The 72,089-nt window shown below is 34.4% G+C and overlaps 3 protein-coding genes, 1 long non-coding RNA gene and 2 pseudogenes across 5 annotated transcripts in view; 3 read left to right on the forward strand and 3 right to left on the reverse strand.

Annotated features, from left to right (window-relative positions):
* The first annotated feature begins 13,341 nt into the window (after positions 1–13,341).
* Positions 13,342–16,406, forward strand: LOC132618888 (G-type lectin S-receptor-like serine/threonine-protein kinase LECRK3). Its single transcript, XM_060333885.1, has one exon. It carries the CDS (start codon positions 13,808–13,810, stop codon positions 15,254–15,256), a length of 1,449 nt encoding a protein of 482 aa, XP_060189868.1. The 5' UTR covers positions 13,342–13,807; the 3' UTR covers positions 15,257–16,406.
* On the forward strand, positions 15,407–16,174 carry LOC132619545 (G-type lectin S-receptor-like serine/threonine-protein kinase LECRK1). Its single transcript, XM_060334415.1, has one exon. The coding sequence runs from the start codon at positions 15,407–15,409 to the stop codon at positions 16,172–16,174; it is 768 nt and encodes a 255-aa protein (XP_060190398.1).
* Positions 16,407–18,395: 1,989 nt separating the features above from the next.
* Positions 18,396–25,895, reverse strand: LOC132616708 (uncharacterized). Of its 2 annotated transcripts, none has more exons than XM_060331299.1 (2): positions 25,524–25,895; positions 18,396–18,944 (listed from the first exon to the last, which is right to left on the reverse strand). In XM_060331299.1, the coding sequence occupies exon 2, from the start codon at positions 18,877–18,879 to the stop codon at positions 18,442–18,444; it is 438 nt and encodes a 145-aa protein (XP_060187282.1). In that variant the 5' UTR covers positions 18,880–18,944; positions 25,524–25,895; the 3' UTR covers positions 18,396–18,441. The 2 variants fall into 2 exon arrangements, with proteins under 2 accessions (XP_060187282.1, XP_060187281.1); XM_060331298.1 differs by lacking the exon at positions 25,524–25,895 and adding an exon at positions 24,909–25,517.
* On the forward strand, positions 19,586–21,866 carry LOC132616706 (coatomer subunit beta'-2-like; annotated as a pseudogene).
* An 8,158-nt stretch (positions 25,896–34,053) lies between the features above and the next one.
* On the reverse strand, positions 34,054–36,634 carry LOC132619547 (protein CANDIDATE G-PROTEIN COUPLED RECEPTOR 7-like; annotated as a pseudogene).
* Positions 36,635–70,418: 33,784 nt separating this feature from the next.
* Positions 70,419–72,089, reverse strand: part of LOC132617296 (uncharacterized) — a 2,381-nt gene continuing 710 nt past the window's right edge. The window contains exons 2-3 of the long non-coding RNA XR_009573706.1: positions 71,847–71,903; positions 70,419–70,888 (exon numbers count right to left, since the gene is read on the reverse strand). This is a non-coding gene — a long non-coding RNA (uncharacterized LOC132617296). The remainder of the gene's footprint in view (positions 70,889–71,846; positions 71,904–72,089) is intronic.

A 72,089-nucleotide genomic window follows, 5' to 3' on the forward strand; every position in this document is an offset into this window, starting at 1 on the left:
GAGTGTCGTAATTCCTCCAATACCTTAGTCAGTCCTTGTGCTCGTACTTAAGCTTACTTGTTTCCCCCTTAAAGGTTTTACCTTATAGTGTTGTATTTCATTGCCATTCTCGATCGAAATTTATGGAGATACTCGAAATAGTGATGTGCCCAACTATCTGTCCAGCCGGAATAGTACTTTTATTCCAATAACTGATGCCTGATGTCCACTTGTAGCGTGGTCTTTAATTTATTTTATCATCCCATATCAACGTGTCCTATACCTTTCCCTTTAATCAATCTGTAGCAATCATAGCCGTATAATCTTTGTTATCTCTTAAATCCTTGGTCCTCGTCCCTAAATTTTTAGGAAAATTTTGACAGAGTTTCCCTTATACTTCTTACTATCCAAAACCTGCACGCAGCCCAGAAAATACATGCAATGCCTCACAGGGCCAAATACATACATGCGTAACACACCTTAGCCTCACAGGGCTTTCAATATCGAACAGAAATGCAAAGATGACGAAACTTACCTCATGCGTCACAACTCGGAATATACTTGAACTTTTATCAATCGTCCTTATATATTTCCCTGGTCACTTTCTGTTCCATTCATTGGCTATACATTTCAATAATACTTGCAACATTCTTACCATATCTGACTTATAATCCTTTTTACCATTACTTACCTATGTACTGATTCCTTCAACTTCTGTCGTCTACAATCTTACAACTGAACTTATCATTAAATTATACATGTATCTAATTCCCCCTGCTTTACTATTCAATCAGCTTATCTTGATTGTGACCAATTTATTCTCATAGAAGATGCATATCTTGATGACGTAATTTCAACAAAGTGACTTACCTCTGTAAACCCAATATCACCATCCTCTTCCTTTGTCAACACCATTCTTCCGCTGAAATTAAGGGTTAGTACAACAAATTTCATTTCCTATGACTTAGCTCTCATCGCACAATCTAAGATAAAAAGAAAGGTTAATGATTCCTAAATGCCTTGCAGCCTCCTACTTATAAATGTGGTCGGCTTCACACCCATAAACAGGACTCTACCGGACACGGTCTGTAGACACTCTGAGGATGAACTGCTCTGATACCACTTCTGTCACGACCTAAACCGATGGGCCATGACTACTGCCCGATTTGGACACTCGTATACGAACCTGTCAGATATAGTCAGACTGATACTACGGATAATGTGGAAATCTATAAAAGCATGTTGTAGACTCATAATGTCATATATCATAATGAACCTGCCTCCTGAGGAGTCACAGTTAACCATACATAACAAAATATGCAAGTCAACAAGGTTGCCACTGTACGCGGGAATATCCAAAACGATCTACATTTGTATAGCTAACCAAACCATATACACAACCCACATATGTCTACAGATCTCTAAGAGTATAACAACGTCTATGTCAAAAGGATCTGTACCAAAATGACTCAAGCTCCGGAACAATGGAGCTCTCCGAGCAGCTGATTAGCAGTCCTAAGCTGGAGGATCACCAAACTAAGTATCTGTACCTGCGGGCATGAAACGCAGCCCTCGAAGAAAGGGGGTCAGTACGGAAAATGTACTGAGTATGTAAAACATGAAGTACAATAAAAAAGATCATGACTGAGTAAAAGATGACAGTAGACAAGTATGATAATCGAGAATACCAATGCATCTGTGCCTTATGAGATGAGAGTCATGCATATATATAATATACCGTACCCTGCCCATTATGGGACTCGGTGAATGAAGTCATATACATATATATTGTACCCGACCCATTATGGGACTCGGTGAAATATATAGCGTACCCGGCCCATTGTGGGGCTCGATAAAATATATAGCGTACTCGGCCCATTATGAGACTCGGTAAAATATATAGCGTACCCGACCCATTATGGGACTCGGTGAAATATATAATACACATACCCGACCCTCTAGTGAGGGACTCGGTGAACAATGCAATGAAACTGTGCACGAATACGTACTCGGCCCACTAGTGAGGGACTCGATGAAGTGATACATTAACAATATGCACGAATACGTACCCGACCCTCTAGTGAGGGACTCGGTGAAGTGATATCATAACATTATGCACGAATAGAATATTAAGAGCAATCATGTACAAACTGAATCACCATTTAGAACTCGAGAAAAATAAATAGAATGAACCAACACTTGAGAATCAAAGACAGTTGTCATGTCAAGCACTACTTGTTGACACCCAATTTTGTCCCGCCTCTCCTCCGAAATGCCTATTTACTCTTCTAATATTTTTGGCAAATTAAAAAATATATTTATATTTTACTATAATTATTAGCCTCTTATCAATACCGGCGGTTACTAGCTATTATTAGTATTAGTATTATTATTATTATCATTATTATTATTATTATTATTATTATTATTATTATTATTTTGTTATCATTAATATTACCAGCATTATCATAATTCGCATTATAATTATTTCAGCATTTTTACCATCTTATGCACACGCATCGCATTTTCGCATAATTAAATAATAATGTTTATTTACTGTGGACTTTCGAAATATTATTGCACGGCTATTACGACCTCATATAATATTAAAGTAGATCTTGTATTTAAATTTCATTAACCCAAATCCAAACCCAATCAACATAAACATTTTAATCAACCTAGTCCAAAAAAGGACCCGACCCGTTTTTTTAATTAAATGGAAACAGGTAGGGTTTCCTTACATATTTTTTTCCGCCGCACCCCCCCCCCCCCCCTTTTTCCTCTCCTTTCTCTTCTCTCCTTCATCATCTCATTCTCCCCACCATTACCGCCGCTCCCTCTCTCTACCCTACCTTATCCTTTTTTCATCCACCACCGCCGTTCGCCCCCCGCTCCTCTCCCGCTCCTCTCTCTCTTCTTCACAAATGAAACCCTAGCCCAAATCATAATCGATCGATATAAATAATCGATTTTCCATTCAAAAAAGGGGGAGTTTTAGGAAAGCCGAAAGAAAATTCCCTTGCAAAAAAGAGGATCATCAAAAGACACTGAAATCCGATCTAAGAAAAAAACACCCGTTTATTCTTTGAGAAAAAAAGTTCTTCAGTAGCAGAAATTCCCTCTTAGAAAATATCAGTCCTTGGCATCCGTTTGATTCGAGTGTAAACAAATTCGGGATTTTGTGTTATTTCGAGGTAGTTCGGAGACTCGAAGCCTCACTTCGCTGCACCCGAAGAAGGCCAGCAATTTCCCCTCTTCTTTGAAGTTCATTTTTACTTTCGATGCGATGTTTTGTATGAGTTAGTTTCCTATGTCGACATGTATTTGTTTCGGTTTCAGTATTAGTTAAGGAGTAAGCATCGTCAGGTGTTTGATTTGGGCATGTTGAAGTTTATTAGTATAATTATGTTGTTCGGTAGTTTAAACTAGGATTGCATATATGAAAGTTGGATGTGTTTAGTTGTGTTCTTCTTATTTGCTAAGTTTAATCATGCTTGAGAGCATTTAATTCCTGCTTATTTGGTAGCTTAGGTCTTGTTTAGTCGAGATTCAGTATGTTGAGTAATCAGTTTGATCGACGTTGTGCCTATTTCAGCCTCTGTTTTGTATTATCTGCTTTCATATGCTTTACATTTTCATTGGTTTAGGTAATGTGATGATACTGATAGATATTATTCCAGTTCTGCTTAGATTAGTTTGGTTTAGTTTTGCTTAGTTTGAGTTTAGTATGTTTCACTCTCTGGTGGGTAATTTGATCTTCAGTATATCGTTTGAACATTATTAGCAGTCTTAAGGCTGTGTGTGGCCATTACCTTCTGTGTTTCAAGCTGGTTTATATTCCTAATGTGTTTGTGGTTTATTCACATATGTGTAATGTACTCTATTAATTGTTGAAATCATGTTTTAGCAAGATCAAATATCAGTTTTAATTTGGACGAAGGCAGATGTTAATATGCATTTTGATTGAACATCTAATATTGGGATTAGACGAAGTATGTTTCTTTGTCTTGTATTTGCCTGTTGATAAAATAAATGAAGCTGCCCATGTGTGTGTTTGCCTAAGATAGCTGATAAGAAATGTGGCTGTGAGGTTAAATATTTATTTGGAAGATCCCAAGATAGCTTAGTGTGTTCGAAGTACGCTGCCTGAATTCGTATATTAGATTGAAAATGGGTAGTGATGAAAACAGGCCTTTTCGCCTTCTAAAACTGCTTTAGGAGTGCGACAACTACTCATTTGGTTTATTCTCTTTTGAGTATAGAATCGATTTTATATCTTTTGAATTAAGGACAGATTCTGTGTTTCTTTTTTTTCTCTCCTTCGAAACCAGTTGAATTTGCATCTCATGTCAATAGCCTGTTTTCTTTAAAAGAAAAGGGTAGTTTCCAGTTGTTAATTCCCTACTGTAGTTGTGGTTTCAGACCTTAATTCTTAATTTGTGGAGGCCTTTAATGATCTGTAGAATGGCAAAATGTGAAAGGGTATTTCGAGTCCAGTTTAGCTTCTGCTTGTTTGTCTGCAGCCTTCAACTCCTTTATCTGCAAAACAAAATGAGTGTTTAGGCACTTTTTCCTCGTCTCGTTATAGCAGTGAAGAATGTAACGAGTTGGTGGCTTGAGTTTTTTTTTTCTTTCACAATAAGAATGTCTACGAATCTTGCAAAAGATACAGGTTTCTAGTGTGGTTTAATGTGTGTTTGGGGGGCTGTTTTATAGGAAGTTAAGTTTGCTTCGTGTGTGATCATCGGATTAGATCAAAAAATGTTTTATGTTAAACCTATTTTTTTTAGTTGCAATTCTGTCCAGTTAATTCTGTGCGCCTACTCATGCCTAAATCTTTGAATGTTCAAGTCTGCAATAGCCCCTTCTTGAACTTAGTTGTCATTGTATGCATATTTGAAAAAATTGGTTCGAAACACTAATTGAAAATTGGTTTGAAATCTCACATGTATTCTTGATAAATGGTCACTCATTTAATCATCAGAACTTAATCCTTGATGCCCGCTGTCTGTTTGGTTACACTTATGCTCCAAATACTCATGTTGACTTATCTTCGTATACTCCCTATCTGCTTTTCTGTTTGTGGTATGATATACCTCGAAGTATACATAATATATGAATCTTATTATACACCAAATGTATACAAGGGTCGCATATCAGCGTATACCTTTCAGATATACCAAGTATACTCTGAATACTATACATATATCAGTTGTTGCACGTGTCTGAACTCTACATACGTGTGGTGTACAACAGATGTTATACGGTTTGATTCAGTTATGTTTGTTTGTTGCCCTGTTTATATGTAGTAAATGTGTGGTGGCTGAATTGTGTATACCTGAGGTATACTTCAAATATACATAATCTGCTGATTTGTTTTGAGCTTACATCTTACATGTTTAACGTTATTTATCGATCGTATACTAATTCTTTTCTTTTCATTTTTTTTTTTTTTGCATGACCATCGCATACGAGTCCGAGGGACTTGTTCTTCTCCTGCATTCGTTGTTGGGCTCTAAAAGCCCAACACAATCTTCTTGAGTCAGCCCCCATCAGTTCTGTCCGCAGCAAAGAAAAAATAGAAAACGAAGTTCTGGGCCAAAGCCCAATGAACGGGAACAGCCCATAGCAGCAACATATAAAATTTATTGGGCCAAAGCCCAACAGCATGAATAGTTCGCAGCAGTTCGGCCTGAAAATGGGCCAGATCCATTCAACTTTCTTTCCCTCTACTTTATTTTATTGTTGTATATTTTTATTTGCTTTGTATGACTAACCTTACCTTATTTTATTTTCTTAACCTAGACTAATCCTAATGAATTAGTAGGTTTAGTTTTAGTAGTGGGTAATTTAGTTTAAGGAAGACTAACAATTAATCCCATAAGTTATTCTCTTCTTTTCATGTTTTATTTTATTTGGAATAATTGATTTGCAAAATGGCATTGATTATATATTTTAAGTAAAGGGAATCATATTATATACACGTTTCAAAACGTCACTAATACTCAAATATAAATTCAAGTATATTTTATAAATGACTCTTCAAGTTTGAATCAATCACGTATAATTTTAGCTAAGTGTAATTAATAAGAAATAATGAAAAAGAAGAAAACTCATGCTCTTTTTCATCACATTTAAAGGAAATAAGTCTAGGCATTTCTATTTTTATCATATTGATACAATATAAATTTTATCTAAAAATTCACATTAGCTATTTTGTATTTTTCGTTTATATTCCTAAACCGCAAAAAGAATCAATTAATATATCACCATTCGAGTTGTTCAAATATTTACTAAAACACTGTAACAACCTGCACTTTCTCCTACTTATATGCAAATTATCATGTTTTTTGCAAAAAATCTCATTTTGAATGGCATTATTCTACTTCCATTTAAAGTATTAGCGACATTTATAAATCTTATTTTCAAATAGCATTTGAAGTTCTCTTTTATGCAAATCACTATACAAATCTTATTTTGAATAACATTTAAAATCTTCTTTTATGCAAATCATTATATTCTCCTAAATCTTATTTTATGCAACATTGTTATATTTTTCTTAAAACCTTTATAAGCCTTGTTTTAAAATAGCCTTTAACGTTCTTCTTTTATACAAATTATTATATTTTCTGTAAATCTTATTTTAACTGCATTACTTTCTTGTTTTTAACTTTAGCAATATTTTTAAGTCATTTTCTAAAATTTAAGCATTGTATTTAATCTAATTAATTAACCTAAGTTTGGCCGGATAACCGTAGTTAGCGGATTCTGAAGGATGCCTAACCCCTTCCCTTTAGGATAATATAGAGCTCTTACCTAGAATCACATTGGTTAAGCAGACTATTAACGGAGGTGTAGTTTTAACTTTACCTTAGTTAACATCTAGGTGTCCTAATTCACCGTTAAATTAATTAGGTGGCGACTCCTTAAATAAAACAAAATAAGAATCACCAATATGTTGTACCCTAATTATAACCCGGTTAAAATGGGGGTGTAACACTACTGAGAATTAAAGTTCATTGGAGTCATGTATGTTCGTCGTTCGCTCACTTTATGTAATTCATGCCAAAAAGAAGGAAGGGATAACTTTACATACTTTGGTGCCTTTAGAATTAAAGTCATCATCAACGAATAAAATTGAGAAAATCTAGAAATAGCTCCACATTCTCATATTCGCTTTGAAATCATAAACTTGAGTTCTTAAGACACAAAATCATCATTATCGTTGTCACCATCATAAAATCATTTTTATCCTCGACATCATGAGAAGCTTTAAGAACCATGGACTTTTAGCTTTTGAAAACAAGAAGGTTATCGAAACATTTATGAAATCATACCATGGGAATCATGCCTTTGAAAGAAAGGGACGAGCCTTAGCATACCTGTTCAGCCTCCAACTATCTACGCTTATCCGTCCGAGCCAGCAAGTCTACATATAAGGCCATTCATACTATGATTAGGCCCATTGTTATATACTTATCCTAAGCCTTCAAATAAATCTTTCTAGAATCTGCCGAAATTTCAGCAGCATCTCCTCTGTTTATATGCCTAGTCCAAAATTACAATTCAGCAACCAATTAACAACAACAACAATACCAACATCAACAACGCTATTATCCATACCAATATATTCCATAAACATCCCACACAATGTTTTTCAACATACAACAACAATATACACTTCCTTTCTTTCCAATCAAGGAGCATAATCTCATCAACATACCAACAACATTAGATACCATCTTTATACATGTAAATCAGCTCAGCCACACGGCCACAACATGCTCAAAACAGTCCATAAACACAGCAACTACAACACAACACTTTATGACCTTTCCTCCATAACTATTTTCACTTTTAAGACTTGCTAAACCTTCAAATCAACTCAACATAAGAGATAGGATGAGGAACATACCTTATACTTGAAGAAATTCAGCAACACCAACTTTCTTCAAGACCAAACTTACCACAACATCAAGTAGAAGCAAGAACAATCACCTTCCATGGACTAGTTTGGTGTAATCTTGTTAAATTCTTAATTTAATGGGATATAAATGTTTGGGGTTGTGTTGAGAAGTTTCTAGGACTATTGAGAATGTAAAATGCTGAAAAAATGGAGTTAATGGTGTATTTATACCCCTCATAAGTCGGTTCCACTAGCCTTCTTAAGTGGGGCCCGCGGAAGCCATTTGGCAGCTTGGAGTCTTTATCTTAAAATGACCATAACTCTTGACCCCGATACCGTATGAGGGCCACGACCTATGGTTGGAAATCTCTTTCAATTATATACAACTTTCATTTTTGGTGTGTTTCCAAATTCCAAACTTATAATAGCGTTTTGGCCCCTCCAAGTCAGATTATCCGAAAATGTATCCTTAAATCATCATTTTGGAGGGCTTATGCACATATTGGCTTAAGGGTCCTTCTTAAGGCTTGCTCAACTTCCCATGTACTACTCATCTCATATTTCATATCCTTTATAAAACCCCAACATGTGGCCCCCACCTTAACTAACGGTTACGCGAGCTAGTCATCACGTAACGTCTTAACTGATTTACTTATATATATATATATATATATATATATATATATATATATATATATATATATTCTTATACTTAGATAATATAATCTTCATCCCTAATCATTGTATAACTTTACTCTCCCTTGAGCTCATACTAAGACGCCTACAGTCTTAGTAATGCGAAATTTCCCGGGGTGTAACACTAAACGTCCTGCTCGTTATGGGCTTCATTGTATTTGTATATTCCTTACCTTAAAGTTAAAAAGTTGCTGCAATCATATGGTATATTTGCTATAAAATAAGTTGAAAATTGTTTTGTTCTTTCTAATGATTGCATTTTACTCACCCATTGATGAGACCCACATGTTTAATATGTAAATTCCAAAAGAACAAATACGCCTGCCACTAACCTCGTATAGTTGTGTTCAATAAAAAAATGATCTTGGCCAACTATCAATTGTTGTCTCGAGGTTGATTAGACCAACTATCAACCTTTTTCTTTCTGAACTATCACCACCTACTCAACTAGGTGCGTTTTAATACATAAATGGTGATAATACTCTAGAAAAAAGTGAAGTTCAGATGTGTTTTTGACCATTCTCTCTAGTATCATCTTTATTGTATCACCTAAGCTTTAACACCATCATCTGACTTAACAATGAACATCCCTTAAATTTACCAAGATTGACCAAAAAGGTCCCTCTGTTAGATTTTCTGTTACATACTACTGGTTTTTTAGATTTCTCACGTGACTTGGTTCCTCTTTGTCTTTCACCAAAGAACAGATCAGGAACCCAATGGCAACATAACGCTTCATCACCAAAGCTCACACCTTCTATAGCAAAAAGCAAAACATAGCTTCTCGATTCTTGTTCATTGCTGAAGTTGTTCTTTCGTCACAATTTGTTTGGAGTAAGACTTGATGGAAGATATTTGTTCACGCTCCGAAAGATATTTCTCGAATTATTCAATACATTTGCATGTTGTACGTGATCCTCATGTAAGCATTATGTTTCTGTATGCTTCGGCTGTGCATATTTTCCAACATCTATACCATCCTCTTAGCTACCGGGTTGATTTCTACGTCCCATCTTCTTCGCATTCTTAGTTTTCTCCATTGAAATCTTCCAATTGAACCTCACTATTATTCCTGATGACACCACGGGCCTCACAGTCGAGCTCAACTTAATACTCTCCTGTCTCTACCAAGGTTTTAGTAAGTTGTTTTACAACTATGACACAATTTTCTAGCCGGCACAGTCAAATTAGTTACGCAGTTCTCCCTAATGGGCCCTTCCTAGGATTCAACACGCCACTATCCACTCGACTTTTCAATGGCGTCTCAAGTCCATTGCAGTCTATATATGTGTTAAGCTTTCTACTTAAAACTGAATAGGCAGTCCTCCAACGTGAGTGGAGTGGAGATGAGGAAGAAAGGATTATCACTATTTTATAACTAAACAAATTCAATTAGACTCCTATCAATGAGATCCTTCAGATTATTGATTACTTCAACATATCATTTGATATTATTTACCTACTTCAATTATCATCCATACATGCCTTAAACGTGTAGTGGCTATACTTTTCTTGACTTAATAATTTGTCTGGTGCATAATGTAGACAAGATTGATTCGCTTAGCATATATATATACATGCAAAAGAGAAGACACAATTGTATATGATATAGCAAGCCCACTTACTAGTTATAAAAGGAAATGTCCAGCTGCCTGCCATGGTACAATTATATATTGGATTTGTAGCATCTCTGCCACAATGAACCACTCCACTACGCATGTGAGTGGGGACGCAGGGGCGGAGCTAGAGTGTCGGCTACGAGTTCGGCCGAACCTAGTAACTTTGGGTATAATTCTTGTTTTTCTGAACTGAAGCAACTTTCAACTCAAATATTTTCCCATCTAATTTTCTATGTCCCGAATCATGAACGTAGCATAGTTTAATGGTACGAGATGTTACACAACAGACTTGTTGTCTACCATTATGTAGTCCAGGAACTTGGTGGCTATAAACTTTTTCAATCTGGCATCCTCAGTTTTATATTTCTTTTCCAACGCATTCCATAGTTCTTTCGAAGTCCCACATTACTATAGACGTTGTAAAGATCATCCTTCAGTCCACTAAGTGTATAGTTCTTACACAAAAAAATCCAAGTGCTTCCAAGCCTCGATCACAATGAAACGTTCATTTTCAGGAGTTGGTTCCGGTAGAACCGAAAATTCCTCCTCAATATACTTTTGTAGACTTAAAGTCGTCAAGTAAAAGAACATCTTTTGTTGCCACCTTTTGAAATCAATCCCGATAAACTTTCCGGGCTTCTCTGCCGGGGCAGCACGACTGGAAGAAGCAGCATTGCTTGTAAAGCCAACCGAGGGGGTTAGTGTGGCAATAGCAGTAGCATTCAGATTTGGAGTTTGGTCTCCCATTTCTGTTGACAAACACAAATAGAATTAACAAAATCGGTGAAGTTTTTATGTCTTCAAACCAAATGCACAAACTTATATACTCGATGAAGTTTTTATATCTTCAAATCGAGTAGACAAATGAGTAGAAAGTTACGAAAACTTTAATCTCAAAAGCAAAGTAGAAAATCCGAAGATTTTATTCTCCAACACAAACAGAACACAAAAGATTAAACAATAAAAATTAGATTTCTTAAGCGTGTTATCTCTGACTGTTCGAATTAGTAATTTACTAGAATTTTTTTAAAACCAGTAATTTACTACAATCAGTAATTTACTAAAATCGGTTTCTGTTTTATAAAATCAGAAATTGTTAAAGACAGAAGTTAGATGAAACAGAAAATTTTCGAGCCCACAAGTTTCTTGTGTGTCCTTAAGAAATCTAATCCCCTCACAGTTTCCAAGGTTAATGGATTAATTTCACCCAAGATAGAACAAAAATCTATTCATCAATAGCGGCAATGCAAATTGTAGAACTTCGGCAAACTCAAAGAGCGGCAGTAAATCACACTAGACACTTAAGTTTTTTTGCTTTGGAAAAATATGCAGAATGCAGAAGAGAGAAGGGAGTAAAACACGCAAATTTTCAGTGGTCGAAAACCGAGGCAAAGCCTCGGAATTTATAGCCATACGTTTTGTTCTGAACAGGTGCAGAAGTGCCTGTTCGTTGAAGTGTTGTGTCTATTCAGTGGTTATTACCATTGGCAATAAAAATAACAATTCCGCGAATTTTATTTAATTAAAATTCCATGAAAAGATTATTAAGGGAAAATAAATGGAGTAGAATTTTAGAAATAAATTTGGTCCAAAAAAATTATCAATCAATCTGACCATTTGATCGAAGCCAAAACCAAAATCGAGTTGAGCGGCAGCGATGCGAGGGAAGTCCCTCTTCTCAACTCTTTAAGATCTAGAAGAGGTGATTCTATATAGGGAAAAGGGTCAAATGTACCCTTGAACTTTGCGAAAATGTCTAGATATGCCCTCCGTTTAAAGTTTGGCTCATTTGTGCCCTTACCGTCCAACTTTTGGCACATATATACCCTTGAAGACGTTAAATGCATTGCTGGAATTTCCATTACCATTAAATAGATTTTTTTAACATCATAAATTGCCACGTGGAATTTAAATTGCCACATGGCATTTAAATTTAAAATACCCCTCCCATCCAATAACCCGACCCGCCCTCCCTTTTACCCATCTAATCCATTTACCTTCCCTCTTCCAACACCCACCTCCATGGATCTATCTCCATCTCCCATGGTCAAAACCATCTTCATTCAACATAGCAGCATTAGTTGCTAAACAAAAATACTACCCAATTACGATAATCAATTAAAAATTAGAAGATGAACTAACAAAGGTGGAATTTATGGCCACCCCATTATCAATAGCAGCTTCATGGAAATGGCCACAACCCATACATTTACCAACCTCGATTAACACTCCAAGAGGATCATACACCTCTTTTGCCTTTCACCATTAATTTTCTTATCTCAGTTCGTTTATTTTTTATTTTTCTTTTTTCTTTTTCTTAATGTTTATTCTCCATCCCACCTCCACCTAACCTCGAGCCACCACTGCCAATACCCTCACTCCCATGGGCAAAAACCACATTCATCTAGCAAAATAGACCATTAATACATCATATTCATCATCATCAACAACACCAAATTTTCTTTGTAAACAAATAGGTATTCATTGAAGTATCGATTTGAACCTTTGGACCTCCACTACTAATATAAGATTTATCTCTTACTTGTAATTTTAGCTGAAATATTGAAACTTTTCAATATTTTATATCAAATTACACAGAAAAAAGATGAATTCGGGTCTCAAACCTATAAAGAAGACTTGCCCCCATTTTCAAATTGATTCACCAGAAAACTACACCAATCCATTTCAATCAAACAACAAATCTCAGCAATCAATTATCCATAGAAATCAAGTGAAGCATGACTTGAAATAGTGAGAAAAGTAGAGATGGAACTCAAATTATCAGGTAGCTTGTTACTTTGCTTCAGTGAACTAGGACCGTAGCTCGACTAGAAATACCTCTAATTTAACTGGAGAAGAAAATTGACGACTGTGTCAATGGAGGTTTCAGGTGGTGATGGAGAATCGGCCGTCATTGGTGGCTGTTTCTAGCGGTGGTTTTGCTCTGTTTTTGTGGTGATTCTATGGCTGAACCTTGATCGAGGAAGGTGAGATGGCTAGCGATGTGGTGGAGGAGCAGAGAAATGGTGGTTCACCCGGCGATGTCGGGTTATTTTGTGGGTCAGGTATTGGAGGGGTGGGTTAAATGGGAGGGTCTTTAAAATTTAAATGACATGTGGCTATTTCAGATTTAAAAAAAAATTAACAGGTTGGGAAAATCCAGCAAGGCATTTAACGTCTTCGAGAGTATATATGTGCCAAAAGTTGCACGGCAGGGGCACAAATGAGTCAAACTTTAAACGGAGGGCATATCTAGACATTTTCGCAAAGTTCAGGAGTATATTTGATCCTTTTCCCTTCTATATATAAGAACACAAGAAGTACTTTCCCCCACCAATGAGGGACAAAGTTCCACAAAATGCCTTTGCAAAATGAAATTTATTTGAATATTCATTTCCTTCCATTTTATTTTCCCACCATTTCCCAATTCACACTATACTCATCTTTAAAGCCCAACACAACTTTTCCAGGTCAAGAAAATATGGTAGCCAATGACCAATTCAACATTTGATTTAGGAGACCGGGTCCAACAAGGTCATTGACTTTGTAACATTACACGAGACTTGAAACATTATATTTATAACTTATAGGTGTAATACTTTCTTACATGGATTTTGTAGCCGTGTTTCTTGTTGGTCTCTTATTGTTTCCCCTTTCAGCCATTGCTCAATCTTACCAAAATGTTAGTCTGGGTTCATCACTCACTACAAGTGATGTTACAACCTTTTGGCCATCCCCTTCTGGCGAATTCGCTTTTGGCTTCCAAAGAATTGGAAATGGATCAGGGTTCTTACTAGCCATATGGTTCAACAAAATCACAGAGAAAACCATAGTTTGGTCAGCCAATAAGAATAGTCTTGCCCCAGATGGATCCAAGGTTCAGCTCTCCACAAATGGGAGACTAGTCCTCACTGATCCAAATGGTCGGAAGATGTGGGCTCGTCCTAGGGCTATTGCTGAATTGGCCTATGGAGCCATGCTTGACAATGGAAACTTTGTGTTAGCAACCAGCAGTTCAGCCACTGCATGGCAGAGTTTTAATAAGCCAACCGATACGATTTTGCGTGGTCAAGTACTTAATCTAGATAACAGTCTTGTTTCAAGCTTCTCTGACACGAATTCATCGATTGGGAGGTTCAAGTTCATACTTCAAACTGATGGAAATCTGGTGCTTTACAAGGTCAATTACCCAGCAGTTGATGTAACAGATGCATATTGGGTAACCTCGTCAGTTGGCAGTGGTTACCAGGTGATCTTCAACCAATCCGGCTATATTTTTCTTCAAGCCAAGAATGGAACTCTGTTAAATTCGATATTTTCCAATGGGGAAAACCCAGGAACCCAATCAATGTATCATCGAGCGATTCTTGAATATGATGGAGTATTTAGGCACTACGTCTATCCGAAAACTTCTAGTGGGATGCAGATGGAATGGTCTACTTTGTATTACGTTCCTGAAAACATCTGTCTGGCTATCAGCCAAGATATAGGAGGAGGGGCCTGTGGTTTCAACAGCCTTTGCTCAGTGGTTGACCGGAGGCCAAGATGTGATTGTCCACTCGGATATATGTTGAATGATCCGAACGACAAATTAGGCAGCTGCAGACGAAATTTCTCTGAGCAAGACTGTAACCGTGAATCGATAGAAGTCGAGGCTTTCACTTTCCAAGAAATAAACAACACTAACTGGCCTGACTCTGATTATGAGTCTTACGGGGGGGTTTCTGAGGATTGGTGCAAACAAAATTGTTTGAGTGATTGTTTTTGTGTTGTTGCCATTTACAGTGGCAATAACATTTGTTGGAAGAAAAGGTATCCACTTTCAAATGGGAGGAAAGATCCAACAGTTGTAGGGAAGGCTTTGATAAAAATAAGGAAAGACAACTCCACAATGGGATCATCAACTTGCCAAAAAAGAAAAAAGAAAAATCAATCGACTCTAGTAATTTCTGGTTCTGTGTTGTTGGCCAGTTCAATTTTCATGAACTTAATCGCCCTTCTGTACGTTTTTAAGTTTAAAGGGAAAAAGCCAAAGAAGATTGTGGTTGTTCCATGAGTGAACTTAAGAAGTTTTAGCTACAATGAGCTAGAAGAAGCTACAAATGGATTCAAGGAAGTATTAGGAACTGGGGCCTTCTCAACAGTTTACAAAGCGGTTCTTGATGACGAAAATGGGAAAGTTGTTGCTGTACAAAAACTAAACAAAATGGTAACAAAAGGAGAAGAAGAATTCGTAGCTGAAGTGAATTCAATCAACAGGACTAATCACAAGAACTTGGTCCAACTCCTTGGATTCTGCAACGAAGGCCAACACCGCCTTTTAGTATATGAATACATGAAAACCGGCTCAATAGAACACTTGCTATTCAAAGATTCCAGGCTTAGCTGGTCCAAATGGGTACAAGTTGCTATTGACACTGCCAAAGGACTTGGCTATTTGCATGAAGAGTGCAGTACCCAAATTATACATTGTGACATCAAACCCCAAAATGTGCTTTTGGATGAAAGTTTGACAGCAAAAATAGCATATTTTGGTATGGCCAAGCTTCTGAGAAAAAATCAAACTCGAACAACCACTAGGATACGTGGAACGAGAGGGTATGTAGCCCCAGAGTGGTTCAAAAAAGTGCCTATAAATGTGAAGGTGGATGTGTACAGCTTCGGGGTCTTGCTCTTAGAGTTGATTTGCTGCAGAAAAAATTATGAGCAGGAGGTGGAAAATGAGAACGAAATTATACTAGTGGAGTGGGCTCTTGATTGCTATAAAAGAAACGAATTGCATCTACTTGTGGATAATGATGAAGAGGCATTAGTAGATATCAAGAGGTTTGAGAAGTTCTTGATGGTTGCTATTTGGTGCATTCAAGAAATTCCAGCATTAAGGCCTAGCATGAATAAAGTCATACTAATGCTTGAAGGTTCTGTTGAGGTGTCAATTCCTCCAGACCCTTTTTCCTTTATCAATTTTGTATAGCTCAACCATGTTTTTCCTTATTCTTCTGTTTGCACCTAAAGAGTAGCAATAACCTGTGTACTCAATGTACCTTTAAAAAAAAAAAAAAAAAAAAAAGTGTACTCAAAGTCAATTTTGTATCTGTATATTCAGTGCAATATGCTTCTTGAAAGGGTAAAGGGTCAAAAATACCCCTCCACTTTGGAAAAAGGGCTAAAAATATCCTCCGAACTTATTTTGGATCAAAAATACCCCTCCTGTCCTTAAAGTTTTCAAATATACCCCTGTCTTGACGGAAATTATCCCCTCACATAACCCAAAATCATTTTTTAAACCCGCTCCATCATTTAAACCCGACTCAAATAAATAATAACCTATAAGATCCCCTTATTCTCCCAACACGTAGGTATGAAGTTTGAGGGAATAAGAGGATCTTATGGGTTATTATTTAGTTGGGTCAGGTTTAAATGATAGAGAGCGGGTTTAAAAAATTATTTCGGGTTATTTTGAGGGATAATTTTCGCCAAGACGGGGGTATATTTGAAAACTTTAAGGATAGGAGGGGTATTTTTGACACAAAATAAATTCAGAGGATATTTTTAGCCTTTTTCCAAAGTAGAGGGGTATTTTTGACCCTTTAGTACCTTCTACTTTGGTCAACCCATCCCCTAATAAATCTATATATAATATAAAGCTAGGCAATAGAAAGATGATGTGGCACCTCTCTATGGCCTAGAAACACAATTATCTTTTTTTCTCCTTTTTCTTATTTGTTTTGCTTTTTATCCTATCCTTTTATGTATTTTATTGTAACAACAATAAATTGCTCAATAATTAATACTCCACTCTTCTTATTCATGGAGAAATTTATTATTTACTTGCAAGTTACTACGTACATTATGCATAAGTAGCTATTATTGTTCCAACGTTGAATTCCTTATTTATGGAGGAAAAAGAATCCGAAAAGTCTCTCGCAATTCAGATTATAATGAATTTATTAATTAACTTAAAAATAGTTGTTACTACTTTCTAATCTTTTCTATTCTGACTTGGAGAACGTGAATCATATATTTATATCTAAAGTTGATCATAGCTAACTTGATCATCAATTCTTTTTGGCATTTTCTCTAATTTTGTTGTTTTCTGTGTGTGAAAATAATGTTTGATACATAAGTAGGCTAAATAGTGACTCTTTGTCTTCTTTATTTATTTCACTTATGTAGGTTACTTAGGTGAAGAAACTAACCGGTTACCCTCCTTTATTATATTAATTCATACACGTTTATTTAGGACATTAAAAGTAATTAGTAGTAGAGAATGTATAAAAGAGAAAACAATATATTCATACTTCCAGTTGGGAGTCTGCAACGTTAGGAAGACATTTTGTAAGCATTTCTTTGGTTATTTTTTCTTCTTTAACTGTTTCCTGTATCTTTTCTTATTCTTTGTTAATTGATTTGATTAAATCAAAATACAATGGTTAGAAATTATTACAAAAGTCATGAAGAAAAAAATTTAGTACTTAAGAAAACGGGTCAATAAACTACTGTGAATATGATTCAGCTTTTTTTTTCATTCTCATTGTTATATTTATATATGTGTTAATGTATAAGGAAATGAAGTCATAGTTTAATTTTTCGTTCTATTCCTTAATATTTTCTTTCTTTGGGCTTATGAGTGGTATTGCAATTATGTACCGTGATGAGTACTTGAAAATTAAAAACTGGCCAAAGGATGCAATTACAAGCAGCGAAAAAAATAAGCATTACTTGAAATAGGAGTCAATGTTAATTATGCATCCAAGGATAAGACAATTACAACGGCATGACCAGATGGATTATGATTAGAGATACATATGCATGCTCATGTGAAATAGAAAAACAAGAGAAAGTCAAGTAAGAGAGGTATTAGATGGTGCCAAAAATTGTGCTTTGTATTCAAGGTAAATCTTTCAAAACTTTCAATTAGGAAGATTCAGAAGATTGTGATGAACTCTAAATTGTGTATCAAACAAAAAAATGTTATTCTTTTTTCAAGTATGGGGACAACCAAACAAAAAGCAAGAGTTTGAACGACAAATCCTTTTTATTTTCCTTTGCTCTTTATTTTTACTCCTTTTCTAATGCAAGCTTTTATTTTCATTATCATGTTACTTCTATTTTTTACGCATTTGCAATATAAATTCTGTTTTATTTGTAGAAGAGAATATATTCTAGGGCCGCGCGGTCAAATTCACTAGTAATAAAGGAAAAGAAATCTTCATGTTTCTTCATTTGATATTGAACCAATCAGAATCCTGAATTCCCGACATCGGAAGCTTTGGGGTATCCATTATACTCCAACTTGACATTCAACGTCGCACATATAGCTCTAAATTTCAACCTCAATGAGTCCACAATATCAGTTGCAGACTCGTTTTCCGGTTCAGAAATGGGATACTTTTGGAGCAACTCATCCATCTGTTTGATGCTTTTCTGTACACGTGACGAAAAACAGTTTGGTTGTACTAAAATTGCAGCATTCCAGACATCAATGCAACCTCTGTAAAAACCTAATTCCTCACCTGTTTCGAACCCTGTTTTGAGCCCCACATCGCGCCCTTCATCTCTACCAGAGGCTAGGCCGTTGGAGTAGCCTTCGGAGTAGCCTTCGTTGTAGTGTGTGTCCTCTAAATTCAGTGATGAGTCGAAAATGTCTTCAGTTGAATTAGGCTGGTGAGAACTCATGGTGCTTTACCAATACTTTCAGATGGAAGAATACCTTAGATTGTTGTGGAAGAACAAATTGAAACCTGAAATTGTCAAATTTTGGTTGTTACATACCACTCAATTTAAGGTAATTGAGCCAAAACTAAGAAAAACTAATAAAGTCAATCCACCTTTAACTCCAAATATTTTATTTGTAAGGATTGGGAAATCTCAAGACTACTAACAAATAGGCCTGGTCATCTGGTTTATTACCAAGTCAACAGCATAATGCCACCTGATAAGTGAATATATTTTGATTTTGATGACCAATTTTTTTTTGTGTTCGATTTACAATTTGGACCAACCCAAAGGCTTGAATCGATTTTCACCAGGAAAGGGAAGGGGAGAGGTAGGGGTCTCCATATTAGCATATAAAGTTGAATTGGCACAACAAAAAAGAGAAACGACCGTACACAATGACTTTCAAATCCTGACTTAGACAATCGTACCACCAAACTCTATGGATACTTTAATACCATAAAGCATATCAAAAACTAGGACACGACAAGAAACTTAATAGCATTTCAATGGTTAACGGCATAAAAGACTTCTGCTGAATTCAAGAGGAATTATCAGCAGCTGTTCAAACATTCAATTACAAATAAGGGTAAAGTGTGTGGATCTACATCCTACAGAGCCATGGATATTGGCAAGTTTGTATTCCAGGACTGTTTGCATCTGGAATTACCAGATGCAGACAATGGCTAAATCTTTCGAGGTTACTGAATTACCAGTTAGGTCAGCAAAGTTTATGGCACGCAAGCAATGGGTTTTTGCCTGTGCTGATGATATGTACAGTCGTTTATACAATTACAATACCATGGACAAGATCAAAGTATTCGAAGCGCACACTGATTATATTACGTGTGTGGCTGTTCATCCTACTCTACCATGTGTGCTGTCATCTTCTGATGACATGCTTATCTATGGGACTGGGAGAAAGGATGGCTATGCTCTCAAATTTTTCAGGGTCATTCCCATTATGTGATGCAAGTCACATTTAATCGAAAGACACCAATACATTTGCCAGTGCATCTCTTGATCAGACTATAAAGATTTGGAACCCTGGCTACCCTGACCCAAACTTCACATTGGATGCGCATCTAAAAGGGGTTAATTGTGTTTACTCTTTTGCTGGTTGTGACAAACCTTATATGATAACTGGTTCTGATGACCATACTGCTAAGGTGTGGGACTATCAGACTAAAAGTTGTGTCCAGACTCTTGAAGGCCATACGCACAATGTCTCTGCTGTATGTTTTGATCCTGCTCTTCCTATTATAATTATGGGGTATGAAGATGGTACAGTTCGTATGTGGCATGCAACCACTTATAGACTTGAAAACACTTTGAGTTATGGCCTTGAAAGAGTTTGGGCAGTTGATTACATGAGAAGGACAAGAAGGGTTGGTATAGGTTATGATGAGGGAACTATCATGGTAAAAATTGGCCGAGAAGAACCAGTTGCCCAGCACACAATGAAGTGCAAACTGTCAACATCGAGACAGTGTGTGTGTGTGTGTTGGGGGGGGGGGGGGGGATTACGAGGTTACTGATGGAGAAAAGCTGCCTTTGGCTGTCAAGGAATTGGGAACTTGTCACCTCTATCTACAAAGCTTGAAGCATTATCCAAATGGAAGGTCTGTTGTTTGTGGAGATGGAGAGTATATCATATATACTGCTCTAGCATTTGGTGCAGCTTGGAATTTGTTTGATCTTCTGATGGAGAATATGATGTAAGGGAAAGTACGTCAAGGATTAAGATCTTCAGCAAACATTTTCAGGAGAAGAAGAGCATCCGCCCTACTTTCTCAGCTGCGCGCATCTATGGAGGTACTCTACTACTCTATTAGCGATGTGCTCAAATGATTTTATTTGTTTCTACGATAGGGCTGACTGCAGGTTGATAAGACGAATTGATGTTAATGTGAAGAATCTCTGCTGGGCAGACGGTGGTGATCTGATGGCAATTGCAAGTAATGCATCCTTCTACATACTTAAGCATAATCGTGAGGTGCCCATTTAGATCATGGAAGATCAGTAGATGAGCAAGGCGTTGAAGAAGCTTTTGAACTCCTTTATGAGATAAATGAACAGGTCAAGACTGGAATTTGGTTTTAGCGATTGTACAATAATTCCTCCTGGAAACTTGACTAATGTGTGGTGCACAATGTTTCATTTAGACTGGCCTATGTACCTTCTTGGATATCTAGCTAACCAGAGTAAGGTTTTTCTGATAGACAAAGAGTTCAATGTCATTGGATATATTTTACTGCTCAGACTGATTGAGTACAAGACACTTGTGATCCGTGGTGACTGGGACAGAGCAAATGAGGTGCTGCCATCGATTCCTAAGGAGCACCAGAATACTGTTGCTCATTTCTTGGCGTCGCGAGGTATGGTAGATGAAGAATTAGAAGTTGCAACAGAGCCTAACTACAGATTTGATCTAGCCATACAGCTGGGGAGATTAGATATTGAAAGGACATTGCAGTGGTAGCTCAGAGTGAGTCCAAGTGGAAGCAGTTGAGAATAGAAGCACTTTTTAAAAGCTTGGCCAAACACTAATTGTTACTCAAAAGTGTTTTTTTATATTAATTGGCCAAACACAAACTGTTTCTCACTCAAAGTACTTTTTTGAAAAACACTTTTGAAAAAATTACCTGTCAAAATAAGCTAATTTTAGAAACTTGGCCAAACAGACTATTACTTGTAGATCATTACAAGCTTTTACTATAACATTTTGTACAGCTCCCGTTCATTAAGCTCCCAGTTTGGCCATAGATTTTGAAAGTTTTTTTAAACTATTTAAAATTTATGGGTATAAGTAATGTTGCATTTTTTTTAAATAAAAATGTGGAATATATTTTGAAAAACTGTGACCAAACACATTTTTAAAATTTGAAAAACTTTACCCAAATCAGATTTTTCAAATTTTGTTATGAAATCTATGGCCAAACGCTTACTAAGAAAACATGATTTGATCCACATTGTGAAAATTGACAAAGTATTGTATGTTTGATGAAACTCAATTTCAAGGTTGTTTCCTTGGACATTAGCAACTTTCCCTCTCCTCCCCGCTTTCTCTAACGCTCAACAGTAAACCCCCCTCCCCCCTCCCCCTCCCCAGCGGCAAAACCTCCAGCGGACCACCCACTGGCGACCAGGTACGATTTTTATCTCCTCTTTTCTTTTTGTCAGTTTCTCCCATAGTAATTTTTTTTCCGGTGGATTCCCAGGTACGACCCACCGTCCCCTCTTTTATTCTACGGTTTGCCCATTTTTGTGTGGTTTATTGTACACTTGACTATTCTATAACTAGCGTTATTGGCTTCAGGGTTTGATGGTAGTTTAAGGTCATGTCCTTGGTTAGGTGATTCAACTAAGGTTTCATCAAATTTGAAGTGCGGATGACCTTTTTCCTTAATTTCAGCTCTCTGCCGTGTGATGTCTTGATTGTAAATTATTGTCCTTTTTGGTCTCTTTCATTCCCCATCCACAATTCCCTTAGTGGTCGTTTGGTAGTTAGCCAAAATTATCCCGGGATTATAATCCCAGGACTAATTTATCCCACTTCTTGGGATTATTTTATCCTATCTAGGAGATGGGATAAAATAATCCCAGGATAAGTGGGATAAGGTGGGATATCCCACTTAGGATAAGGCTTCATTTTGTACCGTGTTTGGTAGGACGTATAAATTTATCCTGGGATAAATTTATACCTCCTACCAAATAGGGTACAAAAAATTAGTGCTGGGATATCCCAGCCTATACCATGCACCAAACGACCCCTTAATGCTTCATTTGTGGTGGACTAGAGTTAAACAAATCTTCAGATTGGAGGCCAAAATTAAGAAACTAAATGAGAAAAGAAAAAGTTTTAGTGGATTGAACAAGTATAGGCTCTTAAAGAGAAAGAAAAGCAGACTTTTGATTTAGTAGTTATTATCTGTGCTCTGTATTGTATTTCTACATGGAAACACGTGAAATTTGAATTCAAGACTTCGTAAATAGTTTTTTTTTAATGTAAATTGCATAATTGTTGGTTTATTGGCTAGAATTTTGGTATCATTAACTAACATCTGGCATACATATACTGAATTTGATGCATAATGGTTCCTTTCTCGAACTAGAATGTGTTTTATCCTCCTTAAACTATACCATCAAACTCTGTGACAATGCCACAGATAGTTTGATTAATTAAGGCCAACAACTTCGATCATAACACAAAAGAAAAAACTGATGACTTGATGACAATTATATTGTCATTTTATTTGATGGATGAAGATTTGGCAATTGAAGATACAGAGATATAATTGGTTTACTTCTAAGATGTGCATTTTCATGGCTTCTTGTTGTTAGCTATTCTGAGACAACCTTTACTTGAAAGTTTGGACGACTGACAACTTCTTTTGATTGAGGAAGTATACTTGAATGTATTTTCATGTATAGAAGTCCTGTATACTTTGTATATCCCCAGCTCAAGGCACAAGTATAAATGACACATAGGTAAGAGCAGGATTTTCATGGTTATTACTCAATTTACATCTAACAAACCAAGCCAGTATACATTCAGGATTTCATAGAGAAAAGGCATGCCAATATTTCCAACTTACAGTTACGGTTAGACAAACAAGACCTTCTTAATATGGCAAAGTTTTTTATCTTCCCAGAATGTGACATAAATTTGTCAAGGGACTTGTTTTTTTATATATCATAACTCAAGTGTTGATCTTCAAAACAGACTCAACTTACACTTATTTTAAATATAGCAATAGGCCACAAAGAAATGGCTGATTTAAAATCCAATTTCAAAGAGTGATTGGTTGATCCTTTAACATGTTTACTAATGATTAGCTGATTGCTCAGGACTCCTTATATTATCATGTAAAGGACTTGAATATCCAGAAAACTTTCAAACAAATAGACCAGTGACCAAATAATACCAGATGAAACTCATGGCTGATTCAAAACACTTTACAAAATGGAACCAACTTCTTTTTACCAGCTTGAATAGTTAGACAGTTCATGAGGACAATTTAGAGCTTTCAACGAACCACATCTTATCTTTAAAAATCACACAGAGGTATAAATAGGCAAGAAGATTAAATTAAAATGGGACAATATGCTTTTCTAACAGTGTTCAAATAGGGATGAAAAGCGAAATAGATCAACATCATAACCTGATTCTTTATTGTGCTTAAATCCTTCTAACAGAAGACAGATTCATGATAACTCTAAAGACCACAGATCAAACCCCATCAGTCCAGACTCATTGTTTTACATCCTAGGTGAATGATTAGAGACAAAATGAACTGAATTCAGTTGACATGATCTTAGACCAGCTTTTCCATTTTTTATCAGATAAACAAAAATGAGACCTAGGAAGCACTACCACTTTGGGTTTTAACAGCTACAAATAGCACATTCTCTTCAAAATAGACATGACCTAAATAAGATCTAGGCAAATTAATCAGGTTCAAGACATATCTCCACCTAAAACAATTTTTGGCCTTCTTAAGATTAAACAAACAGCTTAATGTAGAAACAGTTAGTGTTACACAACAATAGTTAATTAACTTGTTAATAGAGTTGTGTCCAATAGTTATAGCATTCTAGCACACTCTTGATCTCAATAACATGGGCATGATTCAAAAACAACCTCCTATTAACTCTAACAGAACCAATCTATACAGACCAAGCACATCTTTATACTACTATACTAAATTAAACAAGGGAAACTGAACCAAAATAGACTAGACACAATTAACATAATGTTAAGCTAAACATATAAAGCCAATCACACTAAGCATGACTTACACTAAACTAGCATATTAAACTAAATAAGCAGCTAACAGATGCACCTCGCGTTCATGATATCTACATTCCACTGTGCCCGCAGTATAAAAAAAACAAGCAGAAACTAAGCACATAATGATTAATATGTGAGACAAACAAGCATAAAAAACTAACCAAATAAGCTAATAAGGAGAAAGGGTAAGAGTTACCTTTCTCGTGTGCAGCCTTAGTCAAGTGTTGGACTTGGAGATTCCTTTACTCCTCAAATTCCAAGAACTCAACCACAAAACCCAAAAAACAAGAGAAAACAAACTCTTTAAAATTTTACTTAAAAACTCAAAAAAGTTAAGGATTTCCAATATTTTGGAAATCTCAGGTATTTTCGAGTTCTTTTGAGTATATCAAAATTTATATGCTCAAACTTGTCAAATAACAAAGAAATAGGGTCCTTTAAGTAGGAATCCCCAAAACCCCAATCACAACAATGTGGGATAACTCCCAAAGATGGGGAGGATTCTGTTTATATAGTGGCTTAAATGAGTTTCAAATGCAACTTTGTTGACGCTGAACTTAAAAATAAACAAAAATTAAAATGGTATTGAAGATAGCACGACAGGACTATAACTGAACTGAAAATAATAGCACACTGATGCCGACACAACATCAAGAATAATAACAGAGAAACAGACTGAAAATACTAATAACACCACAACCAAACTACAAAAAAAGGATGAGGGAGAATTACTGACTACAAATTAGCAGTTTAACATTAAACCTAATTAAATTAATCTAACCAAGCAAAACTAAGGCGAGAGGGAAATTACCTTCGTCGAGTGCAGCGAACTGGATTCTAAGCCTTCGATCTATACTCGAACACCACGAAATCGAACTCGCATACGCTCGGACTCGAAATAATTCCAGAGGCAAAATGAAAACAAAAATGACTTAGAATCTTTTAATCGATATCAAGAACGACTTGCGACTGCTAAAATAATATTTCTTAGGGGAATTTTGGGGGTTTCAAGATCTGTTTTTGTAAGGGGATTTTTTGCGATTCCGAACTCAATATTTTCAAGGACTCAAGGGATTCGAGGTTTTTTTTTTTTTCCTCGATCAGCCCGAATCTCTCTTGGTTTCGAGCCAATCCCTAATGAAGGGAGAAGAGAGAGAAGGGAGCGGGGGGGCGCAGATGAGAAAATGAAAAGGAACCCTTTGTTAAATGAAAGGGCGGGTCGGGTCAAATTTTGGACTGGGTTATTTTAAAATGTTGGGCTGGTTGTTTTAAAATGTTGGGCTGGTTGTTTTAAAATGTTGGGCTGGGGTGAATTAAAATGTGAGCTGGCTGGGTAGATGAATAGGGTGCTGGGTCGGATAGATGAATTAAAATATAGGCTGAATGAAAGAAAGAGTTTGGCTTCTAAATTTAAATAAAAGACCCATTTTAATTAATTATATACTAAGTGTGCTAAAATATCCCCTAATATAAAAATATGTATTTATTAGTATTCAGATGAAAATAAAATGACGGTGTAATAGCCGTGCGATAATATATTTGAAATTCAACAGTAAGCAAACGCCATTATTAAATTACGCGAAGATAAATGCGATGCGTGTGCATAAGCTGGTAAAAATACTGAAATGATAAAAAATGTGAATTATAATAATATTGATAGAAAAATAATAATAATAATAATAATAATAATTATTATTATTATTATTATTATTATTATTATTATTATTATTATTATTATAATGGTAGTAGTAAAGAAAATAATAGTAGTGACTACGACAGGATAATGAAACATCGGTATTAATAAAAGTTAATAATTATAAAAAAAAAATATAAATAATTATTCTTAAGTTGTCACAAATATTAAAAGGATAAATAGATAATTCGGAGCAAAGGTGGGACAAAATTGGGTGTCAACACCTTAGTGATAATATAAACCTTGAATTGAAAAAGAATTTTGTCTAAACTTTTAGCAGAAGGGAATTCAATATCTTTTCCTTGAAGGTTGTCTAAGAGCTTAACATGTGACTCTTTTATCTCACCTCAAGTAACAGTTGACTCTTAGCAATAGCTTTTTATTTTTATACAAAATATATTTCTTACAAAATATTATTATACAATATTTGAGTATGTTGTTATAGAGAGGTAATTTTACAAAAAGTATACCACTATAATGCATGTCACTGCTGTTATAGGTAGAATGCTGTTGTAGAGAAGTAAAATATAACATGAAAATCGGTTTCGGAGAAAATCAAGCTGTTATAGTGAAACGTTGTTATAACGAATGACAATTATAGAGAGGTTTGATTGTATCTATAACTAAATACAATCAAACCTCTCTATAGTGGCAGCGTTTGTCCGGAAATTTCATGGTTGTTATAGTGAGCTGTTGTTATGCATGTATACTGGTATTCGATATTTAGATCTCATTTAGATGTTATAAATAAAAGTACGCAAACAATTAACTCTTTGTACTTTTTATGTTATAAATGAAATCAATATATTTGTAAATTTTAAAATCTCAATTGATTTTCATATCTCATAAATTAAAAATTGAAAAGACTAATAAATTACTACTAAATCCATAACTAGTTGTACCGCACAGATAAAGAATTAAAATATATAGAACATATGAATTTTAAATTAATTGAGAATTTAGATATTTCAAGTTTGATGTAAGAACTCTGCAATTGTAGGTTATTTTGTAAATTCTAGTCTCTTAGTGATAAAATAACGTTTGAACTGACAAAAAATTTTGTCCAAACTTTCAGCAAAAGGAAATTCAATAGCTTTCCCTTGAAGGCTGTCTAAGTGCTTAACATTTGACTCTTCTATCTCCAAGTAGCAGTATGTTGAGGCTCTTCATCGACACTTTTATTGTCACATAATATATTTCTTACAAAATATTATTACACGCTATTTGAGTATGACTATTAGAGAGAGGTAATTTTATAAAGAGTGTACCGCTATAACGGATGGCATTGATGTTATAGGCAGAATGTTGTTATAAAGAAGTAAAATACAACATGAAAAATTGGTTTCGGAGAAAATCTGACCGTTATAGTGAAATATTGTTATAACGAATGACAATTATAGATATTTAACTGTATCCACATATATATTCAAATTCAAATGTCTTGATCTTAATAAAACAAATGAGACCTTCAATTCCTATTCACCTTTGCTAAATATCCGGACCATGATGTGGCTAGTACTCCTTGTCATTATTTCCCAGATTTTAGTCGCATTTTTCTTTGTTGTTGGGTTGACTTGTTACCCCGCCAATAATTCGGCTACTTCCCATGAGAAAATGACAATGAAAAAGGTACAATACGCTAGGGGTATGTTTAAAGTAGTTCCTTAATTATATTTTTGAATAATTCTAATTCTTTATGTTTTGCAAAAGAGAGCACGCTTTGGTATCCGTCAAATACACTCTGTCTGTTAGATTAAAATTATTTAACCAGAAACGCTAAGATGTTTCTATTAAATTCTAGAAACTACATTATATAAACACCAAAATCAAACTAAAAATAGCAGAAGTTGGGCCTCAAAAAGCTTCATCACACTCTAGAACTAAACAAAAAATAACGAAATTACCAAAACTTCACTTTCAAATGTGACTTCCAATTAAAAAAAAATAGTTCCACTAATAACTTTACCCGTCGTTTTGAGTATTTGCATTCAAAGTTGAGTGTTGAGCATGTATATAAGACTGTATAACTATTTATGACTTGTTGATATGGTTCGAGTAAAGGCTAAAGGAGCTAGGCGTGGTTTTAAGTAGGTATGGAAATTAAAATAGTTGTTTACAATTATGGGGGCCAGTTCTAGTTAGAGCCACAACGGCTAGGGGGCACTTTAATCACAGTGAAAGATTGGTTCGTTAAAGATTGCCTTATGCTCCAGGTTCGTGACACAATGGATATGAGATAAGCTAGGATATTCCGGTATATAATTTGGGATAAATTTGAAATTTTTTATTATGAGTGAGACAGAGATACTGTCAGTCGTGTGAAACTTTGTGCAGTTGACAAGTGTCCGTCGTGGGACACAGAATTTACCCATTTTACTTTATGTCTCTCTCTTCTTCTTTTTCGGTTCAAACCCATTTCACTTTGCTTTTTTTTTTTTCTTTTTGTTTCAAACCCATTTCACTTCTTTACCACTCTCTTCCTCCTCACCCATTTCCACATACATACATTTTGGGGTCATTTGATACGCGGATTAAGTTATTCCGATATTATAATTTTGGGATTTTAATTTCAAGACTAATTTATTTCACCTGAGAGGTGGGATAAAATAATACCAACCTTGATGGGATAAGATGGGTTATCGAAGACTAACTTTGGGATAAATTTTATACCATGGGACCCACAATCCACATGTCCTACCATAATAAAAAGTTTCCTGGGATGAATTTTTGGCTTGCTGAAGTGGGATCCAAAATCCACTTAGCAAAATATGAAAGGAGACTCACACAAATTTTGCGTGCCCTGTATTACTTGGGCCTCGCACATAATAAAAATTTTCTTTTCTTAATTAACGAGACCTAAAGAATAGTACGGGCCCAAAAGAGAGTGGGAAGATTATTGGGGAGTGAATACGTGCATGTATTACAAGTTAGGAAATGTTCAGGAAGGTAGAGATGCACCTAAGGACGAAATAGAACAAAAAAATCAAAGCAAAGCCTACAGGGATTGACGCCTGCGTTGACGGTGTCATGACTCATGACCAAGTCACGATTGGCGCCAGATGCCTTAACTTGACTGAGAGAACCTTATTGATTGTTCTATTATATTCTACTAGTGAATTTATCCGCGCTTCGCGCGGTCATAAAAATACCAATAATTTACTATATATAATATGGTGACAATTTTCATACTTCAAGCAATATTACATGTTAGAAGTTGTCCACGAAAAATTGTACAATTGACTCTTTCTTAATCAATTATTTCTTTGATTTCTTAAAAGTTGAAGTTTTTAGAGAATTTATGTTCTTTTTATATAATAATGATAATGTTATTTTTAATATACAGTTAATATCTACATAAAAAGTTAGGGGTTTTAAATATTTTTTGAGAGTTGCTCCTTATATATAAAAGTGTAAAATAAAAAATACAAAACAAAAGAATTGTCCAAACTTAGCCGTTTCTGTATGTCCTGAAATACCCACCACTTAATAGTTTGATTCCATAGAGAGAGAAAAAGATATGCTCTAGACGTTTAGAATTCACATGTTATCTTCTTTAAAAGTGAAAGTAGACGTTATACAACATGTTCTGGCAATTTACATTTACATTGAGTTTAAAGCAAATCACATAAACTATTTCACAAATTATTATATATATATATATATATATATATATATATATATATATATATATATATGTGTGTGTGTGTGTGTGTGTGTGTGTGTGTGAAATTTTTTAAATTACCTTATTCTCCCTCCACTAATGTTGCTTTACACATAGTTATACACATAATTAGGAACACTAAATAAAGGGCGTATTTTACATATTAAAACTAAGTTAGTAGTTAACAGACTTCTGAAAAAGTCATAAGTTACTAATTTAAACCAAAATAAACTATATTAATTAAAAATTTCATATAAAACCCTAACTAAAGAGGCATCATAGAGAGTATACGAAATCTAAAAAAAGAAGAAAATAATACAATAAACACATTATTCCTGCAGCTTTAATCATTATAAATAGAAGAAAATTTGGGAATCAAAGCATAATTGTCATAGCTTTTGTCGACATCCACTCCCGCAAGCCACTCACCATCAAGAGCCTTTTTAGAAGCCAAGCCAAACCAAAACATAAATATAATACTGTAATAAATACAACAATGTTACTACTTCAATTATGGAATGAAAAGGACAACCTTTTAATTTGATAGGAGTCTCATAAAATAAAACATAAGAATTTATATAGACAAATCTAAAGGAATACGATGAGGTCATGCATGTCTTAAACTTCTAAACTAATTATTCGGCATTTATGGACCTGAAAATCATGGGAGTTATGAACATTATTAAAAGTAAAAAATAAAGAGGTGTGAGTAATAAAGATGGTATTTTTCAAAGAACATAAATGGAAAAAATGAGAGAATTTTGACAATTACTGCGAAAACATCTTAAATATAAGAATAAAGTATAACCAAAATTTTAATCTTTTGGATAAATTAAGAGGACAAAACTGCAAAATGTGATGTAATCAAAAAAGTATAAATAGCCATTGCTTCTTCTCTAGCCTCTACCTTTTATTTCTTCTCCCTCTTTTCTCTCATTGTTTTTTTGTTTTATATTTTTTTCTTTTCTCTCATTTCTCCCTCTTTCCTACTCACGAAACTCATAAAGACAAAGAAAGAAAAATATCCGACACAATCTAGTCTGCGAAGAAAGAAGAAGAATCATCTCACAAATGTAGACTTAGGACAAACTTTGACAATTTTAGGCTTTTAGCATTGAATTAATGCCAAACACAATAAAAAAAGTAAATAAGAGAGACATAATAAATAATTTTTTATTTACTTTCCACTAAATGTTATGATATACATTAAAGGTTTTTAGGCGAAAACGGTATAGAGCTCACTAATTAATTCAACAGTAAATTTTTTACCTAAAAGTCGGTGTTGGTTTAACAGTAGAGTACACTGATCAAAGAAATTTACCTAGAATATACAAACCAATAATTTAATGCTATAACAATTAGTTTGCATGGAGTAAACTGAAGACTATAAACAATAAAGAAACTGATAAATTATGGTCCTATGTGAAACTAAAAATAGAGTTTCATCCTTATATGAAGATGTCTTTAGACTCATCCTCACATGAAGATGGTTTTTTGAAATAGGAAAGTTGACAGGTTTTAGACTATTAAGCATAATGAGCAGTAGTGTGGAAGTATAATGTACCCAAGAATAAATCTGAATCTCTAACAACAAATAAAAATAAAGCTTACCAAAAAAAATAAAAAAGAGGCTAGACATTGCTGCTAGCTTGAGCTTCTTCAGTGAGATGAACCCATCTCATTATCTCAATCCTGCAAAATTTTATGCAAAACAATACCCACAAGACAGTAAAAACAAAAAGGAAATAGAAGCAAAAATTCTGGTCTTGGAGATGTTACATATATACACGGGTAATAATGAAATTGTAGAGTTAAGAATGAGGGTAAACTGTTGGAATTCAGTATGATTAAGAGAATTAAAGAATGATTTTACAGTTTTTTAAATCATAGCACATTTAATAAAATAAAGAGAGTTAATGGAGGATATAGAACGGTGCCTGTTGAATTTTCTTAACCTATAACAGTTTTTATCATTAATAAAGCACTTACAAAAGAAGAGGAAGAAAAATTGTAGGGGGGAAAAAATAAAGGAGACCAAAAAAAAAATACTGAAGGAGACAGTTTGTTTTTGTGACCGTTGAACACTGAAAGTCTTCAACGTTTATCCCTTTTTATTGAGCAATTAGTGTAGACATTTATTGACATCTTATAGGGTGAGTGTATTTTTTAGCATATAGTTTGAGAGAAATATTAGAAAAAAGGTCAAAAAATTGACAAAAAAGATAAATATCAATAGAGGCCATAGAGAGGTGTCACATCACCTTGTCTATGCCTAGCTTTATATTATATATAGATTTCTATTTATTATACAATGCATCTCAACATAACTCAAGGAAATTCAAAGAAATTCTTTTATGAAACTTTAAATGAAATAACAAATTGAAAGTTTAATGGTCTCTCTTTACTGTCAAGTAAAAGATTGACCGTGGACATTCACGACCCCATTCTAAAACTAGCCTCTAACATAGTAACATTAATGAATTGACAGACCGTTGAAGACAAAAATTCCCTCGCAATGGTAAGAGCTCCCTCTTACTAGTGATTTCTAAAAACATGCCTCAGAGGAAAATTGGGAGGGCAGGTTGATGATCTTGCTGGATCTTTAGGCCACAGTTATTCTATGCATATGTAGATATAGCAGGTAGAGGTTCCTTAGCTGACCAATAACCCCAACGTTCATTCAGTCCATAGTTAGTTGTCTTGTTCATTCGCGTCCGGAGTATTCTTCATCTCTAGTTATTTTTTTGTTGGTTCGTAGATGCTCATGATTAGTTTGTACCGACCTCATAATTATATATACGGAGGTGCTTATTCAATTTATGTCTTTAACTTCAATTTGATAATAATTTTAGTGAAAATGAAGGGTTAAATATTATGGTTCGTTTGACACGGGGGTTGTTGGGTGCCAATCACGGCAATAATTTTTTTTCATGACAATTCCATTAATTAACAATCCTTTTTGAATAACTATTTCTGTCGCCATTGATTTTCTAGTCTCTTTTCCTATTATATGACATTCCAATTATTTCCTCAACTGATATTTCAATGTACAAGATGTTTACCCATAAATCGGTAGAGTTGAATTTGTATATGTGGTCAAGCACACGAGAAACAATATGATCAAAATGATGAGATAATCAACAGTAATAGAAGAGCACAAAACACAGTATAATTTAAGAGCTTCGCTAGTCAAAGATAGTATAGTATTTAGATCGTCTCCATAGGGATTGGTACAAACAATTACTCAAACAAAATCCTGCTTAGTATTATTTAGGTGATCAAAACTTGAGTTTGTTGTGGTAATAAACCACGATTATCGACTACAACTTAATTAAAGACAACTGACAACGAAAGAAAAGGTTACTATTAATATTAGAAGTAAGGATAGTAGACAAGACATATGCTATATTTTAGCAATTAGACCCAATTCGTTTTTATCATTCTCCTCTAAATTTTATTGAGTCTCTCAAATTCAATAAGTCATTAGTTTAGTACGCAAGAATCTAATAAACATCTTCCGATTATTTATACAGATTTCACAAAATAAACTAATGTAAACCCTGAGAATGTTCAAAAACTATGGATAGAAATAGATCTTCAGACGACTTCTCACGAATATAGTCAGCTTATAACCCAAGATAAATTATTCAAGAGTCTCTTTCGATTACTCAATAAAATCATTCAATCATGAGCAAAATTAGATTTATATCGAGATAATTCATAAAAGACTTTCTCTTCCGATTAAAGCATTCAAGAATATCTCAACAATCAAGTAAAACTACTATTCATGAATTCAAGACTAATGAAAAGCCCTGTGAATATATGCAAGAAAACATTAAGGGTTTAGTATAAAGGAAAACGTCTCTCGAATATTTTCCTCTCTTGGCTCAATCAATAACTCAAGAAGCTCTTTTGATTACTTAGAATAATCACCAATCAAAACCAAACAAAATACTCTCCAATTCAATTCAAAACTCCATTAACGAATTCAAGCAATAAAACAAGAATCGAATCTAAAAATGCCAATCAATACATCATGTCCTGTCAAAACCCTATAAGAAACTCCTCCATAATAGAACAAAAGAACATAGAAGAAATAGAAGTAGAAAACATTACAACCGACGATTTATCCAAACTTCCGTATTGAATCGAATCGTGAAGGAAATAATTAATTTAGCTGTCAAATCCTCTTCTACGCTTCTCCATGCCTCCTAGATAAAAAGGTCCCTAGATAACCTAATTAGGATGAGCTAAAACATTATATAGTCCCAGGGATTTTTTCGTAAAATATCGAAATTAGCCTTGAATTAAATTCCTTGTTGGCTCGCTGTGCGATCGCGCAGTTGGCTAGCACTTGGCACAACATTATGACCAGCAATTTCACAAACTGCCTCTCCTGCGCGATGACTTGTACGATGACACTCCCACGTGCGCGATCGCGCACCACTTCGTGTGTAGTTTCTCACTTGTTTCATCCTATTTTCATCCATTTTGCTCTCCATTTTGGCTCATCCTCAACTACACATAAAATGACACAATTTAGCAATATCCACACATAAAATCTCTAACTTCACATAAAAAACATGACAAATAAGCTCATAAAACTCGAGAAATACCTAACCATCAAATAACCCCACAGTTAAGTTTTGCTCATCCCGAGCAAATTTAAAGCATTAGCTTCACCAAAACTACGATGCACAAGACATTAGAGACAAGAATCAACTCAAACCAAACTCATGACTGCGTACAACACTTATCATTGGTATCTCTAACCTATTGGAAATCAAAGTTAAATCAAAATATCAATCATTGACATGTCTCACCAAAAAGAAGACACCTTTGTGTCACACAATAAAATCATGAACAAACATTGTTGCACCCTATTTTTACCAAAGGTTAAACAAAGCACAACTTATGGAACTCTAAATAATTAATTATATACAGAGTCGCCACCTAGCATTTAAGGTATACTAGGGTACCTATAAATTATTAATATATGCAATTTAATATAGTCTACGAAAATAAGTGAGATTCTAGGTAAGGGTTCAAATTATTCCGAAGGGAAGGTATTAGGCATCCTTCAGAATCCACAAATGTGGTTCACGGCTGGACCAATTTAAACTATACGAGGGATGTGTAAAAAGGCTTTATTATTTACAAAAATTAATAGAATTTAGACTAAAGAATAATATGAATATTCACATAAATAATCATGCAATACGTATTTTATACATATGTGATATAATAATTATTATAAAAAAAAGTTATGTGCAACTTAGAAGCTTGGGTATGTGACAAAGGTATAAAAAATGGGCATGAAATTATTTTGCCCTCGAAGTGAGTTAACTAATTTAACTAGCTAAGTATGTACGCCTAATCAATTAATTATGAGAGTATATTCTAAAGCCTAAATATTGAGGCAAATCACCCTATTTATTCACTTAAGTGTGCTAAGCTATTGAATTAAAACTCTAGCAAAACATGATAACTATAAGAATATTAATTACAAAAATAATAACTGTCTAATATTAATATGTCTAAAACACATAAAATTTAAATCGGCTAAGTAGATCATAAATAAATACCACCAACCTACACCCTAAAAAATAAAGTTGCACTATATTTTATGCTTGCATAATTTAAGAATGTAAAATAAATATAAACAAAGAATCTAAGAAGCTATTTGAACTTCTTTTGAGTGTCATCTTCAAAAAATAACTTCGGATACCTGCATGAGACTTAATAAAAAAATGTTAGTAAGAGAATAAATAATTATCGGATGAATTAAAAAAATAATGAATAAACTAAAAATAAAAATCCGTCTTTGTACATGGAAGGCCTTGGAAATCGACGGAAATTTCTTCATCGGCCATGGTGTGAAACAATGCAGCACAACAACACACAATATCAACAAGCAAGAAAACCTGCTTCCATGTGGGTGAATTTTCACCAAAAAGGCAAGTTTCATCAATCACAACCTGAGCATGATTGGGCACGACTTGCAAAGGAATAACAATCATCAAAACCTTCTTTTCTTTATCTTGCAAGTAAGGCTTCAAAAATGACCAACCAGTTCCAATCAAAACTATCAAAGTGAACAAATTAATACCCCTCAAGAAGCTAAATATATAAAACAAAACGTCCCAACCATGAGCAGTACCAGTCTTCTTAATATACGATTTATCCTCAGCCTCACACAGCAAATTCAATACTTTCAAGATCACAACAGCAAGCATAAAGAAATGAATCCCATAAACAAATAACCTTTTCTTGTAAAATGCAAAAACCCATAAAACCCCCATTAAAACATACACTACAAGAAACAAATAATAAATCACTGGAAGAGCAGTCTTGCCTGCAGACAGAAAATAAAGATTCCCACTTTCGGGTTATAATTATACATAACCGAATGAACATTCATTGAAACTTCCAAATTAGGCATGCAATTAGCAAAAACAAGAGTGAATTGATTCGCTTCACCGACACTAAAAGAAGTATTGAATTGTTTCACAGATGGTTGTTCAAGAACGTGTTGCCAAGCTTCACGTGTAACAAGGGAAAATCCAATTCAGATGGAATGGGTTCGGGTCCAGATTTCGAGTGGGATAAGGTGATGTCGGTTACAGTGAGGTTAAGACGACCGAAATGGGTGAACCCGAATTCATCAAAGGGGATTGTAGAACGTGAATCGGATTGGATCTCTGCTAATGCGGTGGTAATTAAGACAGTAAAGACTATAGAGAAAAGAGAACAATTGAACAGAGCAACCTTGTTTAGTACTACAAGAAAAATGTATTGCGGGTTTTGGGGTTTTTATGGATTGATAAGAAATGTGAGGTGAAGTGTAAGGTTTGCTTGTTGGTTATGATGGTTGACTGAGAGGTGTGGCGGAGGTTCGCCGGAGCTCGGAGCTCCGGCGTAGAAGGTGGCGGCAGGAAAGAAAGGTGTGAGGAGAGGGAAATGTTTAGGGTTTTTGTTAGGAGAGAAGAAGAGCCAAATCTGAAAATTAGGGTGTGTTTGTGCAAATATGTGTTGGATTTCCAATCATTAAATTAATCCCCCCTTTTTCTTATAATATAAACAAACACCCCTTTTTATGCCCAAAAATAATGAAACCATACCCCTTTGTCCCCAACACATCACCTCAATCAACAATTTTTTTAAAAAAAGTGATAAGACCTTTACTTGATCGAATTCTTGCTCCGCGTTTAAAAATTAATTGCTGCAATTTTTTCTACACTGTCGGACTGCACTAAAATATAATTAATTAATACATGTATAAATAATAACGTAAGTATAAAATATAAATATTAATGTGCAAGATATGAAAATGTATTGCTATAAAATTAAGAAACAATTTAATTGCACGAACATGGTAATATTGTGCTATACATGTGCAAAATAATGGTTCTTGAAAAAAAAAAAGACAATAAATTGAGAAAATTCCTAAATTAAGGATAATCATCAATAAATTGTTGAAAAAATGTAAAAATGTGTAAAAAATGTATTTCGTGCTCTTTAACGAATCAGGGCCCCCCAAAACGTTAATTTTAAGCACGTCGAGCCAAAATTAGGTGTCAACAAACATCTCAGAAAATCTTTATTCAAGTGCGCTCACACTCACAAAGAAGTACATCATACTCTTCAAGAATGCCATAGGCCTGGCAATCGAGTGACTCTCCACTAATGCAGTACTTCTCAAGTTGGGATCTTGTAGGACTTTGTATTTGGTTGTAACGTAGGCTAAGGGATAGGTAGGATTATATGGATAAAAGTGACGCAATCCCCTCGTGGCACAACACTAATTGAGTCTTTAGTAAAACAACATTACTTCATATTTATTTTCTTTCAACAAAATCAACCAAACCACCATTTATATCTCCCTTCTTTTGTTTTTCTTTTTCTTTTTCTTTACATTCTATTTAAAAAAAAAAAAAATCCTTCAACACCATTCTTTCTAATTTTTCACCTTTTCAATTCGTAGCACAAACAAGGAACCTTTTCTTCTTTTTTCACGATTAAATTCCCTCACACCTATTTCTTGCAATAAAGCTCAAGTAAAGGGCCAAAAAGAGGACAAGGTGAACCAAAGATCAAGATATATATACACAAAAGGCTAAGGGTAAATATTTGGCTATCAAAAGAATAGGAATTTATCATTAGGCATAAAGAGGTTGACTAGGGATGATAACAATTAATGATCGGTCTATTTAGGCTAAAAGGAAAAAACAAAGAGCTTACGATCCTTTCCCTACTTAAAGAGTGTCTTAAAATTTTTCCCTCAAATCACTACCAAGCCAAGTTCTATATTCTCTCAGAGTATGATTATTGGTTAAAACTTCCTTACCACACACATTCTCAAGAATTGATAAACTCAACTTCAATTGTCAATAAGTTCATTTAACTTTCAGAAAAAGCGAGCATATATTCTACAGGCTGGAAACAATAAACTCCGCCTCTAAGTCGTGTTAAAAAATTCAACACAACTCTATCCTAATAAGTGTTTGGTTCAAAACATTACAACCATAGTAAAGAACCAAACAAGAAACCCATGGAAGTACAATCAAGAAGTTATACTAAAAATAAAGAGGAAAACTTTATTTTTTAATACTCAAAGAAAAGTAATATATACAATCCCTTACCCCCACACTTAAATTGTGACATGTCTATAAAGGAAACTCTCCTGAATTTTTTCCTTATCCGAGAACTTATGAACTCAACCCCTAATTCTGAACTCATTCCTTGTTTTCACTTTTTGGGGTTCTTTATGGATCTCATTACGCTAAATTCTTTTTGAGAATATATGTAAGCCCACCCTTTTCTTTCTTTCTTGCTCTCTTTTTGAGCAGTGAATTGTTCCTGCAGGATGATCCTCAACTTGTTCCTACATTCTTTCATAGGATCAATCAATGCATCTTCTTGAAAATCCCCAAAAATAAGATCCACATGGTCAAGGTTAGAATAAGAAAACAAAGAAGAAAGCTCATGAGAATATTCATCCTCTATGTTCAAGACCATTTGTTTCTCATTCCCCTCCAATGAAGGTTGTAGACGTGGAAAAGTAGATGGGGTTTTGAACTCTTCTTCCATTGCTTCACAACCAACCGAAGTCTGATCATCCTTAATCATCTCAATAGAATCAGAGTCCTCTTGTAGCGTAGCAACTTCCCTCTCTGAATGCTCATTCTCACATGGTGTCTCCTCTATATATTCTCCATCACAATGTAGTAAGTTTTCTGACATCATACTTACTAACTGACTCATTTGCATTGTTAGGTTCTCAATGAATACATCATTTTGTATATATCTCTCTTCAACACCTTTTATGAATTTATACATAAGCTCTTCTAAGCTACCCTTCTCCTCTTGAAGTGGTTGTCTCACTTCTCTCTTATTTCAATCACTAGTGTACTTGGCCGCACTTCGTGCGGTCGTAAAAAAGGAATTTAACTATGACTAGAATCGTAAACTTATGTAAAACTTATTTGACGTGTGACACAAAAAACCAATCTAAATTGGCATATGTAAATTTGAATAAGAAAACCATATACAAAAACTAAGCATTATTTTAGTGGAGGAGAACACCTCATAATAAGAGGAAATTCACATAAAATGAAAGAAAATTAACGTGATATATAAAAAGTTTGCATCTAAAAGTATTAAATTTTTACTGCAATAAATATGATAAGAAATTAAACTAAGATTCAAAAAAGTATTAAATAAAGAAATGAATTTCATAAAAAAAAATTACTTCCAATTCTCATCTGGTTAAACTAAAATTTCCAATCCAAACCAAATTTGACAGATCTAACATTAAAATACATAGTAGTCTAGGATGAACTAATACTTCTAAAAATAAACATTGGGCAAGAAAAACTTTAAAGAAACAATTTAAAATAAGTAAATTAACACTAAAAGGACTATATAAAAATGTCAAGAAAAGAGTGAAATGAAGAAAGTTTTTACCTTTTTAAAGCTTATCAAGAAGGATTTATAACTAAAACATCGTGAGAATTTATATTTAGACATTTTTATTTTAAGTAATAAGAAGAAAGGCTAAAAATGAGAAAAAAGTGGTCTAAGTGAAGTGTCATATTGCCTACTTTATTCCCAAAATTTATTACATATCTCAGCTATTTTATGAACTTTCCTTAATCCGCTCGTAAGAAGAAAAATAATGAGGTGTACCTGCTCCAAAAGGTAGATTATGAGTAAGACAATCTAACTAAAATATTTGATGAAGCTAACAATTTACAAATAATGAATTTAAACATACATCCTAACAAATTGAAAATACTATTTATATACATCCAGGCAACAAAGTGCAAAGTCTCATAATCATAATTTTCACAACATCGATACCACAAGCTTGCAAAAGTTGCTTTGACTCATAACTTGCATAGTATTAGTTAATCACTTTTGAAATGAAAGTGAAATAGGAAGAAGCAATTTATATTCCTTCAAACTAACCAACGCTCCCTTCTTTCCTTTCTTTGTTGTCCAGCGAGAAGTCTGCCATAGATTTAGCGGCGATTATTTAGCTTTTGTATTGCCGAAAAATGTGACTTCAGTTTGATAAAAAGAAGTAAAAATAAATTATAAAAGAAACTCAAAAAAAAAAAAAATAGAATATGCAATCCAAAGAGAGGACATCGTCGCATGATGTGATCTTTTTTCAGAAAGATCAAACCATGATGCGGACCGTGCCATAGCCTAAATCTTCTGGGATGAACTTATGGTTTCTGAAGGAAAAGAAAAAAAAAACTCAGTGATGAACAAAACAGATGACGAGTCTGATAAAGAAAAAAAAAGAGAGAGAGAGGACATCAAGTTTATTTATGGAGAGAAAAAATATGAGAATGAGGCAAAGAATTAATTCTCCATTATCACTATTACTGTTCGCTTTTACGCGGGTAAGACATAAAAGTTACTAAGAGATTTTTGGTGCTCTAATTGGATTTTAGTATTTTAAGAGTCTCCACGTAATTTATTAAAGGAAAATAAGAAAAAATCGGGTAAAATTTTTTTCAAGCAAGAGAGAAATCTTTTGGTACCAAAGTTCGAGGTAAGAGTTCTGGTGATCCCTAGGGAAGGTTTTAAGCACCCTATTATTAAGGATTCGTAGAATACGGTTGACCTACGAGCTTCAATGTGTGATTAATGTATTTACTTATTTAAAAGTGTTTAGTTTTCTGCAAAAATGTAATTCTTATTCACATCATAAATTTCAAGAAAAAATTCGGCCAAAACTCCCCTTATAAAAGGGGTTTTGGTTTAGAAAAATCCGCGCAAGTGTTCAATTCACTTTGTTGCTGGACTAGGACACACTCGAAATTTCTCCCGAGTAGAGTCGCTACTATTCTAGTCCTAACAAAATGGGTTTAGTACCTACGGGTTTTTATATATATGACACAACTACACATAAAATGACACAATTTAGCAATATCCACAAGTAAAATCTCTAACTTCACATAAAAATCACGTCAAATAAGATCATAAAACCCGAAGAATATCTAACCATCAGTAACAAGTAAAATTATTGGAATGAAAGCAAGTAATAATCAAAGTAGATATCCTGAGCCTTGCAGAAACTGCGAGCTAGAGTCTACGGGCAAATGTATTGCTAAAGCCTTGAAAGCTTGATCACAAACAATGGAATGCCAAGAACAATATAAGTATGTTGTTTTGCTATAAAGTTTCAGATGTCTTTACAGTGAAATGAGAATCTCTAGGCACCCATTCCATGTATCGTGCCCCCATTAATTTTGAATATTAATGCTAAGGCAATAATGAATAATAAAAAGAGAAATAATGAATATTAAAAAGGGCAATAATGATCATTAAAGGCTTGAGGAAGACTCGGGGTCTCTTTGTAATGGACGAACGTTGGACTTCGCATGACCGGTATAAATGAGCGACCTTAAAGTCTTTTTGTTGTTAAGCCTCTGGAGACGGGATGGTACTTCACTTCTCCGAGGTCATGCGAGTATTCCCAGAGCTTCTCCCTTTCTAACTCAAGTATGACCTGTTATCATTGCCACGTGTGTTGACACCTAATTTTGGCTCGACGTGTTTAAAATTAATGTTTCAAGTGGTCTTGATTCGTTAAAGAGCACGAAATGGATTTTTACACATTTTTACATTTTTCGACAATTTATTGATGATTATCCTTATTTTTGGAATTTTATTAATTTATTGTCATTTTCAAGAATCATTATTTTTGCACATGTACAGCGTAATACTACCATTTTTTGTGCAGTTAATAATCGTTTCTTAATTTTATAGAGTGTATATTTTGATATCTTATACATTAATATTTATATTTTATACATGCATTATTGTTTATACATATATTAGTTAACTATATTTTAGTACAATCCGTCAGTACATAGAGAAAATCGAAGCAATTAATTCTTAAGCGCAGAGCAAGAATTCAATCAAGTTAAGGTCTTGTCACTTTTTAAAATGGTGACATTTGAACTGATGAGTTGGGTTCTTCATCTATTGGCTAACAAAATTTTTAAACATTGGTTAAAAGGGTGAAATCCCCATTGGACAATAACCTAAAGACCAAATGTGGCATTAAGGGGACAATATAGTGTAGTCCTTTATTTTTTGGACACAACAAGGGATCATTTTGTATTATAAATAGATGAGATGTGTCTTCATATTATTTCATCACTTGCACACTACCTTACACACATTTTTCTTCTCCCTACACTCTCTAGATTTTTTTTTTCTATAGGAAGACTAGCAAGGCTAGCACTTTCTTCCTCTTTTTATATTTTTTTTAATTGCCTTTATATTTCATTCATACATTGCTTCTTTCCTTATTCACATATATTGTCTTTACATTTATTTACTTGCATTGTCTTTATATTTTTTTTATATATATATTTCCTTTATATTTATTTATCTATATTATTTTTACATTTATTTATATACATACATTATGTCTTTATATTTCTTCATATATTGTTTCTATATTTTTTGTATTCTGTCATGACCCAATTTCACAAAGTCATGCGGGCACCAACCTACCCACCTCAGTAGGCGAACCCTTTATTAAACCTTCACACACACAATACATATAGCGGAAGAAAATAAGCAACGAAGCCTGTCATTCGAATATATAATAAATGCAGAAGTAATCATAAACCACCCCAGTATCTGGTCTGGTCATACAAGAGCACTAACTAAATACTACAAGTCTGAAGATGAAAAAGTCTAAAAATACAACTGTCTCGAAATAGAGTAAGACAAGTAAGTAAAGGAAAGAACATTCGGGCAGCAGCCGTCATCGTGCTCACCCTGGAATGACTCTACAACAGCCTCGCCGATCAGCCGCGAGGGAAAAGAGTGAACCTGTCTAATACTCTGCATTCATAAAAGAATACATCAAGCGTAGGTCAGTACAAAACAACAATACTGGTAGGTATCGTAGGCCGACTAAGACTAGTTGACATATATAAAGACAATAAGGTAAAAGAAAACAAGTAAACGATAGAATACAAGTCATGTTTTTCCACGTAATCACCATTCCTATCTAACCTTATGTTATAGCAACTAATCTCAATTGTTCCAACCATTCACATATATCAAACAAGTCTACTAGTACGATTCAATCAACGTAGTCTAACTCACAAACAACCAAGAAGTATAACCAATACCATAACCAAGTCATAATCAACCAAGAAGTATAATCAAAGCAATGCAATATGAGGTATGAATGCAATGCGATGCAATGCAATGCCTGTACTCTTATACTCCGACGGCGGAATACCTCCACACCTCGGCAGCACAACCCATGGGGGACCCGCGAAGTCTAAGCACTGTCACTCCGCACACAGCTCAGAGGACCAAATATCCAAAAATCTCATAACATTTGTGTTCCATATCAGTCACTCCGCACACAGATCAGTGATGACTCAGTATCCAATATGTCTTAGAAAATATCAGTCACTCCGCACACAGCCCAGAGATGACTCAATATCCCATACAATAATGTATGTAGTATGAATATGATACAAGTACAATATCAATGAATCATATCAATCAACCGTGCCACGCAGGGGCACACACGTAATATCATCATCAAGGCAACAAGATAAACCACAATGAATTCACAACTCTCAATACTACTAATAATCAAGTCTCACAATATCATAGTCATCAATGGTTCCTTCTCATTTCTATGATCAGTACCAATCACAAGGCCTAACAATTTAGCATAAGTATTTCCACCTAGGTCATTCCGTATCACACAGCCTACATAACCTGTCATCCCGTGTCACAAGCCTAGGATGACTCAATAATCTATATGCTATGAATATGAGTATGAATATGGAATCGTGCAAGTACAATCCGTGAACAATATCAAGTTCAAGCCGTGCCAAACATAGTGCACTAATATCACAAATAATACACAACCGTACCATACAAAGCGCACCAATATCATCGACAATGATCCACAGAGTAATTATAACGAATCTCCAATTTCCATAACAATAAGGATCAAATATCCCAAGATTGCTATACCAATAACAAGGCCTACATTAAGTATTAGTATCAATATCAATACATTTCATCCTTCCGTTTGACTCCCAATTCACAAACAATCCACCAATTTATACACAACATACCAAATAAGGTCCTATGAAGTCTACAGGCCACAAGCCCGATCAAACAAGTCACAAGCAATACCAAACCCTAAGGTTTACATGAATCTCTGACAATATTATCTAAATATTAGCTTTGCTAGTCGAAGTCTCACTACAAAGGTAAATTGTAACCTACCTGGCAGGCCGAGCAGCAATCTCAAGTCAAACTTGCGCCTTTCCTTTAGGTCAAGCCTCAAGATAATCAAAGTCTACCATATTCGAATGCGGAATTAGAAACAAGAAGAAGGCATTTAACAACTTAACTCTTATTAAATCACCAAATTCCAACCCATAAACTAGGGTTCATAAACTAATAAAGTAAAAATAATAATCTAAAGCTCTCACCATGGAATTAGTGTTTTAGATGTTCAATTCCCATTAATAATCAACTAATTTAGTTAACAATTACTCAAAATTTGGATTATATAGAAAACCCCCAAATTTGGGTATAAACCCTAGCCTTTAATTCACAAATTAAGCCTTAGAAATGAAAGGAAACATGTTTATATAGTTTATAATCACCACTTTCTTGCTTAATGAAGCTAACCCAACCAATAATATAAGATTCCAAAGCCAAGAACTCATTAGGAGGAAAAAACCCATAAAAACCCCTCTTTTAATCTTAAGCTTTTTATGGAAAATATGAATCTAGCTAGTTTGTTCCCAACATATTCAAGCATATTCAACATTAATCTTACTATTTAGGAAGATTCTAGCAACAAAAAATGATTTAGAGCTTAACTCAAGAACCAATTGAAGACCCATTAGATTCTATGAATTCTAGATTATGCTAGATGATTAAGAGAGGTTAACAAAATCACAATAAGGTAGGAATGTTACTTTAGGGACGAAATCACTTTAAAACCCTCAAATTCACCTCCATAAAGCTCTCAAGTCGGGATAGAAATAATGATTAGGGTTTTGGGGTTTTAAACTTATAAAATAAGGTCAGTCTCAATCAACACCGCTACAGCGGTCATATGACCGCCCCGACAGTACCGCCCCAGCGGCTGCGCAGACTGTTACGACTGTCCTGGACAAAATACATATTGCCGCTGCAGCGGCTATCCCACCGCTACAGCGGTGCTGCCCCAGCGGACACCAGACACCAGAATTTTTCCCAACTTCCACAATTTCATCCCGAAATCCGGCATTCACCAGAGACCTGAAACATACAAACCAAACATGCAGATATACATAAAAATGCACTACGAACACACTCGTAGCCATGGAATTCCCATCAAGGTCTTGTTGACCGAGTCAACCCCTGATACCTCAAAACTAACTTTCCAACCCAGGTCCCAAAATGCACCCGAGCGCATTGGGAATCGATATGAACCTGCATACAAGTTCTAAATGACCATCCGGACCTCTCGGAATCGACGGATCCCCGAAAAAGGTCCGTTTACTCAAAAGTCAATTTTGAGTCAACTCATTTTAACTTAAAGCCCAATTTTTATAGAAAACATTCTAAGGCCAACAACGATGCCTAGGAAGTCATGCCAACTATCTCCTTGGGTCAAAATAGTTCTAATGAGACTCGGGAATGGGTCAACGAAGACAAAAACGGAATAATCACGGTAATGACAAAACAGGTCGTTACATATTCTCTATATATTTTTCTTTGCATTTTACATACATTTTCCTTACACTTTAACCCACACTTTTCCTTTATATTATCTTAGATCTAACTATTCTTTTTATATATTTTTTATACACATACGTTATATAATACACAGGTACATATTTACATTACTTAACTACTAAGAAAAGAAGGGACAAACTTTTCATTAAAAGGAATGCACTTATTGCCTCCACATTTTTCATGCATTATCTTTATATTTTGCTATATTGTCTCTACAACTTTATTTATTTTCAATACATGTATACATTGTCAAGCATTTTATTTACACTTTTGTCAATACCATCACACTACATGCCTATTTTGTTTTCTATACATTTTGTTATTTACATTTTCTCTACATTGGCTATACATCATATTTATACTTACCTATATTTTCATTTTTATTCTTATGTTTTTTTTTACATACATTATTCACCTATACATTTTTTACATTACATACATTAGATTAATCTTAGGGTCAAATCAAGTTTCATCATTCTTTTGTCAAATCACTTTTTCAAACACTTTATGTCAAATCACCTTTTCAATGACTTTTTGTCAAATTACTTTTCAAGAACTTGGTCACATTACTTTTTCAAAGAATCTTTATCAAATCACTTTTTAAAGACTTTATGTCATATATCTTACTTTTTGACTTTTTCAAATTATTCTAACTAATACTTTTCTTTCATCTTGCAATTTATTAAAAATATTACACTTTTGATCGATGAAGAAATTTTCTTCTGATTTCCAAGGCCTCCCCAGTACAAAAGACGAGTTTTTATTTTAAGTTTATTTGTTATTTCTTTAATTTATTTGATAGTTATTTATTCTTCGACTAACATTTTTACGAAGTGTTTATACAGGTACCACGAGATACATCCCGAATACGATACTCAGGAGGAACCCGAGGACCTTAATTGAATCATTGTTTGTATATACTTTGGAGTTCTTTAAAATTGAACAATGCATAAACTCGCAGTATAGTGGAAACTTTATTTGTCAGACATGGATATTTCTGTACTTGTTGTTGACACCCAATTTTGTCCCTCCTTTATTTCAATTTATTTCCTTGGACTTAAACAGATCCCATTTTCGTGCAATACTTTCTGCTCTCTTCTTCTATTTTAAACGAAAAGCCAAGCTCCTTTCTCTCCAACTCAGACCGTGCCTCTCCATTTCTACGAAATTTCTTGCTTTAACGTGCAAAATTTCAGAAGTTGACTGCTCAAGATCAAAACCAACAGCTTTGTTCAAATTCAAACGGTTTTTATCCCGCCTAAAATATATATCATTGCATAAACCCTACCGTTTGGGGGATATATATAGACCTCTAACTCCTCAGCCGAAAGAGGAGGTTTTTTTTGGTCCGTGGCTTACTCCTAAGATTTCATACTACTTGATAAGCCACTTTTATTTGTTCTTGAACACTTCTCATAGATAAGAATTTCTGGTCTGTTTCCATTCGAGACTCGAATTTGTTCGTGAGTAAGAGAGTAGATCAGGATCGTCGTCCTATTTCACTGCACCCGCAAGAGGTAAAATCCGATTCTATTACGACTTGTTCTTCTCTAGTTTCAGATTCTATGTTCGCGTAAAGAGAAATCATGTTTTGATGTCTTGTTGTTACCATTTTCACTTAAATTTGTGCTATCAGCTACTGTTTTCTTTTTAGGTCTCTCAAAGGCTATTCTTTCACTAATATAGAAATCATGTTTTTATTAAAGTGTGACTATCAATATTCGTACTAGAATTCATTTGGGTGGCGAAAATCAGATTTTAGAAAGGTAACTCGTGACCATTTTTGAACAAGCTCGAAAAAGTGGGTTTGAGTTCAAATTTGATTTTTGTGAGAAATTAGGAGTTGATGTTGTTTTGACTTATTGAAAATAGTTTAAGGAGGTTGTCTACAAATTTTGAAGGCATTTCATGAAGATGTGGACTATTTTTTCTTAACAAGAATTGCAATCTGAAATCGCATAAAACGTTTCTATCTATAGCTAGCAACATGTTTTAGATTTTTAGACAAGGCAGATACATTTTTAAAAACTGTTATAAACTTTTATATAAGGTAGAGACAATATTTAGATAGGTATATATATGCTTTTTAATAATGTATAAGGGTGTAGCATTGTTGCAGAATACATGTGGCTACGCGGGTATAAGCAGAAAATTGACTATATGGGTGCAAATTATTGTATTGATGTTAAATTTCATTTTTGACAATCAACCAACAAAGTAGCTGGTTGGTTGATTAGTTATTAAAAGTTGAAGGATGTCCTGTGTGGTTCATTCACTATGCCTGGAATATATACTCCCGTTTGTACTAGAAGTCACTTTCGCGGCTAAAATGAAGTTTCAAGTATTTTGTCACCTAGTAGCCGCTAAAATACAAGAGTATTTGGGAGATCTTAGTTGATACAAGGGAGTCCAGTTTATGCAACAAAGTTGAATTGGGTAAAGATTTGTAAGGGCTAAATTTGACAGATGATGATGTAACTATTACCCTCTCCGTTTCAAAAAGATTGTTTTACATTTTTTATTAGTTTATCCTAAAAAATTGACATATTTTGATATTTAGAAACAATTTAACTTTATGACATGATTTACATAGACACAAATATCGAAAGCTTGTTTGGACCATACATTTTAAAAGTCTTATTCTTTTATTTCATAAACTTCGTGTCAAGTCAAACAAAGTAGGCGATTGGCCATGAAACCCAAATATTTTTCACTTTATTTGGTATTTTGGAGTTGGAGTTAAAGATGGAGTTGTGTTTGGTTATAGTTTTTGTAAAGACTATTTAGTTATTTGAATGTATTGAAAGTGAAAAAGTGAAAACAAGTTTTTTGGTGTTTTTCAAATTCCAGTTGTATTTGAAATTTCCATAGTCGCACGTTGATTTCCAAATAAAGTGAAAACGTTTTCCGGAAAAAAGTGAAAAAATTTCACGGCCAAACGGGCCCTTAAAGACAATCTTTTTGGGACCGAAAGAATATTTTTTTTCACAAAAATAACTTAACTATCTTTTCTAGCACAAAAGTCATTAAATCAGAGAATTAAACTTTTATTTGAAAGGGATGTGTTATATTCCTTAGGATTATTCTTTTATCGAGAACTATTATGGAACCAGTACTCAACAAGCAGAGACTCCACTTGCAAAAGCTATCGCATTCGATTCCAGTCCCTTGCCGGTATGACTTCACTACAGAAAAAATACGGAGTGACACAATTGTTAATTCGTTCTGATCACAGGGAAAGATAGTCGTATAAGGACGAGACTGACTTTACCATCTCTTTCTGTTGCTTCCAGAGCTATATGAGCAACAGAAAGAATAATTTCCCACATTGAGTTTTATTAAGTGCTCCGTGGTAGACTGAAATTCTATTCCTATTCAAATTGAGTAACCTTTAAGCTTAATTATTTTCCTAATATTCTCTCCCATAATTTTATTTGTCCAATATACTCAAAAATTTAACGTTAAGTAAAATTGTCATTTAATTATTTTTCTAGTACTTCTTCCATTTCTTTTACTTGTTCAATATACTAAAATTAAATTTTGACCACTAAATAATTCATAATTCCATATTGGATAACATTATAATAATATTTAGACTTTGTCTAACTGTATACTATGAATTCAACTTTAAAATTCCTATTTTGAGTTTGGGTAAGTCTGCGACGGAAACAGCCTCCCTATCTTCCGAGATAGGGGTAAGGTCTGCGTACATTTTACCCTCCCCAGACCCCACATTGTGGAATTTCACTGGGTATGTTGTTGTTGGTAAGTCTGGGACGGAACAAAATAAGTCCAATTCAAATTAAGTACCCTTTAAAAATAGATTTATATTAAATAAAATTATAGTTTAATTATCTTTTCTAATATTTAGAGTTATGAATTTAACTAAAATTTGGTAAACGGCTTTGTCTAACATTAAACTTTGAATTATTCACCAAAAAATTTCCCACCTTGGATTTTGGTAAAGTCTACGATGGACTCATAAAATTCATTCATATCTGAATTGGATAACTCGTTTTAATTAAATTTCTATTTATTAGATTTAGAAAAAGAAGGAGTCAAAAATGAGTTATCCACCGGAAAGTTTGTACTTTTTGGTTTAGTGACTTCTATGTTAGTATTCTCAAAGTTGATTAACTTTTGTGTTAGAAAGATAGTTAAGTGATTTTTATGAAAAAACAGTGATAGTTACGTGACCATCTGTGAAATTTACCCAATTTGTAAATCGTATAGCTTTACTACACTTTCGTTAATGTCTAGGCTTGTAGATTTCGTTTTAGTTATGCTTATCCCCAACCTTTGCTGCTAACATGGTCTGTATATTGTGGAAGATTAATTCTTGACAGGTAACGCACTTACTGAGAGTTGTGCGCCAAAGCAAGAATCAATCTTGAGTGTTAGATAAATTCAACTGAATAGCTAAGTTATAGTTTTGTTAAAATCGAGATTGAGACGAGAATTTAGAGAGACAAGAATAATGGGAGAATTTTTTTGTTTTGTATTCATCATAATGACCTCCTTATATATACAAGTAAGCTCATCCTTACCCTAGTCTAATAAGGTAACTTATTCTAATAGAACTACAAATTCTATATTACCATAATTGCAAATTCATCATAAATAGACCAAACTCATTACAATTAGACTAGAATAGGGTTCACACCGACCTAGGGATTCACCGACTCATCGACGTGACCGGTCACACGCGGTCTCAATACCCCTGCCACCCTAAAGTTGGAGCATGAGGGTCCCGAATGCCTAGATTGGAGTGCGTCCCGGACAGAGTGACAGTCGACTTCAATGTGTTTAGTACGTTCGTGAAACACCGGATTTCCTGCAATATATAATGTCTCTTGATTATCATAGTTCACCGGAGATTTATGTTCAATGCCCAAACTATGCAAAATTCCCTTTAACCATTTCAATTCACTAACTGTCATTGCTATTAATCGGTATTCCGCCTCTGCTTCGAGCGAGAAACAATGTGCTGCTTCTTGGTTTTCCGTGATATGGGTGATAATTCCTGAGGGAGATAAACCAACCGGTAAGTGATTTTCGAGTCAACGGACATCCCGCCCAGTCTGAATCACACCATTGGTACAACTGGAGATCACAATCTTTTCTTATCACAATGCCTTGTCTTGGGGTTTTCTTCAACTAGCGCACCATACGGAGAGCCGTATTCCAGTATGCTTCATTCGGTTGCTGGATGAATTGGCACAGAACATGCACGCGATATGACAACTTAGGTTGCGTAAAGCTACGGTATATCAATCTACCGATCAGACGTCGGTATGGTTCCGGATCTCCAGAAGTGGCTCCGTTGACCAACGCCAAATCGTAATTCTGTTCTATGGGAGTAGTGATTGATTTAGCTCCAAGTAAGTCAGACTCAGAGATTATATCCAAGCCATATTTCTGTTGACAGAGAAACAACCTAGTTGGTCTAAGTGTAACTTCAACTCCTAGAAAATATTTCAGAGGGCTCAAATCTTTCATGTGAAAACATGCACAGAGATAGTCTTTAAACTGTTCAATGACACTATGGTCATTTAGTCTTTAAATCGTTCAATGGCACTATGGTCATTTCGGAGATAATCAAGTCATCCACATAGATTAAGTCGTTAAGTTGCATACCTCCTCGGTGAATCATGAAAAGAGAATAATCTAAGTACGATTATTTGAACCCATATTTCATCAAAGCACTTGACAATTTTGCAAATCAGCACCATGAGGCTTGTTTCAAAGCATACCAAAATTTTTAAAGTCGACATACATGGCCCAGATCAGGAACGTGAAATTTCGGTGGCAATTTCATATAAACTTCCTCTGTAAGGTCACCGTGCAAAAAGGCATTATGAATATCCATCTGATGCAACTCCAAATTTTGGGTAGCCGCAACTGTCAAGAAGGTACGAACAGTTACTACCTTAGCAACCAGAGCAAACGTTTCATTGTAGTCAATTTCTTCCTCCTGTTTATTCTCGAAAATAACCAACCGAGCTTTATATCGCTTGATTGTGCTGTCAAAGTTATACTTGATCTTGTACACCCATTGACACCGAGCAATTTTTTATCTGGTGGAAATTTTTCTAATGTCCACGTTACATACGTGGATCTCTTGCTACATGACTTTTCTCCAATGTTCCTTTTTTATTGCCTCCGAGAAGGTTTTTAGCTCGGTTCCTGTGGTGATTGCTGCAAGGAAGCTTTGGTGTTGCAAGGAAAAACAATCACAAGATATATGGTGAACTAAAGGATAAGGCGCACCTGAGGGTTGTTGAGGATCGGGCAGACGCGTTGATGGACTTTCTTTCCGGAATGTTTTAGTGACGTAGTCGCGCAACCGAATCGATTCATGCTTCTGACGTTTACCCCGACCCAATTGTTCCTCCACTGGCATTTTGTTGCCCCAGATACCTTTCTCTACGTTTTCTCTATTTGGATCCATTGTCAGATATAATTCTGGATGATCGGTAGGCTCGGTATCCGGTGTCTATACTTCGTCCATTCGAGTTTCGTTCGTACGTATATTATCAATCTGGTCTTCTTCGAAATTGTGTTGGTTACTTTCTTCCTCTGTTTAATCTGGGATCACTTATATGTTGTCGACCAAGTTACCTGATCCTATAGCAAAGGGAAACTTAGTCTCGTAGAAGTCCACATCTCATGAGACTAAATATTCATCGTTCTCTAAGTCATACAATATCCAACCCTTCTATTCGTAGGGTATCCCAAGAAGATACACCACGACTCTGACTCTCAAACTTGTTCCTTGTTCTTCCCTTTCTGTGTGCATAGCATAGTGACTCTAGCACCCTTAAGTGATCATAACAGTGCGCTTCCCTGCATAAAACTTTATAGGGAGGTTTCCCATTAAAAAACGAAAATGGTGTTCTATTGATCAAGTACGTCACAGTTAAAACACTTTCTCCCCAGTATTTGATCAGAAGATGATCCTGAAATCTCAATACTCGCGCCACATTAAGAATGTGACGGTGTTTTCTTTCGACTCTTCCATTTTGCTATGGCTTCCCTGTGCAAGATGTTTGGAAAATAATTCCATGTTCGAAGAAGTAATTCTTCATATTTGAACTCAATTCCGTTATCACTTCTAACAATCTTCACCCTCTTACCAAACTGCCTATCCACCAGGGCGAAGAAAATTTTCAGTGTTTGGGGCATTTCTTTCTTATCGACTAAAAGAAAAATCCACACTGCTCGTGAACAAAATACGAAGCACCACAAGAACAAGGGGTTCTGTACGGTCCTCATAAATCACAATGAATCATATAAAAAGTATCCGAAGATATATTATAACTTAAAGGAAAAACAGTATTGTTTGCTTTGCCAATTGGCCTACATCACATTCTTTATCTAATATAATACTACTCTCTTTTAAACCTAATACCGTAATGGACTTCGTTACTTGTCCTGAAGGATAACCTAACGTTTGTGCCAAACATCGAACCAATCGACTGCCTCCGCCTTTATAGTTCGTATTCGCGGCACATTCCGGAAATAGTAAAGTCCACCTTGATGCTCACCCATTCCAAACAGCTTCCTCGTGGTGGGGTCCTGTCTAGCACACATAATTTTGTTAAATTTTACATCACAATCTAAATGATCAATAAGTTGAGACACAGATTGCATGTCAAATCCGAAACGTAAAGGACATCCTTCAACCAGATCTGATTATTTAGCCTGCTTGTTCCTTCTCTTGTGGCCACCGAGCTACTTCCATCCGAAAGCCCAACCGAAAACTCAGGTATGTCCCGGTGATCGCTCTGTTCCTCGGATTACCTGTCACATGGTTAGTAGCTCCGGAGTCAATAATCTAGGATGAGTTTCCGATATTACCATCCATCTCGCCATTCGGGTTTATTCATAGGGAATTCAACATGTGAATCATAGTCTTCCGGATTTCTTCGCTCAACTTGTGAGGCCATGTCCCCTATGTGTTCACCTATCCCATCTCTGCCTGAGTTCCTTCTTTGGTAACCACGGCGTTAGCCTAGTAGCTTCATCTTCCACAACCAGATTCCGATCCACGCCTCTACTGTTATTGTTATCCTCAACCCCTTTCTCCGATTTTCTCGTCTCCCTTTTTATTTCCTGGCCACCAATCCAGATAGCTAATGAGTCCAAAACATCCGTCCACAACTTGTCCGAATCTCTTGCAATGTGCGCAGAATGCACCATCATTTTTTCTTTCACTTTGATCACGGTAAGTGTTTCTCCCTTGTACGGCAAAAGCCATAGTTTTACCCTAGTCCTCCATTTTTCGTGTGATTCCACTCGCACGCTCTTCTTGCACCAGCTTCGAATAAACCTTATTTAATTATGGCAACGGTTCCAGGGCCAATATGTTCGACCTCACTGTTTCATACATTGCTTTATCCAATCCCACAAGGAAAAGATGAACTTTTTCTTCTTCTATTTTGGTTTCTAGGACCATCTCTAGATTGCACGTGCACTTTCCGCACTTACAAGTAGGAATTTGTTCGTAATTCGTCAATTCTTCCCACAGCTTAGTGAGTTTTCCATAGTAATCCACGGTTCTTGCCTTCTGCTTGCACTCCGCTAGTTCCACCTTTAGTTGTTGCATCCGAGGGCCGTTGATAACGGCGAACCGCTCTCGGATGCTCGTCCATAATGCTTCTGCTTTTTTTATGTTAAATTGTTGAGTGAAACGTTAGTTCTATGGTGTTGTGAATCCACGACACTAACAGTGAGATTATAGTCCACCAATCTTCCAAGTCTAGTGACTCGTCATCCGGCTTCTTGATCGTACTGTCAACGAAGCTGAATTTCTTCCTTACTCTTAGGGTTGTCCCGATGGATCTAGCCCATTCTTCATAATTTTCACCCTTCAATTGGACTTGTGTGACCACAATTTCAGAGTTATAATTTGATGTAATGCCATAAGCAGAGATTGTTTTTCTTTGTGTTTTGTTTTTTCACTGGCGATTCCTTTGCCTTTATCGTCGGTTTCTCCGTCACCTTCCATTGTTTTAGGTTTTGTGTTCTTTCTAATGTGGCTCTGATACTATGTTAAAATTGAGACATGGACGAGAATTTAAAGAGACAAGAATAATGGAAGAATTTTTTTAATTTTTTTTTTGCTTTGTATTCATCATATTGACCTCCTTATATACAAGTAAGGTCCTCCTTACCCTAGTCTAATAAGGTAACCCTATTCTAAAAGAACTACAATTCCTATATTACCATAATTACAAATTCACCATAAATGGACCAAACTTATTAAAATTAGACTAGAATAACAATTTAACTTTAAACTTCTCATTTTTTCCTCGATGAGATGATGTATAGTCACGCAATATCTATGACTTATTTTAAATCACAAATTTTGAATGTCTTTTTTTCATTCTTAAACTCCCTACCTAATCAAACATCATGCATCACATAAATTAGGAAGGAGGAAATAGTACATTTGAGCTTTCAAAATAGAAATTATTTTCATCCTATAACTTTACATTGAGGGAATGAAAATAGCCTTAGTCTTCATTCTGAAACTAGGTATGCCCGTTTGATCGCAGAGACAAATGTAGTGCATAAGTTGATTCATACCCATTAACTTTACTTATACGTAAAAACCTCACCAAATAGTTATAAATAAAGATTTCGAACTTAATAAATCAAACAGCCTATTAATTTCGAATCAAACCCATGATATTGAAATCTTAACTTTGACCTTTTTTTTTTAGTTTTTTTATTCTTGTTTATCAAAAACAGTCTCTCTATCTTTCAATATAGGAATAAGATCTGCGTACACTTTACCCTCCTCAGACTCCATTTGAGAAATTACACCGGGTATATTATTGTTGTTGTTGTCGTCTGAAATTTTGACTCTGCTTGATTATTTTCGTTTAGAAGCTTTAGCAATTAAAGGGAGTTTCAGTAAAGAATTAGTTAGTTTCGATATCCAAATCCCAGCCTAGAGAGTAAGAGGATCATAACCATCAACTGGATTTTGGTCAAACAAGTTGATCAAATTTACCACTTTAAACTATTAGTATCGAGTTTACCACGTTACTAAAAAGTCATTAATTTCACACTGAAATTCTTCATTGAAAAATGTTTAGTGGCTATTTCCATTGAATATTGCTGGAAAAAATCTAAATAGTAGTGTTTTCACACAAAAAATTAGGAAGTGTCTCAGCGTTTCAGCAGGAACTTGTTCCCACCGTGCATTTTCCTAGTGGGCTGATTCGGTGGGAGTGAGATGGGAAAATCATGTTTTATAACACAATTTTTTTACTGAGTGTAGGTGAAAAAAACCTCTGTCTTTAGTAGTGCCAGTAGAAATTCATGTAAGTGTAGACTTCGCCTCTGTTTGGATGAGCTTAAAATAAGCAGCTTATAAGCTGGAAACAACTTATAAGCCAAATAAAAATAAGTTGGGGTAGGCTAACTTTTTTTTTTTTGGCTTATAAGCTGTTTTCAGCTTATAAGCTGCTTTAGATAAACTAAGCCAAACGGGCTCAATTATTTTTTTAGGCTTATTTTATGCACAAAATGACTTTAAGCTGACCAGTCAAACACGAACAATTCGCGCGAATGCCCTTCAAATGCGTTGGTCTTTAATTTTTGTCCCCGTAATGCGTGGTCTTTAATATTTGCCTTTCTAAGCTAAAAAATAATAAGAAAAGACGTTACTACCCCTACCCATCACATATAAAAACCTGAAAGTCTGTAACGAACCCCAAACATCCAATTAAACCTATCCATCATTCCAACAACAAACCTTTCAATCGTTCCATCGTTCCAACATTTCACCGAATAAATCTCCATTGATTTTGCTGCTACAACATCGGAAAAGATAAATACATAATATATAGCGTTTCAATTTAACGTAATTCAACTCAATTTAATGCTTTATTAAGTTTAGATTTTTTAATATTTGACAATAACTACAAATCATCTTCTATGAACTAAACAATTGATATTCAGTTGAGATTCAACATTGCAAATCATAATTTTACTCAACAACATAGAATTGATCAAATTTATTGCTTTGTTCTGATTTTGATTAGTTTATACGTTCCATTTGATTAGTATACAATGCTCAATGACTTAGACTTGAAATTATAGTAACTTCAGTTGACAAAAAATAATCAAGCAAAGTTCTGAACAAGTATGTCGGAGGAGGCAGAAGTTCACCTTGCAAAAGAACAAAGTATGCCGCTAGAGTCAAACTTTCATTTTCATAAGCAAAACATCAAGTATACAAGTGTTAAGAACTAGAAAAGTATGCCGGAGGAGGCAGAAGTTTACTTTACAAAAGAACAAAGTATGCTGTTAGAGGCAACTTTTATTTTCATGAGCAAAACAAAAATTTACGCAAGTGTTAAGAACTAGAAAAGTATACCGGAGGAGGCAGAAGTTCACCTTACAAAAGAATAAAGTATGCTGTTAGAGGCAACTTTCATTTTCATAAGCAAAATAAAAAAGTACACAAGTGTTAAGAATTAGACAAGTCTGCCGGAGGAGGCAGAAGTTCACGTTACAAAAGAACAAAGTATGCTGTTAGAGGCAAACTTTCATTTTCATAAGCAAAACATCAAGTATACAAGTGTTAAGAACTAGAAAAGTATGTCGGATGAGGCAGAAGTTTACTTTACAAAAGAACAAAGTATGCTGTTAGAGGCAACTTTCATTTTCACAAGAAAAATAAAAAGTATACAAGTGTTAAGAATTAAACAAGTCTGCCGGAGGGGGCAGAAGTTCACGTTACAAAAGAACAAAGTATGCTGTTAGTGGCAAACTTTTATTTTCATGAGCAAAATAAAAATTTACGCAAGTGTTAAGAACTAGAAAAGTATGCCAGAGGAGGCAGAAGTTCACCTTACAAAAAAATAAAGTATGCTGTTAGAGGCAACTTTCATTTTCATAAGCAAAACAAAAACATTATTAACAAAACAACACCAAAAAATCAAGCACATATAAATTAACTTAATTCATGAAGTTATGCCAGAACAAGCATAACTTTATGCCGGAACCGGCATAACTTCAGTTTACAAAATTACAAAGTATGCCGTGAAAGGCAAATTTTCATTTTTCATAACCAAAACAAAACATTATTAACAAAACACCAAAAACACATAAGATTGCATAAAAACCAAAATTATTAACAAGACAACACCAAAAAAACAAGCACACATAAATTAACTTAATTCATGAAGTTATGCCAGAACAAGCATAACTTTATGCCGGAACCGGCATAACTTCAGTTTCAAAAACCAAGAACTCTGCCGGACCCGACATATGTTGCCTCAGACAAACACATTCTTCTCAAAAACCAGATTATTAAATAAAAACAGCAGCAACAACATAAAACAGTTGTTCACAGGCAAAACTTCAACGATTCAACAAAGAGAAAACCAAAACGCATATCAAAATCAACTAAAACATATTACGACATTCATAATACGACATTCAAAAAACCAAAATATATACATGGGGAATGAAACTAAAGTTCAAAAAATCATACAGACACTATAACAAAACACTATAATTTTAAATAAAAAAATGATCAATTAAATATAAAAAACGATGAAGACAAGGATATCAATTCAACAAATAACAATTTAACATAAAAACAAATATTGAAACGAGCAACAGATCCAAATTCATACCTAAGTTTTAGAACAGATGAGACAAACACAAAACAGAGGAGGAAAGAAGAAGAAAAAAAAGAAAAGAAAAGGGCAAATGACGAAATAAAAAGGATTTTAATGGGGTAAGGGTAATTTTGTCAAAAAACTTTCATTAAACAGGCGGCAAGGGCAAAATTTAAAGAAGACATAAATGAGGGGCAAAATATAAAGACCAGCCCAAAAGAAGGGCACTCAGCGCAAAAAATTGGTCAAACACTCAAAAAAGCTGAAAACAGCTTATCCAAGATTTTATTTAGACCATAAATTTCAAAAGTCTTTCTTCCTTTGTTAAATTTTGTGTCAAGTAAAATCGTATCACTGGGAGTATTTCAAATAAAACATTTTCCAAGGGGAAAATGGCTTCCCTAACTTTTATGTGGAAGTCATTCTTTCAAAATTATATCAATTCTTAACTTCATATAATTGTTTTAATCAATACTTGGATATTATTATCAATTTTCAAAAAAACAAAAAAAAAACAAAATCATCAAAACATTATTAGGTTTGCAATATTTCGTATCAATATTTAAGAAATATTTTTTCCAGAGATAGTTTTTCTACTTTTGTAACCAAACATTGGAAAACATTTTCAAAAAAAGTATTTTCTTAAAAAATGAATTATTTTCTGAATTATTGTTAGAATTACTTCATGAAATCTAACGAATAGTTCCACGTACAAGTACTAGCGGCATGGTGAATGTTGTAAAGAATTTTTTTCCTTGTTCACAGGGTCCCAATGTGACTAGGGTGAATGTTGTGAAGCCGTTTTTTTTTCTATGTTTACTTGTTCAATCTTATGATGTAGTATTAAAACATAGTAACATCATTAAGGAACTAGTGTAAATTAATATAGAAGTACTTCCTTCGTTTGTTTTTAAAATAAAATGAAAATTCGTGGCCAAATAATCTTTAAAGTTTTGAGGGCTGGTTAATTAATCTTGCGCAGCTGGCTTTAATACCTTTTGATTGATAGGTTTTGCAAAAAGGTTAACTTTTTTTTTCTTTTTCAAATATTTGGAAAATCTTTTCAAATTTGCTTTCGAAGTTTCGAAAGCAAAACTAACTTCTTTTTGGCAAAAACTATCAACAAACACAATCTCGAAACCTTAAAAAACTTTTGGCCAAAAACAATTTCACCTTATTTTTAAAACAAAGCGGCCTGCCAGTATATGAATTCTTGAGTTATTAAATCATAATCCTTTATTACAATTTATGTGAAACTCATTCCTTTTTAGTCAGTCCAAAAATGGACGACATCTTTTTTATATTTAGTACTAACTAATTTCAAACTTTTTAGATATCTCTAATTAAATGATTTCTAGCATAAGAATTTTCTATGACTTATTGTGACGCCCTGATGTAAGCGGTTAGATTAGGATGAGCCAAGCAGGACTGACAAGTGACAAGTTTCTAGGTTGGCAAGCTACTGAAAACTAGGTGCACATGACACTTTAGGCGAATTTAACATCGGAATGGGAGAGGAAAGTGAAGAACTTTATAAGGCATAGCTCAAGTCCACATGGTACACATGCTTTTGGGGCTCAATGTGGCCTAGACTGAAAGACAAATTTGTGTGGACCTACGCTGAAAGCGGACAATATAAACGTGTCATGAACTTGGATCGTGACAAATATAATATCAGAGTCCGTACTTCCCGCATACGATTATGGGCGAACCTCAGTGAGGACGCTGAGTTTCTTAAAGGAGGTGTATTTGACGCCCCTGACGGAAGGGCTGGTTGATGAGGGTGGGTGACTGACAGACTTCTACTTTGGTGGGCCTCTGAAGATGAGGTGACACCTTAGACGGTTATTTTAATTATATTACACACACTTTTAGTTCAAAATCATAAGATTCAATCTTTTTACGTTCTTAAACCTTAAGATTAGTGTAACTAAAGATACATATTATGAAACGAATGAATAGAAATGAATACAATAGATATGCCCTTGGAGCAAAGTTGAATCATGTGGAAAAGTATACATCCGTCAAGTCAACACTGGAGTATGTTACATCTTTAGTGGGCGTTTGGTGCGTGGCCAAAATTATCCCGGGATTATAATTCCAGGACTAATTTATCTCATATCTTGGGACTATTTTATACCATCTCCTAAATGGTATAAAATAATCCCAGGATAAGTGGGATATGCTGGGATATTCCAGCTTATACCATGAGATGCATTTTATACTTTGTTTGATACAAGGTATAAATTTATCCCAGAATAAATTTATATCTTCTACCAAATATGATACAAAAAATTAGTGCTGAGATATCTCAGCTTATACTATGCACCAAACGACTTATTAACAGCCGAATTATTGGCTGGGATACAAGACAACCCAACGCAAAGGAAAATCCGAAAATGTCACTAAAATCTTTCAAATATTGACAAAGAGTACCTAGTCACATCATAGTTTGTCTCTATTGGGAGAGTGAATCGGGATTTAAATATTCATCATTAAATGTATTTTCTACCTTCCCCCAATGAACCATTTGATTTATTGGAACTACTATCTTATTTGTTGTAAACTTGGCCACTTGGGGGCAATTTCCTCCACATGTGTCCATCTTATCCTAGGACTTGAACTCTTTGACGTTCAAATAGGGTCTACATGCATTATTAATTTCTTCTACGTTCATCGAACATCCACAAGAATGTAATCAAATATAAATAATGCAAAGTGTATGCTTCTTAAATTGACTAGTGTTGATTGATGCATGTGAGAAAATTGAACAGAATTTCTCCAATATAACAGGACCACCTCGTACGAATATAAAGACTTTTCATCCAAAATTAAGATTCCTGGTCCTATTCGGATTTTCTGGTGAAGCTTCCAATCGTAGAAACCTTGTCACAATTAGGGGCTAGCTAGACTTTGGCTTATTGGTTTGGCCGAACTTAACAGATTTTGTCCAAAATCCACATTTATCTCAAGAAATTCATTACGTATATACGAAAAATATAATTAAGAACTCAATAAATTTCAAAAATTTAAAATCCTAGATGCATAATTAAATCGTAATTTCGCCTATTGACTCACGAAGCCCTTGTGAAAGAGACATGGATTAGGAAATAATGCCTCGTCGCTATAAGCCTATAACCAATGGCACAACGGCACTTACATGTCTTTTCTACTTTGTGTATCATAGGGAAATATTTAGTTTCTTCCATCTTTCCACAAAATCAAAATATCATCCAAGTTTCTATGTGCACCACACATTAATTAGAATGCTATAACAATAATGAGAGACAGAGATCAACAATATCATGTGATTCACTTTGATCGACAAGAATGCAATGAGTTCGCATCAATTTCCCATTTTTCTTTCTTGTTAGATTCATCGAAATCCTATCCTCACGCCTCACGAAACATAATTCAATTGTCATTTTGCCTCCTATTTAATGTGATACATTTTGATTGACATGAATTTAAAAAAAATATAGAAAGATTTTTAAAGTTATAATCTAAAATAAATCATAGGAATTTAAGTGACTACAAAATCTCTCTCTCTCTCTCTCTCTCTCTCTCTCTCTCTCTATATATATATATATATATATATATATATATATATATATATATATATATAATTGCAGAACATTGGCTCAATGACATGACACTCTCTAAAACCAAAAACTCTATTTACCTTTTTTCTTCTTTTTTACCTTTTTTTTGGCTTTGTTATACCCCTTTTACACGGGTCAAATCGGAGTACAACATATTGGTGATTCCTAATTATCTAACTTAAGGAGTCGCCACCTAATTATTTTAACGGTGAATTAAGGCACCTATTTTATCTAAGTAAATGCTAAAAGTTAACTTCAATTAATAGTCTACTTAACTTAATGATTCCAGGTAAAGATTCTAGATATCCTAATGGTAAGGTCTTAGGCATCCATTAGGATCCGTTAAATACGATCACCGACCAAACTTAGGTTAATTAATTTAAGACTAGGAAAAATACAAATATAGCATTTTAAATATTTAAGAAAATAGCTTGTAAGTGTTATTAAGATTATAAATGGAAATATAAGAATGTTATTTAAAATAAAACAGTAGTTTGTAGAAAAGATTTTAGTTATAAGTTAAAACATGTAATTTATAGGCTAGGTATCAATTGATTTTAACAACTTAGAAACATATTGAGTGACTAGATAAGATAGATAAACAGCTAATGTAAATTTGAAACAATAATTTTATAAGCAAACTCTTTTTTTTTTCGATTAAATTAGACATTTGGCGAAAATGAAGACTTCAAAACACTGAAAACTTATTTTTTTTTTAGATGTGCTAAAATACTTCCATTATTATATAGAAATAACGCCCGTTTTTCTTTCAAAGATATACTAAAATACTTCGTAAACTGAATTAAAACGTTTCCATTATTATATCGAACTAGCGTCCATTTCTTTTTAAAGATATACTAAAATACTTCGCGAAATGAACTAAAAAAAAACATTTCCATTATTATATAAAATAACGTCCCAATTAGCCCCACTAGATTAAGTATTCTAAGGTAGCTAAATAATCACAGATGAACATAAATAAATCAAACAAATATAAGATATGCTTTAAAACGCAACAGTCTTTCTCGTTTTCTTTATATTGCTTCTGCCCGGGTTATTTTCCGAGGGGAGAAAAAGAGACCCAAATAGAGAGATGTCATCTTGATCGTCACTGGAATTTGTTTCGGCCGAGTTTAGTGAACTAGAAACACAAAGTGGAGCGATGAAATCATTTTGATCTAGCGGCGATATTGAGTCTCATTTGAGACTCCTCGCAACTCCGGATGTCATGCAAAAGAAGAAAAAAGAAAAAAAAGAATTAGAGCGATGACATGATTCCATAATATACAAGATTTTATGATCAACAACCAACATAATAGAGCAGTTTCAATAATCAAAACAAACAAGTGACTTATGTATACATTATGTATATATGAGTATACTTCATTCATATATACACATTCATAAGGATACTTAGAAGGTTAATATTGGAAAGCTTTTGCCCCCGTCTTCCCGATGTTGCACAAGTTACAAGGGATTTCACAAATCTCAGGCATGGCTAATACTGGGGAGGGTTCAAGCTTAATCCATAATGACCAACTAATCTCCCCATAAATGTACTAACTAAAGCATACTCTAGATATACATATATAAACATAATCAAACACAGCATGCTTACAATGCACAAAACATGGGAGAATTTAAATAGGCACAGAATCACCACAAGATTCATGCAATTTCCTATAGCATATTAATGGAATGAAACAGACTTCAGTTCAGGCCAAATATTGGCGTGAAACTTAACATGCGGGAGATTCAATTGCACAAAAAGAAAAAAAAGGAGTTCTGACTTCTCATGCCACCAACCCAAACAAAGCTAGTTACAGATGACAAAAAAATATTTCAAGATAGTCCTCTCTTCCACTAGATATCAGCTCATCCAAATGACTGCCTTAAGTTAATCAAATCGACAATCTTAGCAGCAATTAACTTCTCGGCATAGAGATAATTCTTAGAGGAAAACATGCTAGTTCATTACTAGAATCTCTTAACAGAATGGTGAGAGAAGAAAGGAAATGCTACTGATCTTTAATTTGCAACAGCAACAAGGTCAGGCAGCACAAAGTTTTCATTTAATCAAGGGAACAGAACTAAAGATTACTCTCTTGAGTGAACAAAGGGGGGAAGAAAGGCATTTAACAAAAGTCTTTTGAAGATCAGCTTCAAACTTCTCGATTCGGAAAATTATGGGCCAAGTTTTAATACTTTTGAATTCCAAAGAACTAATCTCCTCAAGCCAAACCAGATCTTGAATTTGTACATTAACACAACCTTATTCATGATTCTTTAGGTAAACGAAACAAAGTGTGTAAATGCCTTATTTTCATGAACCAAATAGAAAATTAAATGTCTCAACCCAAACTCTAATATATGACATTGAAAACTAAACCAAACTGACCTGATTACCATATTTTCCCATGGAACAGAACTGAAACCAAAGGTGAAAAGGGAAGGAAACCTAAACTGGGCATTAGGGAACAAAAGGGGAACACACTCATATAAACATTGCCTCTTCCCTATAACTGAATCAGGCAACTAACCACACCACAAGCTACAGACCAGTCACAGAAGAGAAAACAACAAGAAAACACATCAAACCTTAGACCTTTGGAATTCCATTTGGACTCAGTCGAACAGAATCAAAGGGGGAGAGTAATATGCAAAGGGAAAACCAGACAGCATGCATGTCATACATGAGTTTCTGGTTGTTTATTAACACTTAGGGGGATTCTAGGCAATTCAACACACAGTTTAAACTCAGCAAGACAAACAGTAGGATCTAGATGAACTGGAGACTCAATATTGGCATATTTCATGTGTGCAGAGCTTCACACAAATCCAAACAGGACCATACACAAGTTGGTTTTAATTCATTATACCCACCAAATTAACTAAACATGTGACCAGATTCAAGTGGTTTAAGCAATTGGATTATGAATCATGCATAAATGACCACCACAGACTATGCTTTGGTACCATTAAATTATACAGCAGGTATTTGAACTTAATCAAGACTAAACATGATATATAATGCTAAACTAAACATATAACAGGTTTAAAGAAAAGGAGACTCAATCCAAACATATAAAGAACACTATGACACAGAGAGGATAAGCATTTTGGACATGGTTCAAGGCCATTTAAGACATTTAACTCTATTACATTTAAACCATTTACAACATCAATTTATGATACTACAACAAATATGCTACTAGGATCATATTAGGAATACAACAAATGTCCAAGAAAGCACTAAACAGAAATATGACCAAACATGCATTTAAGAAAATTCAAGATTGATAACATTTAAAACATAACACCTAATAACTAAGCTACATAGCACATAAAACACGCTTAATCATGAAGACATGCTAACCTAGCACATAATCCACTACGGATAACTTAAAGGAACAAATCAAAATGCACAAAAAATTCAAGAGAGGGGAATTGCTGACCTTCTTCAGGTGCAGCGAAATGGGGCTTGGAGTCTTCGATATACACTCGAACACTACGAATTCCGAGCTTGCATGCGCTCGGATTCAAAGTAGTAGCAGGGGCAAAAGAAAACAAAATGATTTAGTATTTTGAATGAATACCAAGAAGTATTAGGCTGAAGAAAATTAGTATTTTCAAAGGGAATCCAGGCGGCTAAAAAAACAACTCCCTTTTAATGCACCCGAAAACTAGTATTTATAGGACGAAATTAGGGTTCCTAGAGTGACATAGCTTCTCCACAAAGTGGGATTCGTTCCATTTAATTTCAAATCCGCATCTTTTTTGAAAAGATTCGAATCTTTCCCTGGGCAAAGGAGGGAAACCTCAAAAGAAAATGGAAAATCAGAGATTACCGTTCAGGCTTAAGGAAAACGAACAAAAACCATAAAAGCTTTTCCAAAATGGAGGAACAAAGTTGATGATGTAGAAACTTGCTGTATTTTTAGCCGAAAATGGCTTTCGCGTGCATAGAGGTCGAAGGGGACAATGACGTTGATAAACTGTAGACTTAGGGTTCGTTTGGCTGTGGAACCAGCCAAAATTTGCACTGAAACGGAATGGACGATCTCTGTCCATGGCTAAAGCAAGATGGAGGCTTAACTGAAAATGGAAGAAGGAGAGGGAAGGGGAGGTGCGGCGTATTAGAGACTAGGTTTTGGATAACCGAATGTGTATTGTTTTTTTTTTTTTTGGGCGGGTCAGCTTAAAAGGGTGTGGGCTGGTGATATTGGGCTGGTCCGAAAAATATTGGTGGTTGATTGGGTTCGGATTTGGGCTAATATTGGCTGAATGAAAGATTATGTGCTTGGGCTAATATGAAGTCTTCTTGGACTGAAAATAACTTCTTCTTATATTTCTTTGGGCTTTCAAAATTAAGTGAAAGACCCCCTCCCCCTCCCCCCCTTTTTAATTGACTATATATTAACGCGTGCTAAAATATTACTTAATATAAAAAATATACATTTATTAGTACTCAAATAAAAAAAAAATTATATGGTATCGTAATAGTTGCGCGATAGTATTTAAGAAGTAAGTAAATGCTATCGTTTAATTGTATAAAATAAACGCGATGCGTAAGATGTTAAAAGTGCTCTTGATGATTATAATATTAAGCGATAATGAAAATCATAACAATAATAATAATAATAATAATATTAATAATAATAATAATAATAATAATAATAACAATAATAATAATAATAATTACTATAGTTGGATAATGAAACGACGATATTAATAGAAAGCTAAAAATTGCAGTAAAGTATAAATGACTTCTTAAGTTATTGAAATACATTAGAAACGCAAATAAATATTTGAAGAAAAGACAGGACAAAATTGGATGTCAACAGAGCTTAACTTATTATACAAACACAAAGAAAAGTCTTTTATGCGAAAACACATTATACCGATTACCGGGAAACAAAGAAACACATCATTTCGGGAAACAAAGGAACGATGCATCGTTCCAGTCGAAAAGGATAATGCACCGTTAACTTTATTGCAAAAGCCTAAATGTTTCTAACTGAATCCGTAAATATTACCTTAATATTTAAAATCCCTCTGTAGATATGTTCTTAATTAATTCTTCTTCATCGACCATATTCCTAAAATTGCAAGAGACAATTACTTTAGGTCTGGGAAAATCTGTCTACACACAACCATATTCGGTCGAATCAACATTTTAAAACTACACTACTGTTACCGTTCATGCTATGTTTGATTGTTGGTACTTTTAACCTTTTATTTTCGCAAGAATATGATTGTTATGAAGTTGCAAGATGTCAGAGACAAGTTAAGGCCTTCAAGACAATCACTGTTATTTGAGGTATTAAAACCAAGACAGTCTCTGTTAATCCAGGTATTAAAACAACTAGAATTTCCTTTAGTTTTCCACCAAGCAATTACTTTTTTTTTTTAATTTTTGAGTTGTTTCTAGTAGGTGATTATTATGAAAGTACTACTCCCTCCGTCTCAATTTATGTGACATCTTCCACAATTTGAGATTCAAACAGGTTTTTCTTAGACCGTAATTTTTTTAAATATCCTTTAAATGTTTTTGGTGGATATACTCGCTCGATAGTACAATTTTGCAAGGGTTAGTACAATTCGCAAATTGTTACTATGACTTGTAGGCTTGACCATAGAAGAAGAGATTTTTACCAGCTTTATTTTTCATCAGTTTCCTATGCAGTGGAGAGTATCTTTTATATGTTTAAAAATTTTTAGCGTTTCATTTCTTGAAAATTTGATTTATTACTTCTTCATCTTATTGCTTGATTTTTTTCTCTCTTTATATAATTGTTTTAATATCTATTATCTTTATATTGAGAATATTATTAGGTTAGTTTATTATATTCTCTGGTTCTATTCATATACATGACATTTTAGTTTTTATTATGTAATTAAATCGAATACTTAGTGCGTGTCAACTGTCAAGGCCTATGTTTCTTCATTTTTTTAATATGTTTTTTTATGCATATTATATAGTTTGAAGTGTATATTCATTCTTTACCTTGCTCACTGTACAAGCAATAAGGCAAGAAACTGATTTTAAGGAATTTAATAGGAGGTTGGAGTACTAAAGTCTAAAAAATCAGAAGAGATTTTGCAATATCAAATTACTTAAATTTACCGCTAAATAGCTAATTAAATTGCAATGGATTTGAAAGAGGTTATTGGTGGGTGGAATATATGTCATATGTGTCAGGTTAACTTTCTCACAAGTATAGCATAGTACAAAGTACAAAGAGAAAAGATGTCAACCGTAGATTAAATATTCCAACATTTCCTCTTAGAGTTGTGTTGATTTGCTATTGATTCATGTAACTTCTTACTATATCTTTGAGTGTGTGTGGGGATATATATATATATATATATTTGATAATATAAATTCTTAACTCTTTAAATCGATTAAATTTATAAAACAAATTGTCTGACCGCGCGAAGCGCGGACAAAGTTACTAATATCTCATAAAGGTACAATAAGAAATTTAAAATTAAATTATTTTTAAATATAAAGAAGGCATCATTTTTTTGTGACAAATTGAAAAAAAAAAGTGTATCACATAATCAACCTTCGCTACATTCATAAATAAGAATAGTAATTAAGTCACATTTGTTTTCTCTTTGTGGGGCTCTAAATCTGAATATTAATTTAGATATCTTTTATTAAGTGTTTTTTTTTTCTATAGCAACAATTTATTTGTTCTAAGTAATTTATTTTTTAAATCAACTTATAATTCCCTTCGTTTCGATGTCAGTGTCTTATTTTAATTAGGCAAAGAGTTTAAGAAAATAAGAAAGGCTTTTAAATTTTATTGTATTAAATTAAAAGTATGTGTAATGTATCAAAATACCTTTTTATCTTAATGTCTTAAAATGCTCTATACAGAATATTAAAAGTAAAAAGTTACCAAATGAAAAAAAGAAAAATTATGTTTGAAACTGACTAAAAGAAAAAGTAACAAAACAAAATTGGTAAAGGGAGAATTATTATGTCAATGCTTAAAAGGTATCAACTATCTGGGAAGTAGACAACTTAGAAAACTATGGTAGAATTACTCTTGGAAATGTTTTAGTAGCATTCTGTTTCAGCCAATAATAACGCTCTTTAACGAGAAAAAGATCAAAGTGGCTCCCATATTCCACTATTGACATGGAAAAAATTTATTCTCAATTCATATTTGCAACAAATCATGTTAATTTATATATTTCGGATAATCCAATAATTTTCGGGTCATTGACACTTATGCTCCTATTTTGCGCTGGTCTTTAATTTTTGTGTCTCTTAACAAATAATTTTTTTACGGGTTATAAGTTTATATTTTACATCATAACGCCTCACATGTTATATGCTATACGTCCTAATAAAATCTTATGTCTCGCAAGGTATGAGTTCGATTACTAAGGGCAAAAATTAAAGACCGGCCCCTTTGAAGGGAAAATCATGCAATTTCTTCATAATTTTTAACAACAATTTCTACGAAAAGCCCATCGTTTCTCGACCTCAACCCAAGAAGAAAAAGAATATATGCCAACTCCCAACACATATTGAAGCTAGTCTCTGAAACATTTCCGAAATATGTTATATGATTCAGTTAATATACAATTATTATTTTATGAAATTTTCACAAATGTCAACTGATATTTGACTAATTTTTTTTATTAAAACACTCTTAACTTTTTGTCACGACCCAACCCCGTAGGCCGTGACTAGTGCCCGAGCTGGACACTCGTATGTACCTGTTAACTATAATCATCCACAACTAGCATAATACAGACTTATCAATACCAAGGCAAGACGTCGTCTCAAAGCTGTCGCATTATTTAGACGTATCACAACAACCTGTCTCCTGGGGAGGTACAACTTTCAACAGACATTATAGTACATAAGCCGACAAGGCTTTCATAGTATATAAGGGAACATCCCCGCCATAAACGAGCCGACAAGGCTATCATAACACATTACTTCTCAAAACATATATGTATATCTACGCAAGCCGACAAGGCTGCCACTACGAATGGGAACGTCCCAAAACATAAGCCATATAGACACAACTGAACAACATCGATACATAACCCACACATATATCTACAGACCTCTAAGAGTAACAACAGTATCATATGACGGGATAGGGCCCCGCCGTACCCCTGGATAAAATACATATACACCACAAGAGATTTTGTACCAAAATCTAGACTCCGGAACAAGGGAGCTCTCCAAGATAGCTGAATAGGACTTCTAAGCTGGCGGGTTACCAACGTGAGCATCTGTACCTGCGGGCATGAACGCAGCCCCCCGAAGAAAGAGGGTCAGTACGGAATATGTACTGAGCATGTAAAGCATAAATACAATAAATAGGGTCATACTGAAGTGAGGAGTACAGAAAACCAGTACAATAACCAGAAAACCACAAGGCTTACCTTTGAATCATAAATCATGGTGTCAATATCAGACTTAACTCGTTATGAAACTTAATGTCACCATTAGAGAATCATCCTGTTCATATGCATATGTATAACGTGTCCCGGCCCTCTAGTGAGGGACTCGGTAAATAAAATCATATCATCATCATGTATATATATAACGTGTCCCGGCCCTCTAGTGAGAGACTCGGTGAATAAGATCATCATGTACCATCCTGACCGCCATCCCCATATCATCATATCATCATGTCATCATATACATATATATAACGTGTCCCGGCCCTCTAGTGAGGGACTCGGTGAATAATGCAGTGGATCTGTGCACGAAAATATGTCCTGGCCCGGGACTAAGTGAAGGATGTAACAGTAAGCATGAGCAGAGTAGTGAGTAACCATATACATACAAATCATCTTTTGAGACTCAATAGATAAATAGACTAATCAGCTCTCAAGTATCAAGATAATAGCCATGTTAAGTTCTTTCTAAATGTCATTACGAACTATAACAAGGAACGTCTCAGGGATCATATACATGTATCAAATTAATATGAGATAGCTTATGAAAGTCAAGGACATAACTCACTATGGAATTCTTTAAGAATAGGAACTTTTATACATCATATACTAGTCAATCATATAAGAGACTCGAGGGTAATAGCTCGACTATCCTGAGAGTTCTAACATCAAGAAACGAATAAAAATCATAAGTCATGCTCGGAACTAGTGAGTAGAATTACCCCAAAGCTCATATTATATCTTACTTACATCTAGGACATGCCAAAAGAAAGAAGGGATAGGCTTTACATACCTTGATTTACGACCCTCGAAACAATTATGACGGACCAGCCCCTTTTTAAGACTTTATCTACAAGATAATAATAGTAACACAAGCATCAACCAACTTGTAATCAAGTACAACCAACAAGACAGCATATGGACAATACGACGAGCCACGAGCTCGCTATATGACAATTATTCGGCGTTTCATCTTGCCCTTCCTCCTCCAAAACTCCATAACAACAATAATATAACTAGGCTATGTACACATCAG

The sequence above is a fragment of the Lycium barbarum genome, chromosome 11 (genome assembly GCF_019175385.1).
Source record: "Lycium barbarum isolate Lr01 chromosome 11, ASM1917538v2, whole genome shotgun sequence".
In the NCBI taxonomy this organism is placed as follows: domain Eukaryota; kingdom Viridiplantae; phylum Streptophyta; class Magnoliopsida; order Solanales; family Solanaceae; genus Lycium; species Lycium barbarum.

Bases quoted from the DNA above. Each gene is read 5' to 3' on its own strand.
- LOC132616708 (XM_060331299.1), bottom strand. From the start codon at position 18,879: ATGAGTTCTCACCAGCCTAATTCAACTGAAGACATTTTCGACTCATCA.
- LOC132618888 (XM_060333885.1), top strand. From the start codon at position 13,808: ATGGATTTTGTAGCCGTGTTTCTTGTTGGTCTCTTATTGTTTCCCCTT.
- LOC132619545 (XM_060334415.1), top strand. From the start codon at position 15,407: ATGGTAACAAAAGGAGAAGAAGAATTCGTAGCTGAAGTGAATTCAATC.